Source organism: Ambystoma mexicanum, chromosome 4q (assembly GCF_040938575.1).
Source record: "Ambystoma mexicanum isolate Mex_15411 chromosome 4q, UKY_AmexF1_1, whole genome shotgun sequence".
Taxonomy (NCBI): domain Eukaryota; kingdom Metazoa; phylum Chordata; class Amphibia; order Caudata; family Ambystomatidae; genus Ambystoma; species Ambystoma mexicanum.
The window spans coordinates 772,302,177-772,374,265 of NC_090928.1; positions in this window are offsets into that span (position 1 = coordinate 772,302,177).

The window sequence follows — 72,089 nt, forward strand, 5'->3', positions numbered from 1 at the left end:
CCCACCCTCACACGTAGTCGCAATCTAGGCCATCAATGTCTTACGAGCGGCTGCACGTGATGTTTTCGTGCCCCGCCCCCCTCTTTCGCGTAACTTAGCCGACTGCTCTCGCACTCGTCCGCTACCATTCATTCCATTGGCAACCCTCAGTTAAACCTTTGCCGCACATCTGTACAATACCTCCCTCCTCCCTTATTTACTTCCTCCCCCTCCCTCACAATTTCGCATTGCTTGTTGTGCGTGTCATGCTCACCAAGTTCTCTCGATGCAGGGCCGCTCGACTGCGTGCACCCCTCCAAGCGGCTCGCCACCTCCCCTCGTCTGGACCACGTCTGGACACTCGCCGACCGCGGGCGGGATACTTCTCAACCGGCTCCCGAGGGCCAATATCCGGATTGCGCTGTCCGGTCTTCTCGCAGCTCCGCGATGGTCCTGTAGTCCTCAGAAGGGGGCAACGGCAGAGGGGGCCGCGCCGCCGGGCCTCCTCGCAACGGGAGTGCCTGGAAAAATTAAAAATAAAAGTCGATCTTAAACAGATCTCAGCAGTGCCTCCAACTTGTCGGGGGGAAATTCTGCCGGGGTCGGCCGGGCCGTCCGCAGACCTCCGGGCTGGGAGGCCCCAACTCCTCCCGTATATCCCAGATGAGATAGAGTATGAGACCCACACAAGGAGCAAGGTGACTCTGCTGTTTATTTAGACAAAACGGCAGGGATGGGTCAAGGAGCGTACGCGTTCGTCCTGACACACACACAATCGTGGGGCTCGCAGGCCCTTTTTACTGCATTATGACGCGCTACTTGCGTCACTTCAGAAAGTTAACAAAAAACCTATCGCCACTCTTAATTGGTTGCTCGAGTGGTAGGGTTAGTATAGTACACATATAGAGAATGATATTAGTGGACAAGGTGTAGTCAGGTGGTATATCTGGGTTGTCCCTACAATTAGATACATAAGAATTGTTACATGAAGACTCCTGAGGATTGGCTAATATTACTGACGTCTGAGATAAGAGCCCCATGTTCTGATTGGTGCACTCGTGAGCTTCCCAGCCTGGGACCACCGTTGTTCCCAGCTCTCGGTGTACCTGTGATTGCAACAATGTTTCAATATGGGTACGTGCAGACAATGTGAGGATTTATTCATAGGTGGAAGGCTGACCGCTCCCACTGTAGCAGATGTCCATTGATCCTTTCAAGTGTATCGGCCTGTGTCTCGTAGCGAGGGACCCAGACGCCTTTTCTCTCCTGGGTTTTGGCATCTCGTCAGGTTCGGCTTGGTCACGTGGGGAGGGACCGTGAAAGAGGCAGAATTCTGCACAATTAATATTGTTTTTTCTACTGCGCGTCTGGTTTAATTTGCCGGCGTGACTTTATCGTTTGGGGCGCGGAGTGCGAGGTTGCAACATCGTGCCTTTGATGATTTGTTCTTGGAATGTGGGTTTGCAACATTGCGACCTTGGCTGGTTGCTCCTCCGGGTTCTTTCTGCAGGATCAGCAACCTGACTCTTGCTTTGTTAATGTCCACGGGAGCTCTTGGTTGAGGCCTACTCGGGCCTGGTGCATAAGTAGTCCGTTTGGTGCATAGGTGCTTTTAGGTTATAATAGCATATATTTCCATGACCAGTATCGTGTTTCCATTATACCTCTCATGGTGGTAACGGGTTTCAAGAGAAGCGTGAGCAAGCGTTATAGATGAGTTCATGATGCGTCTTGCGTTTCTGCATTCTGAAAGCCTATGTAAAAATAATAAAGATGCACGTCCGTGAATATGCCTGTCGCCTACGTCAGAGCACTGAGTATGTTCTTCGTGTAGATTGGTGTGGAGATGTTCAGTGTGTATATTTGTACAGATGTGCTTCCCGTTGTCTAGGTCGTCATGGCATCTCTAACGACGTGTGGATTTTAGTCTAGCTGATCCGAGCCGCAGGTGTCGGCATGGCCAGTGCGGGCTGCTGGGCAGGCAGATGGACACATCCGTATGTTCCTGTACCAGGGTACCTGGTCGTCTGGTAAATGGACAAACTCTTCTCGCGGCGGGTGTCTGGGCCGTGACCCTCTAGGCCAAGCGCGAGAGGTGAAGGACGGGAGCCTGGTCTTCCATTCTCCCACTTCAAAACGCAATGTTAAAATTAAGCTAAACTCGAGAGTCTGGGCAACTGCTCAAAGTCGAGTAAATGATTATTCCAGTGCAGGCAGGCAGGAATTTTAATCTTTTTATTAGACCCAAACCTGAGTGTGTACCAGAAAATCTAATTTCCATCCACTAGTAAAACCACTGCTCCCCTTCAGAAGCCCTAAAAACTGGAAGGATGGTACATAAAACAACTATCACTTTCTTGATGTACACCAGATTATTGTAAGGATATCGACAGTATAGGTCAACCGGTTCCGGTGACTGGATGGTTACTTGCGTCACCTTCAGCGCACCATCACTGACTAGGGATTGCAGGTACACAGGATAAATTCCATCCTGAGGGACAAGACAAGTTTAGAAATAGGTGTTGGTTGAGTAATGTACATAGTGGCCACTGTTTTGTGATATAATAATGTCTCTTTTTGGTGGACTATGTCCATAGATATACATAATGAAGCTGGTTATTCTGTCTCTGGAAGTGAGCTCTACTAATCAGGTCTATGACTAAATGACTACTGCTTTGAAGGAGTACAGAGATGAGCAGAAAAATTGCAACTGAACTCCACACTACTACTAAACCAGCAGTGATCCCAATCCTAAAGGTGAAACAGGCACAACCCGACAGGTATATCTCTTTTGGCTCTTTTGGTAATGAGGGATGGGGTCAGCCTGTCCTCTTCACAAGGGATGTGAGCTAACAAACACGCTTATTAAAATACTAGTAATCCACCCCTGTAAAGGAAGATCGAGAATATGCAGAGTTTAGAATGAAAGGGGATCTCTAAGCCTGAAGACAGAGTTAGACGGACCATAGCTTCTGTTGCAATGTTCAAGTTTCAGGATATGCTCTAAATGTATGGAGCAGGGTCTTAAAGAGTCACTCGAGCCCTTAAAACCAGGCCAAGGGAACAGAACCATTTTAAATACCTTTATCATCTTCTTGGGTTTCTCGACAGTGTTGAACCAGGTTTCTTGGCAATTTCCAATGTGTCAAGTCGGTGTCAAGATGGGTGCTTCTAATGGATCGAGTCAATGTTGAAATGGTCAAGTTGGTTCAGTGTGCTCCAGCAATGTGATCCATTCCTTTTGCAGGGATTGTCCCGAATTGACTGAAGAAAAGTAGGTGGCTTGAAGCGGTCGAGTTGGTTCGACGAGGTCCAGGGATACATTGTTGTTCTCTAGCTGCGGTCAGCTTGAAGACAGCAGGGGTGCAGGCAGGGGATGGGCAAGCTGGCTGCTCAGAGCAGTTCAGAAAACTGTTGAGTGTCAGAAATATCTCCGGGGACCTGTGACGGCTGAAAATGACTCAAAGGCATTAGTCCCTGCTTGGAAGCGTTTCAAGGTGAGGCTTAGAGCCCAAGGCTATTTATTGGCTTCTTGGGGACCCATCCAGTGTCTACAGGTGTAAGGTGGGTCCTTCTTCTGCCATTACCAGCCAGGAAGTTTGCCAGAGAGCGTATTCAGGGACTGCCACCTGAAGTGGGCAGGATGCTAGTTATCAGTGTTCAGGCAGCAGGCAGACCTTATCCAAACTGCAGTTGACCTCCAATTATCCTCTGTGTCATGACCCATAGAACTTGCCCCTTCGGGGCTTCCTGGTCCTTATCGCGACGAGGCTTGTATTCTTTGTCACTCCCAACATGGCCACGCCAAGCGGCTTGCCTCGCACCAGCCTTCACGTCGCACACGGCACGTTCTATTGGGCACGTCCCCGTGGCCCCGCGCCTCTCAACGCTATCATTAGGTAGTGACTTGACGTGTGTGTGCTGTTCGGCGAATCCACTATTCCTAGTTCCTGGTTCTTTCTTCCTTCCTTTCACCCCTTCCCTCTAATCTACTCCCTGAATCCTCATTCCTAGCGACCGCTACCTTTTTCCTGGACATCCTGGAACAGCGGCCTTCCCAGAACTCTGAACGTGCTCTGCAGCCGGACCAGACTCGAGCGAGCCTATACAAGACCCGATCCGTCCACAAGAGGAATCCTCCCACGGAACAGAGCAAGAAGCAATCCCAGGTGAGACGGGGGAGATTTACGACACTCTGGGATGGCTGAGTGGAGGGTTTTGCTCTTTCCCTGGAGTGTCTGTGTTCACCTCTATTGCGGAGGACTTTGGGTCCACTAATAGCCCATTAGAGTTCCAGGTGAAATCTTCTGATGTACAAAGATGATTAACCATGATGGGGGGAGAGGGGCATATGATGGAACACCTCTCTTGGCTGCCACTTCCCTTATGGGCTACTCTAACTCCACCCTCTCCAATAATGACCACCTCTGTGTGATCTCTCCATTGTCTTGGCGAGTCTTGCCTTTGAAGCATTGGTTTCTAGCTAACCCCCTTAATGTATAGCCTGTCCTCTGGGGAAGGTGACAAGCCTTCCCAGAGAATGTGAACAGAGTTGTTTAGGGCTGTATCCAAATGATTTGGTTTGGCTGAATCTCAGCTCCAGAAACGGAAACCACAACTCTGACAGTTGACTGAGTCACTACAAAGCAGGTTGGCAATGACATTACATAAATCGGGTTTTGGGCGGTATAATTGTAAAGTCCCAACAACAAACCAATATGGTTTACATTTATTCCTTGTGGGGTACACAATTATGTATTTGGCTCTGATTCACAGATCTCACTTTCTGACATAGAATTACTAACATGACTTTCTATTAAAAATCAAACAAGCTCTGGGTATTATGCCATTGCAGACAGCAATCTGTCACAAGGCCTCATTTCAAAAATATTTCATGCTAAAACGTGTAGTGCACATGTGTTCTCTTTGGGGAAATGATTTTATTGCAACCTTTTGTCTCAGTTTACACTAGGTGCTTGTGGAGCTCATACTGATCATTCAAAACTGCAAGAAGGCTGTTAGCTTGAATGTTTTTTTATGGCATTGTGGTTTACATGATCATTTTATCGCAGTAGTTACTTTGTCATTGTGCCACCAAAGCCTTCCGCTTGACATTTTTCACAATCTATATCATTAGCTTCAGTGTTCCATGTATCGCCTCCCTTTGGATCACCAGGAGGTTCTGTAGCGGTGTGAAAATCCCCAGACGTACTCCTTTCATGTAGATTCTCATTACCAGTAAATAAGTCTGCCGGAGAGTTTTTCATTATCATGTAAATTTACAGTACTCGCCAACAAATAAGAGCAGATTAAGGAGAAGGCTGGTTTCTAAAAGGTGTCCAAGAGATTTATTATGAAGCAATAAAACAAAGCAAGATCAATTCCAATGTATTATAAAAAAGCTTACTCGGGTCTGAGAATTGTAATTCCGCATTAACATCTGGTATAATTATGCAAAGACTGGAGAAGAACAAATGTGTTCTGTACAAATGCTTCTTTCCTAAAGATTAGTATTGGAACTTGCAGGGATTTGTAAAGCATTTGTTTAAATTGGTGTGCTGTTTACTTCAGCCGTGCGTATTTTATTATTTCCCTTAATTGTGAAATCTTTTTCCAACTGTAAAAACACACTTGTTGGCAGACCGGCTGATCTGTGTTTATTGCCGATATTCCACTGCATATCTGCATCTTCTTGGCCAGTCTTTCCTCATTGCGTATATCTCATTGCATACCTGACATCTTCAGGATGATCTTTGCTTATTGTAGATATCCCAGGGCATACCTGCCCACCTGCACGCCAATCTTTGCTTATTGTGGATATCCCAGACCATACCTGCCACCTGCAGGCCAATCCTTCCTTATTACGGATATCCCAGGGCATACCGGCCCCTGCCGGCCATTCTTTGTTTATTGCAGATATCCCAGAGCATACATGCCACCCGCAGGCCAATCTTTGCTTATTGCGGATATCCCACAGCATGCCTACCACCTGCAGGCAAATCTTTGCTTATTGCGGATATCCCCCTGCATACCTGCCATCTGCAGGCCAATCCTTGCCTATGGCGGCTACCCCATTGCTTACGTGTCATCTACAGGATAATCTTACATTCTTTATTGTGGCTATCCCACTGCATACCTACCATCTGATACTTTTCAAGAACACACACATAACATTATAGATCCTGTCCTATTAAGCTTCGAAACTTAGCAAGGAGATGCTGCATGACAACATCCTATTCAATTGAAAACATGTAAGCATGTTGCATGTAGGTTGCCTATTAAAGGACAGTGGACCATATAGACTTTCAGCTGTCAAATGTGCGTGCAAGTACTCAGAGTTGGTGATGGCCGCTTTACAAAAGCAAACTTCCATCTGTAAATGCCTGTGTGCATATTGTTTTGACCCTTTTGCAAAAGCTGCCTTTATGGGGCTTGAAGGGGGACTAAGAATCACTTTCTGGAGCAGATTCCTCTTTCACAAAGGGACGCACTCCAAAAGATGTCCCCTCTGCAGTACATTTCCCTGGTGGCATGAGAAAGTGCAATGTAGACAGCGTTTGTTCATACCCTTGCCTGCTTTTTCACACCCAGAATAGAAATGCTCATTCACAACATGAGCTTTGTATTCTTTCTGGCATTTCTGCATGTGTGGATATGGAAAAACTGTATTGCTCGTCCCGGGCCCCTTGAGGCCCATCATCTGAAATGCATTCCCTGCACCCACGTGGATCAAGGGCTGACTGCGGTACTCCATCCACATGGATGCTAAGGACCAGGGCCGGCCTTAGGACAGGGCGGGCCAGGCAACCGCCCAGGGTACTATAGCCCCCCACGGCTGCAGCACGGGGGAGCCTTTCAAGGGCTACCCGAGCTAGAGTGGTGGGAGAAGTGTCCTTTTGAAATTAAATGCGCTCGCGGGCAGATTTAACAACAATAGGGTGCTTACACCCTATTGAGATAATTGCCTCCCCACTGCGACACGGGAGCAGAGTGGTTTTCAGTAGAATAAGGCGTTGATGCTTGCATCAGCGCCCTATTCCAGTGATTAACTCCCTGCTCCGGCGCAGGAGTGGGGAGATAATCCTAAGAACAATTGTCCAACCTGGGACATTTCTCAAGTGGACGGTGGCAACATCCTCGTCTCTGGAGTCCCAGATGCCAATTTGGCCCCTTTGAAATCTTCCAAAACCCAGCAGTACGCCTCATCACAGGACTAAGAAAGTTTTATCACATCACTACAATCCTCAAGGGACTGCAATGTCTACTCCTTCAATCACACATTGTGTTCCATACAGCCTGCATCTCCTACAAAACATTAACAACCAAAACACCACCACCTGGCTGAAGACATCACCATCTCCAGAGGCCAGTGCACTGTCAGAAGGCACAATATGGCTGGACTAAAAACTAAGCTCAAAGAGGGGGAGACATGAAAATGGCCTTTTCCTGCTATCCACCCTGTCAGCCCGCTCCTTTACTTACTTTGATTGTTGAGGGATCGGCCGGCGAGGCACAGACTGGAAAAACCAGTCAGGTGCCCCGAACCCATTTATAGTGGAACATCACAAACAAGTATGTGTTAACCACTGCTCATATTAAGAAAACCGTGGCATCCATCTTAGCATGGTCTCCTACTCCACAGGTACAATGTAAAGGAGCACAAATAGATCTTCATCAAGCATTCTCAATCATATATTAAAGACCGACTGCTCATAATATGTTGTACATTTCATAGTTTGTAAATATTAGAGCATCCTTTACAAAAACACCACTCCTGATGAAGGCCTATAGAGAAACCATATTCTACCCATCTGGGAATAGGTATTATCCACTACTCTGGATTCCGTGACTACTTTCACTACCGAATGGGACTATGCATCATTTAAACTTGCCTTGAGAAAAACCTCAAGGTTGAAACACCTGTCGGCACTAGTGAAACCTAAGCAATTGCTGTTTTGGCATTCTTTGAAAGTCATAACCAATTTGAAATGCATGTCACAAAAGTTACAACCATTGTATGAAGCACATAACTAAAAATAAACCAATATCTATTGCAAATACTTACCAAGTGTGGAAATCAAAACTCATTAAATACCAAGTATCACCAGGTCAGCGCCAAAGTATGACTGTTAGATCTCAGTCACCAAAACAAATATCCACACACTCTGGGACAGCAGGAGCTGTGTCCTTCTGAGATCCCCATGCAGGCGGCAGGCCAATAACACAGCAAGTTCATATAAGCATCAAAGCAATCAAAACAATAGCGTAAAGCCCCACAGTTCCCATAAGCTCCAACCTTTCTGTAACACACCTAGTTCAAATATAGATAGTTGATAACTGTAAATGTTCATCACTAGGTCTTCCAAGGGCCATGTGCCCAGGCCATGTGATATGTCAGGCACTGGCCTAAGGACATTAGTGAGCATTAGTGAGCTGGCAGCCATTTTAATTTTTCCTTTGTCTGTTTGCTTGGCAGGGATGACTGCCTGCCTGTCTGAACTGCCTTTATACTACAGTCCTTGGTAGGGTATTTTTTTATTTATATTATTATTTTATTTTTTATTTTTTTACTTTGTGTGCTATCAAAATTAAATTGATTTTACAAAGGTTGTTAATTCGTAATTGTGTCCATTATTGTTTGTGGTTGTGTGTGGTTCCGTTTCTAATTTCCTTGGTTCTTTATACTTTATTACTTTCATTTGATAATTTCTTTCTTTATTTCTTTGTTACTTTACTTCTTTATTTTTTTTTTCCTGTATTCCGGTCGCTGTGTCTGCTTCTGTCCTTAAGATGTTGGATTTGTGTTTTTCAAGCATTTTTCCAAAGCAGCTTCTAGGATTTTAGTTGTTGCTATCGTCCAGCGGGTTTTTTTTTCCCACTTAGGAGGCGCCACCACCAAGTATCCTCCTCTCGGAGGACGAAGGATTCCAGGAGCGGGGTTAAGTATGCTTTCCTGAGATAGACGGTTTTCGGGCATGTCATCAAGAGATGTCTTATTGTTTCGATTTCAGCAGTATTCTTGCAAAGACGGCACTTGTTCGTGTTTGATAGCCCTCTTAAAGCTCTTATCTCGTTTGCATGCAAGAGGTTTAGCCTGGCCCTTAGGAAGATGTTTCTTCTTCGTTTGTCCAGAAAGCATGTGAAGACTTGGTAGATTTCATTTAGTTTTTTGGGTTGGATGGGTAAATGGCCAAGGAGCTTATTGGCAGCTGCTTTTTCCAATGTATCAATCCAGTCAAGCTCTTGGAGCTTCTTCTTCACCCGCATTGGATTTCGGGTTAGATCGTTCTCATCGCATCCGATCTTTAACAGAGAGGCTTTCTGTTTGAGCACCCATTTTGCAAGGATTTCGCTTCTCCCTGTAGTTGTTTCATCTTCAAGCATATTATATTGTGGAGCGGAGTCTGGCATAATGATTTTTCTAAAAAGGGCCATCTCATTCCAATCGACAGTTGCCTTCAGTGACAGCAGTCCCAGTTCCCTTCGAATTGCTGGTAGGGATGTCGATTTCGGAAGGTGTAGCAGTTCTTGCCAGAAATAGGCTTCCAATTGTGGCCAGATGTTTGGCGGAATAGTTGGCATACCTTCTCCTCCATATGTTATTGATGGAACGAATTTTCCTTTGTAATATTTTATTACAGGCAACAAAGAAAATCGGCCAAATTTTCTGTCTAGGGCCTTTGCCTGGGAGGATAATTTCCGTGTCTTTTCCCATAGGTTTGATTGCATACTTGTCTCTCTTTCGGAGGAGTCAATCATAACCCCCAAGTATTTAAAGTCCTTTACCTGGTCCACTTTTATGGAGTCTATCGACCAGTGGTTAGGTTTTTGGTTTGGTTTAGTTGTTCTTTCAAGAACCAGGATTTTGGTTTTCTCTTTATTGATCAGCAAATTGTTCTTAGTTACATAAGTGTTCAAAGTATCCAACTGCCGTTGGAGACCGATCGAGGTCTGATCTATCAAGATAATGTCATCAGCATAAAGCAGCCTCGGAATTTCTGTACCCCCTAGTTTTGGTGGAAAAGTTCTGGGCTGGTCTTCGGAGTCTTTTCGGTCGCTGAGGAAGGCCGTGAAGAGGGCCGGAGCCAGAGGGCAACTCTGCTTTACGCCTCTTCCAGTTGTAATTTCTTCTGACAGGGTACCGGTCTGATTTAACTTTACTCTGATAGATGTTTTTGCATGTAGTGCAATAATAGGTTCAAGAATCTTGTCGGGGCACTTCCATCTTTTTAGCTTTGCCCATAATAGGTCTCGATCGATCATGTCAAAGGCCTGAGTCAGGCCCACAAATGCCAGATAGATCTTTTTATCTTTTTTCCTTGCCAGATTTTTTAAAAAGCTTATGCGCATGATGTTTATTGTTGTTCCAACGTTTTTTGTGAAACCTGCTTGCAACGAGTCATAACATGACAAATTCTTTGCCACTTTTGGAAACTTGTGAGCAGGTATGAGCCGTAGATTTTCCCTATTGTATCTAATAGGGCGATCGGTCGATAATTTGATGGATCGGATCTTTCTCCCTTCTTGAAAATCGTTACCACCGTTGCTGATGACCATGAGCTAGGAAATGATTTTGAACGACAGATTTCTTTGAAGTGTATGCTGATAAAAGATGCCCATGGTTCTTGGTTTGTTTTTAGATCGAATTTTGATATCCCATCAGGACCAGGCGCTCTTGAAGTGGTTAAAGTCTGTATTGCTTTTTCAATGTCCTCTTTGTCCGAGTAGTCTTCCCACAGTGTACTACTCCAGGTGTAGGTACAAGTTTGAATCGAGTGAGTCAGAGGTTTCTTGAAAAGCGTAGTAAAATGTTGTATCCAGCGTTCTTCGCTTACTGCATTTGTTGTTGCTGCGATTGAAGGATTTCCTGCCCCCTTTACAAGGGTCCAAAACTCACGAGAATTTTTTCCATTAACCTTTTTTAACATTAGTTCGGCGTCTTGCTGATAGAGGTCAGCTCTGTGGAATTTTAACCATCCATTATATTTCTTGGTCTCCTCTTTAAATTGCCTCTTCAGCGATTGTGAGTTTGTCTTTTGGGCTTGTCGTTTGAGTTTTCTAAGTGCTCTTCTTTTTGTAACCAGGAGTTTGTTGTATTGGTGAGAGCCTTGTGGGGCTTTTCTGGTTGTTTTTGAATAGTCACTTTGATATGGGATCAAGAGGGGTTGATAGTCTATTGTGTGCTGGCTTTTGTTTTTTTCTTCACCAGCAAGTTTTTGCCTGTAAAATTCAGCAAGTTCCATAATCCGGTCTTTTGTCATCCTTAGCCGGTTTCCTTGGTTGTTTATTTCGACCCTTGTTTCCATAGTTGTTTTTGAGGAGTTGTCAGACAGCCAAGTTGTTTCCACAATATTATGGTCACTTGCTTTTGCTCGTATCACGCTGAAAGATGTTAGGAGGTTTAGCAGGGGTTCAGAAGTAAAGATATAATCTATTGTGGCATTTTGATGAGCTCTTTCCCATGTCGGTATTTGTTGCGCGTTTGTTGACTTTTGGGCTGCGTTGTATATGTGCCTCGAGTCCATCAATTTCACCCATTTTTGTCCTCTTGAGTCTCCACGATGTGGCTCTTTTAGGTTGGTCGATGGTTTTTTCGGAACGGGACAAGACGCGTTTAGATCACCACAAATCGCAATCATTGTGATTTCTGCGTTTGCTTGAATGTCATCGATCTCAGCTTCGATCATCCTCAGGAATCTCTCGTCTGAGATTGCTTTCGGGTTCCAATATACCGTTATTACAGCCAATGTTGACTTTAAATACTTTTTACTTGTCGGGTCTTTTCTTGACCATTCCACTTGAATTGATAGATGACTTTGGGAAAATGAGCGTTTTTTGGTTATCTCGAGGCCAGAGCTGCTTTTTACGGCTATTAGCAAACCTGCAGACGGTTGGCCTATGACAGCTTTTTTGGCTGGTGCAATTTCGAGTGAGTATCCATCTATCGCTGGAGCTTCTGCTAGCCAAGTTTCTTGGAGAGCCACGATATCAAATTGCCCAAGGTTTGTATCTCCGTTCGTTGTTAGGTGTTTAAATCCCCTGGTGTTCCATGATCCAAATTTCAGTGAGGCTACATCTTTTGTTTGAATTGGAGTTTAAAATGTTTTGGCAGCCATGCCCAAAGTTGTTTAATTGGTCCAACAGGGGTGTTGCTATTTGTTTTAGTTAAGGACAGAGGAAGCTTTGCGTGATGAATTGTGGGAAGCTTTTTTCCCAGGTCTGTTTTGGAACTTCTTAGATTAGGCTCTGTTTGCGATGGATTAGTGCACCTTCGTTCTTCTGGCCGCAATATCTCCGCAGAGTTTAGTCGTGGATGTTTTATCGGGAAGGCTTTGTTTTTCGTTGATTGATCGTGGCGAATATGGTCTTGCTGCCTGATGTTATCCCGAAGGTTCTCTGGCAACCTTTCTCGTTGGTTTTTGGCTGGAGCTCGCTTTGACTTTGTGTATTCAGTGATGATTAGTCCTAATTTTCAGAGGATTTCAGAGTCTCTGTTGGATATAAACAAGTTAGAGCACTCCTTTATATGAATAAAAGCTTTAGCTTTTCTAGCAATGTGGTATGGTTCCACGAGCGTGATTTCCTTCGGGGTTAAACGTTTGAGGTCTTTGGTGTTTTTCAGAATCTTCATAATAGTGCTTCTATTCAAGGTTAGCGATTCCCTGTTTGTTTCGGATTGTTCCAGTTTTAGAATTATTCCATTATTGCTCTTACGGGGAGAACTGTGATCTAATCTGTTTCTGTCCCATGGTCTGTTGTCTTTGATCTTGTCTTGATGAGATTGATGTCTTTGCTTTTTCATTTCTGCCGGCCCTTGTGGTTCCGGTTTGTCTTTAGAAGTTCTATACCTGAAGGATGATTGTTCTAGTTTACTTTTTTGCGGAGCTTCTTTCTGGAGAAGGTCTGAGCACGAGAGAGTTTGAGTAGTATTAGTTGAACTCTTTCTTCTGCGTTTTTTTGATTGTTTATCTTTTTCAAAAGAGCATATCGATGTTGGTTTGCATGCTCTTGGGGGAATTTTATCTCGTGTTTCTGGCGAAAGATGGAGGGTAATATTCATTGCGCTTTGATCCGCTAAAAAATCTTCAGCAGTTCTTGGAGATTTTTTTATTTTATTTGCAGACTTTTCACCAAAGTTAGATGAACTTTTCTGGTGATCGAATACCAGGTAATTTTGTTTTTCATTGGAAGCTCTTTATATACTGTTATCAGGAGAATTTGAGTGGTCAATGATGATGCATGTTTGATCATTTTGGCTTTGTTCGACAGCAGAGGTTTTTGGACCTGCCTGTGGTTTTCTGTTTTCTTCGTTGGCTGAGATTTCTCGAATGCCCGAAAATACAAATTGAACTGGCCCTTGTTGAGAATCAGTTTGTGTATGAACGCAAGAGCTCTTTAGTTTGGGAGCCGCCCTTGCTGTATTGTTCATTTGAGGACTTGAAGTTGCTAAGTTGAAACAATTTTTAGGTGTTTGGGGACTCTTTTCTTTTGCAGTGATGAAGCCCTCGATGAAAATCAGCTTCGTGTGCAACATAGCTAATAACGTAGTGTGGTCTCTCATTGTCTCATTGAGAGACTCGTAAAGTTTACCAAATGGTGATAAACCAATTGTTATAGCCGACATTATCGTCGTTAGGTCTGTTTTTTTTGTAAAGGATTCATTCTGCCTTCCAGAATAATCAGGTTGGTTTCTGTTTGATGCCTCAAAGGAGGAGTCTTGAGGAACCCTCTGTTCCTGCTGGTGGTTCGTTTCTCGAGGCTCTCGTACGAAATGAGGAAGAGAAGATCTTCTTGCCGGTCTATGTGCGCCGTAAAGCAGCCAATCTGCGTCTGCGGATATTCTAGGATGGTGGGACAATGAGGCTTTAGATTTAATAAAGACTTCCGGGTGGTCTGGCATAAAAGTTATTTGATTGCTGAGGGAGGCGGAATCTAAGCTTTCACCAACTTTTTTTGATTCGTTGGGCCGTGGCGGGACGGTGACTTCAGCTCCCCGGTCCTTGTTTAAGGGCGATTGGAGTGGGTGGGTCGTAGTTGGAGACCCCAAAAAAGGGGGGGTACAACCAACCCCTTCTCAGCATTCATCTCGCTTGGCGCGGACTCATTTGCGCATATTTCAGCTGAGTTTTCTTCTGTGATTTCCAGAGTCCTGCTGGGTTTTAGGATTGGTGCAGTCTTTCTTGTTTTCACTACGGGTTGTACATCGATCAGGGCATCAAGTATCTCATCATCAGTGAGTTCCGTAAGCACATCGTGCTTTCTTTTCCCTTGTCTAGCGAAAAGTAATTTTATGGAGTTGCAGATCCTGGTTTTGGGGGTAACATCCTCAAGTGCTCTTTGTTGTGTTTTATTCATTTGGCCATTTTTTTTGGCATTTATTTGCCCTATGTTTTTTTTGTAGTTTTTTGATGTTACTTGACTCTCCATTGGGTCTCTGGGAACTTGTCTTTTTCTTTGTCAGAAGCCCGAGTTTAGGGTCTTGGATGAATTCTCATTCCTCAGCTGAGTCCGGCGTTTTGTCCTCGGATTGGGCTGCAGTGCCGCTAGTCTCCTCCGGGGGAGCTAGTCTTTGCGGGCAGGCGCCGAACACGCCTGCGCAAGGGCAGCCGACCGGAGAATCACCCTCGGGCGAATCGACCCGGAGGTACCACCGTCCCCGAGGCCGCCCGCGTGCACCTGTGCGCGGATCCCCACCGCCGGCTGGGGTGCTGCCACCCCACCACGGCATCGAGGCGGGTCCTCCGTCTCTGGCGCCGACCTTCCCGCCTGAGCCGCGTCGTGGGAAGAGGAACCCGCCAAACCCCGAAGAGCCGCCTGCTCAGTGCAAGCTTCCACGGTAAGTGGGAGGTCTTGTGTTATGCAGCAATTTGTTTGTTTGGGTTGTTTAGTTGGTTTTGCCTGTTGCTCTACGGCCTCTTACTGGTTGAACCTATGCACCTGTGGAGACTTATCCCTCGCGGTCGGTCCTCCGACTGGCCGCACTGGGATGCCTACGACACTTGGCAAGGGCTGGGCTGGGTATTCGGGCTGAGTATTCGGAACCTTTCCCGCATTTTCAGCACTTCCCGCGTTGTTCTCTTTGGTCAGAGAGGCGGTTATGTGCTGCATTGTGGCTAGAGCTTCGACCTCATGACTCACTCCTCGGGTTTTAGATTTTTGTTGATTCGTGACTTCCGTGAGGGGATGTGAGTTTTAGCCACACATGATTGGCCCTTTTAAGGTGATTTCTGAGTGGTCACTGCCGCTTTTTTCTGACGCTGAGACCCGGCTGATGTGATGGTTGGACAGGTGCCCATCAAGGTGGTGTTTATAGGCAATAAAGCCTGAGTTCTGAGTTTGACCGGGTGTTTTGAGGAAAACGGAGGACTTGAGGACAGTTGGAGTTTCCGTGAGCTTCTAAGGCGCATGTTTTCTTTTTCTTCTATGCCCTCGCTGGAAAAATTTAAAGTGCCTGGTTGGTGGAAGTCAGAGGTTGTCGCCATGTCTCTGCCAGTCCTGGCAGGGACTGCAGAGACTGCAACTGACTCTGCTCTGACTCCGCGGCCGCTCCGCGGTGTATCTGGGTATTTGTATTCTTCTTCCTGTAGTAGACAGTGAGAACAGACTCGGAAAGTAGAGGAGCAAATGAAAAGTCCGACCTGCAGAGACTGCAACTGACTCTGCTCTGACTTATATTTATATCGACGTTTAAACATTTTTAAGTTGTTTGCGGGTTTGACTAGATGCAGAGACTGCACTGTGCATGTGTTGTGATACTAGGAGCCTGGTGTAGGTGATGGATCTTAACAACAGTCACATTTGCTGGCGAGTGTTCCTATCCATTATTAGTACCCGGCGAGAGACAATCTGAATGCAACAAGCATTCTGATTGGCTCTCGCCAGGTCACTACCCGGCCGGGAATCCCTCTGTCGGGAGGCTTGAATGAGGAGGCTTGAAGCGGGGCCATCCCCGCTCCGAGCCTCCCCGCGGCTGAGAGGCTGCCTTCGCCCCCCGCCGGGGACTCAGTTAAGTCTTTTTTTAAAACAAAATGTTTTAATTCCCTCCCCTCTCTCCCACCCGCCCCCCCAACTTAATTTCTTGGTCCTGTGTCCCCGGCGGGGGACGAGGGAAGCCTCCAGCCGTGTGGAGACTCGGAGTGGGGCCATCCCCGCTCTGCGCCTCCACACGGCTGGGGGCTTCCCTCGTCCCCCGCCGGGGACGCAGGTTCTTTTTTTTAACGCTGCAGCGTTTCGGGACAGAAAAAAATGCTTTTAGTGCCCTGGTCACGCACATAATGCAGGCCGGGGTACTAATAGCAATAGAAGCCGAGCGGCGGGGCATTACCGACTCAGGTTACCTATGGGCCCCGGGGCATTACCTGAGTCGGTAATGCCCCCGCCGCTCGGGTTCTATTGCTTAATTAATAACCTGCTTGCATGAGAGGCAAAATTGTTTCATGTTGAACAGTCAAAAAATAAGTTGCTTGAATGGCATACTGCTCCTTCCACACATTAGTGTGTGCACCCTTGTGGTGGGTATGCAGGATTATTGTTTTTTCATCCACGTGTCTGGCTTGATTTGTTCAACTGGTATCCTGTAGAATCAAGTATTGCACTGACTTTAATTTGCCACTGTTGGGTGTCAATTACATAAGCACGATCAAAACTAGACAGACTTAAGAATACGAGGGTATTAAACATTTATTGATGGTATTCGCTTCATGGCTCAGATTAATTCCACACTTCGCCATATCCTTCTTTCTCTCTCAATAACTAAACATAGTATTGGAGTTACATAAGAATTTGGCATTGTGATGATTCTGAGGATGTCATCCCTTTTGCCCTAGGGGGAGGCCATTCCCAGGGGGCCAGTGTGGTGCATCCACAGTACAATAATCTGCCGTGCGGGGGGCGGGGGGTGGTGCACAACTGGAGGATCACCTGCGAAGGGAAGCCCCTTATGGGACTGGGGACTATCATCTTCAGGAGACGCAGTATAAATCAGCTGAAATATTCCGCTCCCACCTGTCCTGATGCAATTGATATGTTATTGCAGAGCCAGTTCAACTAACTCATTCATGCGGAGTAAAGAGCAAACCAGTATTGACTTATTATTTTTTTACACAATGTACTGAGACGAGAAGGGGACTGCGAGGATGATGATCGCTCCAGTAAACGGAAGTGAGCAGTCTAGTTCTACAGTGAATCTGATTGGACCACAAGGACTCCCTTTTCCAGCACAGGAGTTTAAATATACTACAGCTGAGAGGCCAAGAAGAAACCCTCCAGGTATCTGTGATCGGAGACAAACAAAGCTGTCAGCTGGAGAGCGGAGCTGTAGAGACGCCAGCCATGCAAACTGCGGAACCCTGTGTATGGAGTAGCACAGAAGAAAGACCGCTGTCCTGAGTCCCTCCAGCCATTGCAAGATCTCAGGAGCTTCACACCACGGGGACTGTAGCCAAAGAGGCACCATGCTGCTGGCAGATTCACTGCTGAGAGAAACGATGCTGGTGCTGCCAAAACCCAGAGCGAGAAGAAGTGATTCACAGGGGCACTGCCGAACGAGGAAAGCAGCCAATTAGCACCAGAGCCTGACACCAGAGCAATGCTAGTTGGAAGACGTAGACCAGATGGTTAAGTATGTGGGTGGCTCAAGGGGTGTTGCAGGTATGGGATGAGCTAGAAAGTCAAAACTAAGTCTGGGACTCTGGGAACTGAAGTAATAAAGGTGGTACATTTGGAAGAGAAGTGAACCAAATGATCTAGGGACATTAATGCAAGTTTGGGATCCGCACCCATATTTAAGGCAAGAGCCTAAAGTGATCAAGAATAAGAGGATCTGATGTATCATATAATATAAAAAACTAGAAACTTCAATTTAAAATAATATAAAGAGTTTACTTCTCTGCAGAACAACTTTATTTGATGCAAGTTGGCCCTTTCCCCCAAATGTTGGCGAGGTGTGACCAGACAGAAACATTGGAGCAATTGCTAAGCTGCTGTCCATGGGTACAATAGTTTTGGAGGCAGGTGTGGAAGAAATGTCACTTAATTGCAGCATAAGTATTACACCAGCGACAACACTCTTTGTGTAAGGCATTTCACTGTTAGCATTGGGCTCGGCAGAAAACGCGCTAATTTGTACAGTGCTGTTCACAGTGCAGAAGAAAACCCTGACTACATGGAAGACGGTAGGCCCTGCTGACTTGTCATGTTGGGGAAACATATTGTCTCGGCTATCCATATTTGAAAAGAGTTTGTACAGAAAAAGCTGTAAACCTGAATTGACAGGGACTATGGGAATTATATAATATTTGTATTTATTTTACCAGTGACCTACGACTGCAGCTTGTGTGAAGGCATCATGAAGTAGACAAAGACACAAAAGTATAGAAAGAAAATGGCCTAATTTACCCTATGGTGGGAGCCTTTTCCCTACCTAACAGAAAACTAAGGAAAGTCTGTGTCCAGATGTCCAAATCAAAAGTTCTGTCTGTGTCCGAACCTATCCTTTCCCTCACCTAATATCTGGATCAAAATGTGCACGGTTTGCGTCTCCAAAGGATATGTGTTCAATAAGTGTTCATACTCTCTCACAGCACTTAACCTGCAAAAGGGCTCCCTTCACTAGCTTTAAGGCAGTTCACAATGGCAAATAGGGGTTGCGTCCGAGACCCTCTTGTCTAACTGAAAGGCTTCTCACTTTCTTCAGGCAACTTTCATAATGACGAGTATGGGGTGCGTCCCAGCCCCTCTTGTCTAACAAAACCTCTGAGAAGATGTTCAAACTAAAAAATGTTTAACACAACACACTATTTCTTTGATTCAATAGGAACTTGGTATCTTTTCCTGCCAGGTTTGCATGAGGAGTCACATATCCGATAAGATAACCAGTACACTTTCCTGCCAGGAACATATTCACTGTTTCTCCTTCTTCTTCTTAGTCAGATTGCCAACATTCTTCATAGGTTTACACATCACACTTTCTTCTAGCCTTCACTTTGCTTCAAGTAATGCTTGTTTCACTTCCTATTCTAAGGATCTCTTGCCCTGCTCCACTTCTCCTCTGCTTTGCATGCCATTGTATTTCTTGCGCAAGCATACAGTTCCTTGGGTTTAGTCCTGTTTGCTACCACTCGGTGTGTTTGACATTGGGCTTTCTCTTCCCTTCACTAGTTTGCCACCAATACGCCCCGGCATTCCTTCCCAGCTTTCGGGACTCAGTTTCTCCAGGCTTTTCTGGCATTCTCGCCACTCTCCTCCTGGAGTGCAAAAGGGATACAAACATTCGTTCCTCTCTGTGGCTCCTTACGGGCAGCTCTTTCACGCTTCCTCTCGTGCTCCGGTAGGCCTGCTGTGCCTTACGATCACCTGCCCACACTGCGGCGCCTCTTCCTTTCTCGCAGCATTCACACAGTGTGTCACTTTCCTGGCACATCGCTGTCGGCTTCACTTGCCGGGGCTCCTTGCCTCGCTGCACCTGCTTCCATTCACCAGCTTCTCTGCTCCTTACCAGAGGATCACCTTTCGCTTGTCGCCAGCCGCTCAATACACCTTATGTTATGTTTCATCAGCTGAACAGTATTGACTCCGAGAACTTTGGTCCAAACACTAGACCACACCTCTGTTGCGCGAGTCTTTCTTTGTTGTCCATTTCATCTTCCTCATCTACTTAAATGGGCTAACTCAGCCTGAGATTTAAAGGAATTGCATGATGAGGATTTCCAATATAATAATAATAGTAATAATAATAATAATAATAATAATAATAATTTCACATTTATATAGCACTACGAACCTTCCGGTAGCTGAGTGCTGCTTATTATTACCCAGAGTTTGTGGTGCTCATTTATCGACCTCGGAAGGATGAAAGGCTGAGCTTGGCCTTGCCAGGATTCGAACCTGCATTAGCAAGCTCTACTAGCTGTTCCACTTGACCGATACAGGATTGGGAATTAGAAGGCACATCAGAAAAGGGAAAGGGGGGATATTATGTCTTATCTGGGGTTACCTCACCCTCTCCCTCCAGTACACTTCTCCCCAGGTAGTCCTCGCTTGCATATCCACCCCTAGGGTCAATATCCAGTAGCGATGGCCTTTCCCTAGCCTATTCAATGGTGGATTCCAGATACAGAAACAGCTAACACATAGGATGTAGAATATTCCTCCCTGTAGTGGACAGTGAAACCACTGATCTGATCTTTCAGGATATTGCTTGTGTGATATGGTGCGTGGGTAATACCACCTATAGGCGTGTTTGTACTGTACATCCTGGAACCAAACAGAGACCAAACAGCTACCACAGCCATTTGCATATTTCACAAGATCAGATCCCAGATCCCAGTCCTGGGAGTGCAGTTTGCAACCCAAACCCCTCTGCCTACATGCAAGCTAGAATTTGTCTGGGTCAGTGTGCCTGTCTGCAATGAGGATTTTGTGGAGCTTGGAGATGAAACCTTTTGTTCTTTTGAGTCTGAAGGATCTACATGATCCAGACGTCCTTACACTTAAGGAATTTCCTGATATCATCCATGTGGAAAAGATCATCCAAATTATTACACCAAGTTTGCTTCCACATATGGAAACGTATTGGTGCTAGTCCTGGAATAAATTCTGGATTGCTCTGTACAGTATTGATATTCCTCCTTAATATCATGTCTCAATCTGAAAGGGTTGTCTTGGTGAAACACCAGACAGCATGTATGTTAAATCTCTCTCTCTCTCTCTCTCTCTCTCTCTCTCTCTCTCTCTCTCTCTCTCACACACTCTTTCACTCTCACTCACTCACTCTTACTCTCTCGTTTGAAGATAAGGGTAAAATAACTAGGTCTATGGTGCAAGCCTCACAAGGATCTTCTGGACTACAATGCTCATGAGCCAGAGATGCTTCTTAATAGACACTCATACATTTCTAAAGTTATTTCTACTTGGATAGACCGCTTCTTGATGAAAGATCAATGCATAGCAAAGTTGATTTCTTAAACACTTCTAAATACAAGATAACTTTGAGGGGAATTTCTGTAATCATCAGTGTGTGCTCGAGTAAATATGTGTTTCCGCTTCCCTTACTGGATGCAGAGAAATGTGTTGATTGCATTAAATAGCCTATTGTGAGGCTGGCACTTGAGAGATATGGTCTCAGTCTTATATCATGATTTGGTTGGTGGGGCACAAGCGACAACAAGGGAAAGAAAAAACCTAATTCTGTATATACTCTAACTTTCAAGTCGGGGTATCAAAAACAGGTAAGTCCCAGAATGTAGGCCACTTTGTGGGCATCTCAAGGACAGACTAAAGATAGGTTGACTGTGCTTCAGCCATCATTCAGTTTCTCCGACTGGTGCGTTTCCTTTCAAGTCCTATTTCTGGCAGGAACATTGATACTTTACATCATTGGTGGTCAACCTGCGGCCCTTCAAATGTTTTCGGCTCCAACTCCCATCAACCATAGGAAGCATGGGAGTCTCAGGCCAACAGATTTGGAGGGCTGCAGGTTGCCCAGATCTCTTTTAAACCATGAAGTAAAAGCGTGGCAACAGTGTATTGGGTCCTTTTTAGACCCCTGTCATTCTTCGCCCATCCCTTAATACTAAAGTTGCACTTTGCTCCAATTAGAACCTTGGTAAAAAACCTATTTGCAATACTCCTGCTGGGGCTAGAAACGGGTCTGTATGTGTTTCCAGGGTAGTTTCCTAACTACTTCCCATCCTAAAAGTATTATAGTATTTTAATAATGGTTCAAGGTAAACATGAAGCAATTGCTCAGTGCTTCCCCTCCAGCATGATCTAAAACCTTGCTAACCTCTCAAATCACTTATATCATCCACCCACTGGGTCATGGATGTGCGAAAATATTTCCTACAATGAAGACCTGCTTCCCTTAAGTTCTCTGCTGATCTTCTTTGGTTTCCTCAGGTAATCATCTGGAGGTTTTCGTTTCCCTGCACCCCTTGGAATGATCAACTTTGTTTTACCCCTTTTATCTGGTACACTGAGTTATAAAGAGAAAATACAGGACCGCCTTACTGCTGCATACATGCCCGTAGCCACTCCCAGTTTTGAAAGTGTTTCTCCTCTGCATCACATCCTCATGAGAGTTTTCCTTAAACTCTTGCAAGAGTTGGGTCATGGTTCTCGCATCACCAATGGGTCTCTTCAGGCTTGATGTGTTGCATGACAAGCGGCCGGATGTGGCCTGTGTCACATGGCTGAGGAAGCACACAACTACTGATACCAGATTAAGTTTACAGAGTTGTATTAAACAAAAGGTAGAACATAAGACTATTGAATGAAAATTGCTTCAGGATGGCTGTAAAATAAAGGTTCTTGGGAAACTTTGTCTTCGATCTCAGGATTATACAAACGACAGCAAATAAAAGGGCATTCGAAAGTTCCAGACAGCAACGTTTCCTTTTTTTTAATTAAACTTTATTTACACAACATGTACAACAAAAACCCAAGACAATCAATGTACAACAAATAAAACATGGTAAACAATACAAGAAAAGCACAGCATTTTACACAGTTCAATGTACAGAGTGAGATATACAATACCGCAAATCCCCAATAAATCAAACAAATCTCTCAATCACCCACCCACCCAGCAACCACAATGTTAGAATAGCTGCAAAAATCTAGCCCATATTTTTTCAAACAAAGCCAATTTACCAAGTCTCCTATACATCACTCTCTCCATATTTGCCAATTCATGCATCTCAGACAACCACGTCTCAACATTCAATGTCAAAGCATTCTTCCAGTTCCTTAAGATAATTATTTTACCAGTCATTGCCCCTCTGAAAAACCACTTCTTCTCACTCCGAGTGAGATGATCCAAAGACTCATCACTCCCCAATATGATCACACTAAAATCCAAGACCGGGAGACCAACAATCACTTTGTCACATATACGTCCAATCTCAACCCAAAACAGCCTCACCAGCCTACAATCCCATAGTAGATGTTCCAGTGTACCAATTTCACATGAACACCTCCAACATTCTGCACTCTCCGACATCCCTCTTTTATGCATTCTCTCAGGCGTCCAATAAATGCGATTTAGAATTTTAATCTGTCGCTATCTTTCCATGAGTCCCAACGAGCACAACTTCACGTTCATACGCATGTTTTGCCACAACCCCTCTGTGATATCCAATCCAATTCTCCTGCCCCACTCCTCTCTTACAGAATCATTCCCTTGAAAACACGACACAAACACTTTATACAGGCCAGACCTCCACCCGATCCCACCAAATCCCTTGCAAACAAATCCAACGCAATTTTCTTATCCAAATCCACCACACCAATTGCTCTTTACAGTCAGAAGCTCTAAAGTTTTCGATACCATATTGTTGCTGCAATTCCCTTGCGTTCATCCAACAACCATTTGTAAACAGGTCACCAACCCACCTCACCCCACCCAGAAACCAATCTGCCCAAAAAATCACCTTGCCATCTATCTTGATAGCAGGATTTAGCCAAACCGAGGCACCAGGCTCCCTCAAAGCATCCACATCCAAATAACGACACAAACCCTTCCAGGCGCTCCTCAAGTCATCCATCAACAAATCGTGTCCACAACTCTTCCTGGAGACCGAGGTCAACACAGCTCTGGAAGTAAGAGGTCCATTGAAACTGGTTTCTGCCTCTACCCAAACATCCTGCAAATCCTCCACAAAGGGAACCAAACATTTGGAAAAGGCGGCTAGGTGATATGCCCTGAAATTTGGCACCCCAAGACCACCCCTATGCAATGGCAATCTCGGGGGCTTCTTATCCCACAAGAACCCCTGCAACAACCTGTCCAAATCTCTCCAAAACGTATTAGGGAACATCAAAGGAACCATGCTCAAAACATAATTAATCCTCGGGACAGATACAATTTTTAAGGCGTTCACCTTACCCCACAAAGAAAGATTCAAAAGACTCCATCTCTCAAGATCCGTCCGCAAACCACTGCACATGACCCGTGCATTTTCCTTAACCATGTCACCAATCCCCGGAGTTAGCCAAACCCCCAAATACAGCAATCTATCTGGACACCACCTGAAGCCCTAATCCACCGCAAACCTCCTATCAACAGAATGTGTCAAAGGCATAATCTCTGATTTCATCCAGTTAATTTTGTATCCAAAACCAAGATTAAACGCCGCCATAACATCCATCAATGCCGGTATAGACTTCTTGAGATCACTAAGGACTAAAAGCATGTCATCCGCAAACAACCAAATCTTCTGCATTATCCCCCAGCACGAGTGACCCACCAAATCTTCAGCCCTCCTGATAAACTCGGCCAGTGGTTCCAAAGCCAACACAAATAAAAGAGGCGACACAGGGCATCCCTGCCTCGTACCCATCTCCATTCTAATTCTCCCTGACCTCATACCATTGGAAACTACCTCTGCAGTCGGCTCACTATATAACAGCCTGATCCAGGAAATAAACCTAACACCAAAACCCATCTTCTCCAACACCGCATAGAGGAAGTCCCAATTCACCCTATCAAACGCCTTCTCCGCATCCAAAGAAAAAACTGCACTATCCGCTTCCTGACCACTTGCTTTCGAGACAATATTTAAAATCTTCCTGATGTTACTGGAGGTCTTCCTACCCTTAACAAAACCAGATTGATCCACATGTATCACTGACGGAAGCAGACGCTCCAACCTGCAAGCCAACATTTTCGCCAGAATCTTATTATCAACATTAACAAGACTAATGGGCCTATAACTGGAAGGCAGAGTTTCATCCCTCCCTCCTTTCAAGAAGACCAATATCAAAGCATGACAAGTAGTCTCGGGAAGTAATCCTATGGTCAACGACTCCACATACACATCCAGCAACAATCGTAGAACCGAATCCGGCAGGATCTTGTAAAACTCTGCCGGGAACCCATCCGGTCCTGGGGCCTTCCCAGCATTCTACTTACCAATCGCCGTCCTAACCTCATCCAATGAAAAATCCTCCTCCAGCAACATTGAATCATCCACAGTAATCCTAGACAGGCCTACCTTTTCCAGAAATTCTGCACCTTCACCTGATATCCCAGATTCATTCTTATAAAGTTCCTCATAAAAGTCTTTGAAAATGTTGTTTATCACACCCGGATGATAGCTAATGCTGCCATCATGAGTCCTAACCGAAGGAATAGACCGCTCCACCTCCCGCTTCCTCAACCTATAAGCCAACCACCTGTCGCATTTTTCAACCTTCTCAAAGCAACGTTTCCTGTTAAGGTCAATCTAGCATTCAGTCATTGTCACTTCTTCTGAGTACCAAAAGACCTCTCTGTCCCTCTGAGTTTGAGGCGTACCCCTTTTGCCAAGTGTCACAAATGTGCTCTCTTGCGGCTCATCTTCTCTCTGTTACTTATTCCCCTCTTCTACGGCCAAAGGGCTTTCCTCTGCCATCTTTAACTCGTGGTATGGTGCTTTGATGACCCTCCCACACAGGGATATAGTGCCTTGCTCACTAGTCCCAACCGATGGATATAATGCCCTGTTCCCTCTCCCAGGGATATAGTGCCCACTGTCTCCTCTGAATATAGTGCCCTGCTCCCTCTCCAAGAGATATCGTGCCTTGCTCACTAGTCTGCACCTAGGGATATAGTGCCCTACTCCCTCTCCCAGGGATATAGTGCTCTGCTCACTCTCTCTCTTCACTGTAGAATACCACTCTCCTGGGTTTACAGGGCTCCCTTCTTCTGTTACACATCCCCTCTTTGGGGGACAAAGTCACCTTCTCTCTCTGTCTCACCTCACCCTTCTCTTGGGTCCAGGGTCTCTTTCCTTTGATCTCAAAGGGCTCCCCTCTTTTCACTGAGGCCCACCCCTCTTCTGGGATCCCAGGGGTTCACCTCTTTCTCACAGTAGCATACTCCTCTCCTAGGGTGGAGGGGGCTTTCCTCTGCCTCACTGAATCAGACTTTACTTCGGGGGCTCTGGGGGGGTTCTTCTTGCTCACTGGGGCTCACCCCTATTCTGGGATTCAGGGGACACCTCCCCCTCACTGGAGCAGATCCCACTTTGGAGGTTCAGCAGGTACCACCACCTCACTGTGGTGCACCCCTCTTCTGTGGTTCAGAGGACTCCTCTCCCCCTCAATGGAGCACACACCTCTTCAGGGCTCAAGGGGCTCCCATGCTGTGGTGCTCTCTGGCATCTTCAGCAAACTCCTCTCTTCAGCTCCCAGCTCCCAACTCAAAAGACACTGAGCCTCATTACGAGTTTGGTGGAAATTCTGTGGTAAATCTGCCATAAAATTATCCTAAGGAATTACCGTTAGCGCCACTTGGTCAGGCGGGATATCCGCCTGTTTACAAGTGGTTGTGGCAGTGTAATTCCCCATTTATTTTGGGTCCACTGGATCCAATGGGGATTTTTCTTGTGAAATTACTGCCACTGTAATTCTGCAGATTTGTTGCTGTTGAGTGGGAAGATTTACCTGAAGGGTTTTCCTGGAGGTAAATCCTCCACTCAAAACCCAACCTCATAATTTGGCGTAGTGGTAAAATTGGCGGTAACTAATTTACTGCCAATTTTACCACTTACCACCTAACACCTAAGGTTGTGGATCTCTAAACCGGATGCGTTCTGGGAGATGTAGACCTGAAGAACCTGTTCCTCTGGGACCTGGTAGCTTATTAATAGTTGCTGTCTCAGAAAGTTTGGGGACAGTTCATGACTGGTCCTGTCAGTCCTACTCTCAGGCAGACTGGGGACTACATGCGATGTTTGCACTGTGACATTGTCACACGGGTATACAGAATGTTCACCCAGTTACAGACCACATTTGTTAAATTGATTTGATATCTGGGACAGGGTTGCACCCTGTGTCTCCTTATCTTTGCCTCATCGAATGAACCCCTGGAGCAATGCTTAAGGCACACAAGTAAAATACATGATTCCCTGCTAGTTGGAAAAAGTAAGTTCGCCTTATCTGTCACTGATCCCTTGCCACATCTTTCCCTGCAACTGAAAGCCGTCTGGTAAGTCTCTGGCTTCCAGTTTACCTATGACAATTCAAGGGCTCTTAGTATATTTTAAATGTACAGAAAATAAACTTCCCCATCTACGACTTAACATCACCAAATCATGCAATAACAGCACGTTTATAAATAGTGCATAATGTAAGATTTTTCCTAATTGTAAACACGGTTGTTAATTGTGTTATTTTATTACCCAATGTAATGGTACTCAGTGTATCCAGCACTGAGGAAGGGCCGGCTGCGGCGCAACCAGTGTCTGCAGGTGTCGCATCGATATCTGAGGCAAGTGGTTTACTCGCGAAAGCGCCTGACTGACCTCAAAAAGTTGGGGCAAGACCACTGCCTGACAGGAAAAGCATCAGTTGGAAATAAATCGTCTGTCCTCCCATGTCTGTCCGTGATTGCAGGGCTGAATCGGCAGAGACCACACAGGGTACCACAGCACCAGGGTGTAAAAAGCAGGAAAAACTGTGTTGAAATTCTATTCCCGACAAGCCCCCAAAATACTGCCAGAAAACCCAAGAGGAAGTATCCATCGCCCACGATTGCCTAGTCCCCTTTCCACATTGTAACCAAGAAAAGACAACGGACATCTTGGAAAGGTAGACAAATATGTATATCAGAAGATCAAAGCCGCTGCCAGCCAAACATGTCCCCATCATGAACCATAACACTGCACATAGCAAACACACAGGCTCCATCTTCACCCACGAAACCTGCATCCCTGAACCCACTTAAGGCTGCCGGCACCGTATTCCATCTTCCGCTGACAAAACACAACCCACCAACTCGCTTTCAGATCTGACAGAGCTCTTGGAGACCATGGAAATGGCAGTGGTGCGTTTTACAAATCCTGTTAACGTAACATATCCATTGATCCTGGAAATAATTCCTGTTTTTGATATATCGTATGATTGTAGGTGGACACTGCACACTTGGTGAAAAAAGCACTTGAAAAAACAGTAGAAATAACTCAATCAAGATATTGGGTAATCTTCAGGTGCAGAGGAGAAAACGTGGTCCTGGCACATGGACCATACAATATACAGAAAAGCAAACAAAGTTCCACGATAGGAGAACTCCCGTCCCCTGCACACTATCTTGTGGCTAAAATAGCCAAGCAATGAACTGAAACTCCTGCAGATTGACCCAGGTAGACCTGCTGGCCCTTCTGCAGGCTGTTTCCCTGAGCCTGACTGCGTTTACACACAATGTTGACTGCTAAAGTCACTATAACTTAAGAATTCCCTCATTCTGAATATATCTGCAATCTTTGATGGAGAGCTTCCTACACACTTCCTAGATTCAATGAAGGCTTGGAATTCTATTTGCTTATATTTACATTTCACACATATTTTTATTCAGGAGTAAAAGGTAATTTGTATGAAACTCAAAGGGATTTCCCAATGTTGAGATCATAAAGTCTGCTTTTGCAAATGTTCGAGAAAATAAGGGGAGATGGCAACAAACCTGATTCAACAAGAGCAAAGGATGTGCTACAAAGGATCAAATAACATAAGGCATCCTTCCTCCCAGAAGCAGGTTAGTTACACAGCACTATATGGGTGGCAAATGTATTATTGAAAGGAACCTGTTAGAGAGGAGGAAGCTGATGGGGGGGTTGGGGATGATGTGTGGTGGCAGGAATGTGTGTTGAATCTGGCATTACCAGCCCGCATCCCATCCCAGCCTAATGCCCTTTTCCAGCAGGCTGACACCGATGTGTGTTGCCCACAAGCCAGAAGGAAGGCTGGGATTCTGCACCCACCACCCACACCACCTACCCGTTTGTCTCTTTGTCTCCTGTGTGTTGGTATCCTGGTCTTTGTCTTGTGACCCCGCAGCATTGCTGCCCTGAAAATAGCAAAGGGACTAGCTCCAGTAGCCATTTTAGTTTGTAGTTTTTTCAAGGGAAATCAGTGCACGAGATATACGAGTAGTCGATTTTCATTTGAAAATTGACTATCAGCCCCCTGGATATTTGCCGAGAGCATTAATTGCTTTAATGACCTAAGGATAGGGTTTACCAGGACGATTACGGCTCTAAACTCTTGATGAATGCTTTTGCTACGCTCTGGACTGTCACCTCTGTCTAGCTGACCATTCTGACCTGGTAGGCCTTACCCACTGTTACGTCTTTAACTGGGTGTGCGCATGCGCGAGCCTCGTATTGGCCACGCATGCGCGTTTGAAATAAAGACGGTCCGGGGGCCAGATGCCGCCGGGACCTTGGAACGAACGGACGTGTGTTCACTGTTGTCTGAGTGTGCATGCGTGCGGATGCTAGTACGGGGCGGCCAGAGGCACGGGGGACACCATCACATTGGCGACAAGGCGGGACACGGGGAGAGAAACGCTCGGCACGTACAAACGTGTCGCCATGCTTATTTCATCTTCTCGTGTATTACGAACCTCACACGTGTGATGGCGGCCATTTTGTTTTTGGTATTTACGGTAGTTGAGGCCCGCGAGGGTGCTTGTGCGCTGCCTAAATACTGAGGTGAACATCTCCTCAATTTCTGGACACTCTGCAGTTCTCCCAAGAATGGGGGACTGCACTTCTGCCTGGACAAACAGGTTGTGGGAGAGAGGAAGCTACAGCACATCATCACAGCATCTCAGCCCAAGAGTTCTGGTACGTCAAATCCGAATTTAGCCAGGTTTGCGGCCTCTAATACGGATTGAGGTGCCTGTGCGACCTGTGAAGATGGCGGACAGCGACGGAGAAGCTCCTGCTGCAGCTAGAGCGGTGAGGAGGCAGCATGGCTCCTTACAACCCATGCAAGAATTTGATACCTCAGGCCCACCCTCAAAACTGGGCCCAAGATGGCTTTTATGGATCAAAAAACTTGATATGTTTTTTGCGGCCACTGGGGAAACGGACGATGATGCGACACTGCTATACTTAGCAGGGGCAGAAGTATTGCACATTTATGAATCCTTCACCTTACCGGTGGTGACCTACGATGCTGTCAAAACTGCACTTAAGGACCACTTTATTCCTTTATCCAACATTGACTTTGACAGGTTTGTCATGTGCGGAGAAAAGCAGCATGAGGACGAATCATTGGATCAATTTTTTGCACGCTTAAGACAGCTAGCCACCACGTGCAGATGGACGTACGCAGAAGTAATGGTCCGCCATCAACTAATTCAAGCTTGCAGCTCAGTAAGCTGCGGAGACAGGTCCTGAAGCATGTCTCTAGCACAGATTTTGGACAGTGGAAGGGTGTACGAACTGGCCGAAAGTAGAGGAGCCAAGATGGATGCTGCCGTACGCCCAGGCAAGCATGAGAACGCTTTTGCCATAGGGAGACAACCTCAGGCAAAACCGAGGTGCAGCCAGAAGAGACAGGAACCAACAACACCACAAGGTGGATCTGCCATTTGTCAATATTGTGGGTATGACTTGCCTCATTCAGAAGACTGTCCAGCTACATCAAGGGTCTGCGGGAGATGCAACACGCCAGGGCACTATGCCAGGATGTGTAGAGCTGCTGCCCCGGTTGCCACGCAGAGCGGGCACGCTAGGCTAAGCGGTGGGTTTAGGACACAACGCAATATCGCTGCAGTGGAGCAGGACACCCAGAGGCTCAACATCGCAGAGGAGGAGGAGGAGGATGAAGAAGTCTTCTTCATCTCGAATTTGGCAACAGGGACCAAGAAACGCAGACAACCGACATGCGTTGTGGACATTCAAGGGGTTCCTACGCAGGTGCTAATTGACACTGGGGCCTCGGTGTGTGTGCTGGCCACTGAACATTATGAGGCCATCCCAGGTCCCCCTCCACTGGACAAGTCAAGGGCCAAAATATTCACGTTCGGAGGTGACGCATGAATGCAGTAGTTACACATTTATAAAGAGGCCCATGCTGCCTCTCATCCAATCACGACTCTTGTCAGCTCGGGTCTGTGACCCAATCCTATTACAACGGCCATGGCATTGGGACCATTAACTTCCAATGTAGTCCATCAGGCAGCCACTTAAACTGCAAGGATTTCATGTCGCCATGAGATACGAAAATTGGATCTATGTGATTATTGAGACGGCCGAAAATGCTGACTTCTTTTTAACCCTTTACACCACATATATATGCAGGCAGAGACCCCCCCATAGCTCCCCCGTATTAATATTATACTCTAAACACCCCCACATATATATGTGGTGTAAGGAGGGGTTAAAACAAAAGTCAGTATTTTCGGCCGTCGCAATTCCCAGGTCGACATTTTTGTATGATTCCCGAAAATTCACTTGAAATTTAGATAAACCTATATGTACTACGTGTAAAAGGTATCCAGACATTTTATCTCAAACATTACAAAGCGGTAGATAACAGAGCGGACAATAACACTGAATGGGCTAAGGGGTTAAAATGGGTCAGGCTGGGGTTGGGGTGGTGTTACAAGGGTGGAAAATAGGGGGGTTTGGGGAGCACCCCAGATAAAAAAAAGAAATCAGTGTTTTTTTTTCAATGTTTGACCGCAATGAAATGTACCACTCTGTAATTGTGGTCGGTAAAATCACATATAACCGTGTGAAATAATGTTAGTCACCTTTGTGTACATTTTTTTTTGGTTTTGCATTGTAGCAAGAGAATAGATTTAGCAATATATTGAACACATAAATAGCATTTCATCTGGAATCTAAATAAAATGAGATGAAAAGTGCACTGCGCAATTAACATCAATCGTTTATCAATAAAGGGAGAACAATACACAATGTACTAAAAAAAGAAGATTTGTTGCATTTCGAAATATTGCAAAACATTATCTGACAACTAGAAAGAGACACATCTGGGCACATATCCAGAGGTGCTATAACATTGCTAGCGTTTATAATCAATCCACTTTGCTTTAGTAACTGAGACATTACTCATCAATAACCTCATAAGGGCCTATGTTTCTGGGTCTTACTAACCATGCACATTATATCCATTCTAATTTCAACTGCCACTGCCAGTTACCAAATAATTCCGTCATTGACGGTAAGTGGTTGGAACCGATACCCTTGTCATTATGTTCTTCATAGCTTGCTGCATCCTCGTTAGGGGGTGGGCCTCCTCTTCATTTGTCAGGTTGCGGCGGGATGGAAGCCCGCAGCCGCATGCCCTTGTCTGTGGAGCATTGACACCGCTCAAGTCTGCCGATTTGCATGAAAATCAGTCCCATAATCGCTTTCACGGTAGGGATTCCATGCTTCCAGGAACTGGAAGGAGCCGCTGTTAAAGCTAATGTCCGACTGGGCAGTCCTCGGTATATAATGATGTGATTGCCTTGAATAAGCACCCGGCAGTGCGAAACACGCATATAATAAGGATAACCATTGGTCCTGTTCTCCACGAATGTGTAACTTGGTGCAATGTTTGCGTTGCACAAGACTCTTTTGCAGGGTATTTTTGAAGCTCCCTGGCCATCAGGGCGGCTGGAATAGTAGGAGACTTGTCTACGCAGATAACACATAGCTAAAAGGCCTTGCACAAGGGCATGCATTGGGCCAATACTCAGGTTTGATGTCACCTGTTAAAGTTCATTTTGTCCTTAAAGGCCAACAACAACGTCTGAACCCACAAAGGCTGCTTTGCGTAGTGTTTAAGTGCAGCCCGGCCTTATTACACGCATTTGTCTTTTTGTCATACTCTGAATTCTGCTTTAAGTTTTATGTACTTTGCTGCAATGCTCTGCTGGTTAAGGCTATCAGGGATACAACGGAGGAAGGCACTTTGACTCGGGGAAATGACTGAACTGTGAGCAAATATGAGCCCATTTTCGAGTCGATGTGTTTTCGTGCTTGGTAGCCCCAGGCGACTCCGTGAAAGAAGCTTGCGTTCTCGGCGGACCGTGCCCTGGAATGTCGCGATGTTTTGTAAATACTGCTTCCTTCGCGTGAGTAGGCGATGTAATGGAAGCCGCACGCTGTCAATGGTTCCAGAAATTACCATCATTTCAAAGAGGCACGACGACCACTGCATTGTACACCGGATCCAGCTCCAGCTCAGTAACAAAGACTTTCATTGTAACATGGAACGATCAATATTACCATTCATACGAGAAAGTAAATGCACATTTCATCATAAAAACAACCAAAAATCAATGAAAGCACTTAATGGTATTCAGCATCATACGATAAGACAACCTTTATTTTCCAAACTACAGCGACAATAAAGGATTGATGTTGTGCTGCTAGCTTCACTGTGCCGATTATTGTGTGCGCAGTTAGCCCTATTGTGCTGCACTCAGAAAGGGGGGGGGGCACACAAGGTGACCCACTCAGTGGGTGTCCTTCCCAATATCCACTCATATACCTGTGGATGGGTAGTGCGACCGGGTCAGTAAAATGACCTCAGTCTGCGGTGATAGGCCTATGAGGGTGGAAGCCAGAACCAGTCCTACACTGGGGGGCGGGAGGCATACAGTGCCACTGTCAATCACACCATACCAGTCTCGCATGATGTAGGCCAAGTGTTCTCTACTTCTTCCAGAAATCTATGTATCACAGCATACCCAGCGAGACAGAATTAAGCGACCGGCTGAACTGGAGATCCAATGAGTGGCCAGGCGCCAGAGCCAAACTGCCAATCCACTTAGGAGAGTCTGCTCTGCTATGCAGAGCTAGAGTCTACAGTGGAGGCCCACGCTTACATGATGTGCTCCAAAGAGATTACGCTCACCTGGGAGAGAACCACAGAACCGCTTTCCCGCCAAAGTAAAGTGCTGACAGCCCTGTGAGGACCGAACACAAACTGGGACTTGAGCAGCATGACTCACCACTGTAGGGCCCTATTGCACAAGAATGGGGTGGGACTTAGACCCCCTTTTATGTTTTTTCCTGATTGTACCATCTCCAAGGAAGGGAGAACAGGGAAAGATTAGCCTGGGGGAAACAGTGGAGAAGCTTAGCCAATGGGGAGGAAATGGGCAGGATATAAAGAGACCCAGAAGACCGGATGTTGGTGGTCATTAGGATGAGGTCAGAGGCGGAGGCAGACCAAGAGACCAGGTGGAGGAAGAATGGTGCAGTGGATTGTGGAGGTGGATTATTCAGGCTGTGTGAAACGTGAGATATTGTGTTTGTGAGAGGAAGTGGCACTAAAAGGGAATAAGCATGCGTGTGAGGGAAGTGGTAGGTGAGAGTAGGAAATGAGTGCGAAGGTGACAGGTAGAGTGAAAGTGGGTGATTGACAGAGAGCGAGAGAGAGGAACAGAGTAGTAGTGGTGTGGCGTGGGTAGAGTAGTAGTGGGGTGGAGAGGGGACAGTTGCAGTAGTTAGGATAGGGGAGAAGTAGTGTGGAGAGGGAGAGTAGAGGAGAGCAAGATCGGAGGGTGATGGTAAGCAGTATGGAGATGGAGGACCACTGTAGGAACAGGAGAGGGAGCGTGATGAAGAGAGAAGAGAAAGAGTGGGTGGATTAAGAGGGAGGAGGGTAGGAAGAGGTAAGGGAGAGTTGTAGAGTTTGATGGAGAGGTAAATCAAAGCACTGAAGAACCAGAGAGGGTGAAGATTTGAGTGTCTGGAAGGCACAAACCTTAAGTCATTCCTTTGGGAAAGTCATTGCATAGGAACCCTTAGATGATTCCCTGAGGAAGCCTAGGTAGATAAGGCGTTTGTCTTTAGGACATCAACAGAAGGCAGACGGCTTGTAGATAGTAGGGGCTACCGATCTCTAGTACCAGTCTAGGGTTGAGGGATGCTCGGGTTAGGTTGGGACTGCCCTTTGCTAGATTAGAGAGTGTGAGAAACCTGAAGGTGTCTCCCTGTGTAGTCCCCGGGGATCTGTCATCCAGGTGGCCAGGACACGGACATTGCTTTTGGATCCAGTTCCTGGGTGTGGACCAGTGCGGGAGGATCACCTGGATGGGGGGTCCTTGGGGAGTGAGATTGGGACACCAACAGGGTGAGAGGCGGTATCCCCCTTCCTTAAACACCTTTTCCCCATTCTACCACGTAGGATATTCCAAAACACTGCCCCCCTTTTCTGACACGAAAACGTTTGCAGAATACAAAAGACAACGGACTAACACTAGAGCCATTTACCTGACATGTCCCAATACAAGGGTCATGCAAGTCAAGCAATTGACCATAATCACACACACCTGATGGCCCTTTCCCTTCCCAGAGGGATAAAAGTTGGAGCAAAAGAGCACAGGATGAGCAAGGCAGACAGCATGATGTGAGAGCCAGTTCCGTCCAGCAGTTCAAGAGGAGGGGTAAGATGGCACAAATTGAGAGGAGGAAAGGGGGAGAAGTGACCTTGTCTTTATCGACAGAGTCCCAAAAAGCCTCAAGCAAAGGAATCGTGAGGCCAGGAACAATAGCCTATGTGTGTTGAACCAGATGTCAACGGTACCCGGGCGCTTCCTCCGCTGACAGCCAAGCTGTGGAGAGACGTATGGCCTCATGGTACGGGCCTTAACTCTACAGACGAGAAAGCAACATCGTTCATCACAATCGGTGAGTCGAAGGGGAGAACCCATAAAGGAACCGAATTGTGCTGAACAGAAGTAGCGAGAGGCGAATTGAACTTTGAATGCAAAGAACTGTTAAGAGAATAGGGGACAACCAGCAGAGCAGAGTCAGGCACCACGTGGGTGCGCGCTCGTGGTGACTAGCCTATTGTTGAACTACAAGTACCAGAGAGCCTTGGGAGAAAGGCGAGCAGAGGAGTCAAAGGGGTCATACGGGGGTTGTGTAAAAAAGTCGAAGGTCTTTGACCGGCAGATGATCATGAGGCAAAAGGCAAATGAATCCCGCCTGGTGAACCAAGCGTATGAACAGTGTGCTAAAAAGGGTTAGAAAGGAAAACTTTGGAGATGTGTTCAAAAGGATATTAAGAATTGTGAAATAATAGGTTTTTGCAAGACAAAGAGAAGTGAACTGTCCTCCTTCTCAATTGGGGTCCGAGCCCGGACGAGGGAGATCCAGGGGTGAGAAACAATCACCCAAAGTTCATTGAGAAGGGAACTGTAAAGTTGGTTTATGGAGAATATCTTGTGAGGGGTCTGCGCCCAGAAGAGTGGCAACCTGGGGTGAAGCCATCACCCAAAGCCATACGTGAAACCAAACTTTAGTGTTTGTTTGTTGAAACTATCAGGCCCTCGAAGGCAAGATACTTTTTATTGAAAAGAGAGTTTAAACCATCAGAGAACCTGATAGCATGAGCGGAACTGCCGGCTCGCACTGGGAAAACTCTAGTGCGTGCTGTGCTCAAGAGACCCACCTTGTCCAGTGCTGAAAACAGGGGGAAGGGAGACCCCTGGCAACCGCATCCTAGTTTATTATTTTGAGAACCCTTCCTTCTTGATTGAAACCCTAGCTCACACTTCTTTAGTATTTAGATAAGGATTGGCAATAGGTTTTTCTTATTATAGGCCCTTTTATTTTGACACAACGCCACTAGGACTGCCTTATTTTCATTTGATGGTCTACGCTTGCTCCCATCTTAGATTTAGGTTTCGTTTTGGCGTTTTTCCACCCTGCATTTACAGTTTAATAAACACCCTTGAACTGTGATAATTTGTCTGTCTTTACTGTTGCCACCAGGAGTTCCTTACAAGAGAAAGAGACAGCTACTAGACCCTTTTGCTGAAGTGAAAATAAAAACGGTTGGACTATTGTTGGTAGTTGATGTGTTCTTGAGGCCATCTGTGACAGTAGTTGCATTAATCTTAACCTAGTAGAGCTCTTCCTTGTGATGTTTATGTGTGACTGGAGCCCCTCCTTCCGTTAAATTGCTAAACATTATATTCTTGATTTAACAATTGATTAAGCACGACTCATCGCGGTTGGAATCTATGGCAAGCGTTCCTGCCACAAGTTTCATCGCTTACTGAGTGACAGATTGTGAGTGTATATTTCATAGCATTTGACTGACAGTTCTCTTCAATTGGGTTCTTTTATTTCTTCTGTCTTTTTCCTCAAAATGTGCATATCTGTCAAAATACCTTATACAGTAATGTTATTTTGTTCTGGTCTGTGCACTAAATTAAAGAGTCGTTAAGCAGCTTGGTCGATGTGGCCGCTTGGGTTGGCGACGTTGTCTTGTAAGTGATGGAAACGCTGCATTTGGAACTCTATGATCTTCCCTGGATGGCTGGGGATGTATGCAGCACACTGCTTCTTGCTGCTGCTTTTGAGTGAGCATGGCATGGGAAGACATCGTGAAGCAAGACACAGACAACAGACATAAATCAAATGTCAGGATGTTAGAATACCTAACTTGCCCTATGCTAGGGTGGGATTTCCTAACCTGAATGAAAGTAAGGAAAGTCTGAGTCAAAGAGTTCAATTTAAAAGTCTGTCTGTGTCCAAAACCTATGCTTGCCCTCACATTTAAACCTAACCAATGTGTAGGGATGTCAACATTAAAAGAAATAGTGTTCAACTCAAAGTTCTGAGCTGCTTCCTGCTCGCAGCTTTCTTTCAGCTCTCCATCCCCAAGTATAAAAATGTTCCACGATAAACCCTCAAGATTAACTTTCTCCAGTTCAAGGTGATAAAGATCAAAAGCAATCCTCCGGGTTCCCTTCCCCAAGTTCCAAGCCACAGAGTTCACAGAAAACAAAAGGTCTTGAGGCATTGTTCTCAAGACCACACATGTAGCTCCTCAGGTCTCAGGGTTCCCTTCCCCAAGACTTTAACTTCTTCATCTCAATGTCTTTGGTTTCCAACATGTAGGGCTCAATGGTCAGACCGAACAGTCCACCCATCACAGGTCACACAACCAGGATTCCGACGCTCTGCTCTTGGCTTTGATGTATAGATTTACACTGCTGCCTCCTCTGAAGCAAAGTCCTCTGCTGGTCTCTCCCACACGGGCCTCCCTGCTCTGCTCCACTGGTCTTTCTTTATACACTTGCATCACTTTGACAGGCTGCATGTGTGAATCTCTAATGAGACTTGCCTGACCATAATTAAAGGGACATGCCTGCCTCTTCCTCACCTCAGTACTGTCAAGTGTTATATGTGGGAAAAGGAAGGGAACAGCTATACAATAGCCTAGAAAGGTTGGGGGAAGCGTTCTGTTGATTCTTAACAGGACAAGTAGGATACCATGTCTCTCCTAAGGTTACCCCAGTCCCAGTCCCAAAGGACCCTCCACCCAGGGGATCTTCCCTTGCATCTCCACTCCCAGGGTCAGGATCCAAGAGCAATGGCCTTTCCCTGGCCACCTGAGAAGAGGATCCAGGGGGTTTAGGAGAGAGAATACCCTCAGGTTAATCACAGGAATCCCCTCACTACCAGCAGTGCCATAAAGTCTGTAGCTTCACAATAAATACCAGGGGGAGAGTAAGAAGGGCACCCATGCCGTCTCTCCTCCGATGTGTGCAGCACATAGAGCCTTTCATTAGCTGTGTTGAAAATCTCAGTCATGGCGTACAAATAGTCATTGCCCACGACAGGTTGCTTGTGTTAGACTCTTGGATTAAGTACATGGCGCAGGGGAGACACCTGTCTTCTGCAACACACTTTAAAGAATTGCTACGTTTGTGGTCACATTCCTTAGTACCCCATTAAATGGGATACTGAGCCAGGCATAAAAGTCTTGGAGGAACAGCAGATCAATTTGAAATGCTTCCTAGCAGGCTGCTTTTATAATTACATGCTTCTGCCGAATGATGGGAAGGTGGAGGAGATGCCCCATGCTTTTCTCGTTGCGGCGGGTTACAATCCAGGCTTTCTTACCAAAAGGTAGTTGCCCATGTGAAAACTGTATCGATGACAAAGGGCCTCATTATGACCCTGCCGGTCCGGAAACAAGCACAGTTGTTTTGGACTGGTATATTATGCACCTGCCTGCCGGAGCCGCTGTGCCTAACAGGTCTGACCCTGCCGGGCACAGCGGTCACGATAGGCAGACCAGTCATGGAAGCACCAGCACCATTAGCAATTGCAGCCATGTTGTGATGCAATGCTATGCTGAGATGAGTAGGTGTACAGACTATTATAGTAAGGATAAAGTGGGGTTTGGTGCTAGCTCTTCCCAGAGCTTCAGACATTACCATGGCCACAAAACCCTCAGGACTCGCCTATAGGCCTCCGCTTGCTACGCCTCAGTGTACTGGAACACCATCCCGGTCACACCCAAGACTGTGCCAATGCTCCTTGCAGTTAAGAAAGAAACTCAACACCCTGGTCTTAAGAGTGACATAGGGGCCACTTAGGACCTACTACTCCTAGGTATACACCTCCACTGTAGTATGTGGTTTCCAGTGTACTATAACCTGTCACCTCCCCTTCCACTCACCTCTGTTAAACCCAAATGACTTGTACAGTGCTTTGTTGTATCCTAGCTTGGTTCACGCTATATAAACCCAACTGCAAATACTCGTCTACTGCTCACTGCACACATGTGGCACATCCTGTCTCAGTTCTAAAAGGAGCAGGATAAAGGGAATGGCAGGTTCAAGAAGAAAAAGGAAAATGCAAAGTGAGATGACACAATGCCAGGTAGAATGTGCATGTAAGAATTCCATGATAGTTCCTAACAGGGGAGGACAGGCTTCAATGACAGCGAAGAGAGACTAGAAATGGATTAATAACTAAAACAGAAAGGTTTCTCACACTGTCCGTTTGTAGGAGAGGAAACTTGACGGAGGAAATCCTTGTTGCCAACTATCACCATGGCCTTTGGATGTGCATTAACCCATTTTTTTCATTTGTTTTGTTTGCACCCAAAGTTCACAGGGTCCTGTAATGTTTGAGGATTTTCCTTGTGGCTATTGAAATGGTCCAAAGAATGAATGGCCCTAGAAAAGTGGTCTAGAAGAGCCAGCATTTGTGACACATACTTTAACAGCGTATGGCGTGTAGTGCAGCGGTTTAGTTCATGTTCCCTGGCTGCAGACCACCTCGTCTATGGTTTAATAAATTAGTGAGGATTGGGCTGTAGATCAGCTCCTGGTGTAATGAAAATGTTTTAACCACTTTCAGGCGTTCCCTGAAGACACATCTGTTCTGACTCGGAGTTGGTACTTATTAGTCTCGCCAGTGCTGCTTAGCGCCAAGATGCCTCTGGGCGAACACTGCGCTCTATACTTTTCCTATACATACATTAACCAAGTGTTCCTTATGCCACTTGATTTATACTTATTACAACTAATTTAAGCTTCAAAAACCACCAATTTGTATTTAATGACACACGTTGTTTGCTACTATTTAAAGATACAGTACTGATTATGCATGAGCAGCTGTGGAAACCAGACTGATATCCTCAGCACATAACACTGGTATTTCCCACAGGCCAGTGCCATTTCTTCCACGCATCTCACTACATGACTTTCTGGTTGCATCCCCAACAACCGCTTGCTAGAATGTCTGCCTTCCTCTTTCACTGAACATTCCAGGTTTAAGTTCATACAAATGTATGCACATTTTAGCCAAGAGGAGAAGCATAAACTTAAGAACCTCAGCATTAACTGCTCGTGGGGGGTTTATCATCCACATCTTATTAATGCCTGCACTGTAGCTCCTGTCTAAATATATACAATTGCTATATGCTGCTTATGGTTGGCTATCTATGTATCAATGACACAGGGCCTCATTATGACCCTGCCGGTCCGGAAACAAGCACTGTTGTTTCTGGACTGGCATATTACGGGTCTGCCTGTTGGAACCGCCGTGCCCACAGGTCTGACCGTGCCGGGCACAGCGACCATAGTAGGCTGCTTGGTTACGGATGCAATGGTAACAGTGCTTTCCTGTCCCCACTCCCATAGAGTCCTATTGGAATTTGCCGGCGTCTGACTTTCTGGGCTGCCGGGGTTGTTATCTCCCGGTTGGCACTGGGAAGTCAGGCACCAGTAAATATTTACGGGTCTGGCGGCAACCCGCTGGTAGCACCGGAAAAGTTACCCCCGGACCCGTAATGAGGCCCACTGTGTCTTATCCTCATTTTTTCAGAGTTCCGAATATGTAGCTACATACTAATTTGCCACAAAGAAAACCTAATTCTGTGGTGAGGGACTACTTGGCAAGTCACTATCAAAGCAGCAAAGGGCCACCCTTCAGTCATTTCTGGGTTTCTACCAAGACACTGTTGCATTCTAGGACGTGTATTTCAATTGTCTGGATAATAAGTATGTGCCTTCTCGCAGCATGTGAAGCACTGTTGGGGTAAAAGTCGTGGCTGGTTGAAAGTATTACATGACATTGGTCCACCTGCCAGCCATCGAGAATATGAAAAGCTGGTGTTTTTGTTTTGATAATAGTGTTACTCATACCTTTATTTTATATGACTACGAATTTGTGTTTGGCTCCATGAGGTTGTCCAATTCTTTCTGGTTTTTAACACATTATAAGCGTGTTCTTTGTGCACCAGAGTACACTGCTGTGTCTGTGCCCAGAGTTTGAGAATTACGTTTCTAGATTTCAGTGAGCGTGCTAATGATGTTCCCATAGATTTATTTTCCAAACAGTTCTGGAGCCTTTTGTATCTGGCATGCATGTTCTCTGTAAGGAGGATTGCAGAGGCGGGTAAGTTGTTTTTCAAAGCCTTTTATTTTATGAGCCCTCCCGGAGACTCACTCAGATTTTCGCTCTTCACCAACCGTCTGGGCTCTGTTATATGATGTCCGGATTCTAAACATAACAAGGACATTGCGTGACATACACCAGACCACGAGACAACAACTCAATTCTCTACATATCTCCCTCCCCACAAAACAAAAAGAATAAACATAAGTATGAACATAAGTTAAAATGATAACTCCTATCGTTTAACGTTAACAAAACAACATTTAACTGATCTCACTAATATACATAATCATCTAACCATGCTGGTTTAGACCTCACCCTTTGCAAACTCACAACATTTATTTTGTCATTTGCAATCAGCCCATCTGTTTGCATGGTCCCTCCACTCACTCCCACACTTCTCCTCTTGAAACCACTTTCACCCATTCCACCACTCTGTGTGTATTTCTCTTCCCTACTTTCCCCACCCACACACATAGCTTTTGCAATTCTGCCCTTGGACCAGACTTCTCCTCCTTCCAGAATAACCACACCTCTTCTTACAACAACTATTTCCTTCGGGCCAAGGAACTTACTGTCAACACATTTGTTTACAGACCTGGGATTTTTGACATAGACCAAATCCCCCACTTTCCATTCTCGACTTTTCACATTTTCACGTCTGTCAAACTGCTCTTTATTCTTTACTTGTCCTAGAGCGATGAGTCTGATAATCTCTTTTCTGTCAACCTGAACAACATTCAACATGTCTAACCATCCCGGACAATGTTTTGTTCCAGGTTCTCTCCCTTTGAGAGAGACAAAAGGAGAAACACCTGTAATTGAATGCGGCGTGGTCACATAGTTCCATGTCAAAAGGTTTAGCACCTCTCTCCATGGTTGTTTTTCAACCGCATTGCCATCTGTAAACCCCCTTTCAAATACCTATTAATACCTATTAATTCTTTCTACCAGGCTCTAGGATGATACAGAGCAGTTCTAGTATGCTCTATACCATTACTCTTTAAGAACTTCCTCATTGCCTCCGATACAAACTGTACCCCATTATAAGACACCAATTCTGTCGGTACTCCCTCCTTGAGAAATACTTTTTCTAAGAACAAAATCAATTCCTTGGCTGTAACTTCTCTAACTGCCTCCCATTCTATCCATTTAGAATGATAATCCACCACACAAACAAAAATCTCAGACCCTCACCTAGACCTGAAATTGGACCCATAATGTCCACTGCCAATTTCATCCACTGCTGGCTTGGTACTGTGTTGGGAATCATCAGAGTCCCTCTAATAACTTTGCTTTTATCACTCAACTGACATGACATACAATCCTTCACATGTCGTTCTGCCATCTTATCAATTCCTGGCCACCAGTAACTTTGGCTTAATTTTCTTTTCATGGCCCCTTCCCCTGGATGCCCTTGGTGTGCCAATTCCACTAAAATGGCCCTCAGTGTTTCTGGAGGAACTATATATTGTCCCCTTCTTAACTTGCCTTCATAGATATTTAAGTCCTCCTTGATTTCCCACCACACATCAAACTTCCTATCCAGCACCCTTTTTATCTGGCCATCCTTTTACAGTCCACTCTTTGATTAATTTAAGGTCTTTATCCAAACTTTCCTCTTGTAACCACGTATCTGGTCCTACAGCACTCTCAACCTCCGCCACCACACACTCTTAATCTTCTTCAGTTTTAGTTTCTTCTTCCTTTCTTACTGGTAATCTGGATAGACAATCTGCTACCACATTATTTTTCCAGGTAAATAGCTTGCATCAAAGTTATACATTTGGAGGCCTAGACCCCACCTATTTATCCTGGGAGACCCCAAGGCCCACCTACCACTCTCAAATAATTGTACCATTGGTTTATGGTCAGACCTTACGATGAACCTCCTCCCCCACCAAAAATATTTGAAATGGTTAATCGCCCCAAAACATTGCTAAAGTTTCACGTTCAATAACTGAGTAATTACACTCTGCTTCCCTTAGAACTCTTGAAACAAAAGCTATAACTCTTTCTGTGTTATCCTTATCATATTGTACCAAGGTTGCACCAAACCCCAACACACTAGCATCTGCTACCAGAACACTTTTGTCTGTAGGACTAAACATCCCAATTGAAGGTGCATTACTCACTCCCTCCTTAATTTTGTCAAAAGCTTCTTCACACGTTGGAGTCCATGCAAATTCCGAGCCCTTTTTAAGTATTATTCTAAAGGGTATAGATATTATTGCGAAATCCTTCACAAATGTATGATAATATTCCGCCAACCCTAAAAAGATCTCACTTGATCCTCATCAATTGGCACTGGAGCACTCTTTACAGCTTCCACCAAACATTTCTTCGGCCTCACACCTTCCTTATTAATCATATGGCCCAGGTAATCCACACTCTCCACTCTGATTTTGCACTTGCTCCTATGTACTGTAAAACCCGCTTCATTCAATCTTCTTAAGACCTGTTCAAGAATCACATCATGATCACGTTCCGAGTCAGCAAAAATTAACATATCATCTTGGAACACCACAATATTGCTTAACCCTTCCATTATGGTCTCCATTACTCTTTGGAACACTACCGCTGCCGACGCCAGGCCAAACGGCATTCTGCAGTACTTAAAAGTTCCAAATGTGGTTACAAATGCAGTCAGATGTTGACATTCTTCGTTTAGTGGCACTTGGTGATACGCCTAAGAGAGGTCTATCACCGAAAACGCTTTCGCATTGTCCAATGTCACCAATTTTTCCCCAATTATGGGTAGTGGGTGTCTGTCTATCGAGATGCTCCTATTTAAGTCTCTCAAGTCGACACAAAGTCTTATCTCCCCATTGGGCTTCGCAGCCACCACCACTGGTGACAACCACTCTGAACACTCAATTCTCTCTATGATTCCCTTTTGTAATAGGCCTTCGATTTCCAGTTTCACCTTGTCGCTAAGATTTTGTGGTACTGGCCTCACTTTGTGTACTTTAGGGGTGGCTCCAGCTTTTAGATGAATCTCATGTTCAAACCCTTTTAACATTCCCAACTCTTCCTTAAATACCATTGGAAATCCTTGTTCCCATTTGTCGTTCACTTCTGCAACTGTGACCGGATTCTCAGCATTCGCCTGTATTCTGATCCCTAACTTACGTTGTTCGTTCCATCCTAGTAGGAATGAGCCCTCTTTTGTGACATAAACATCTGATTCACAACTTCTGCCTTTATATTTTATCGAAGCGTGAAATTTCCCAAGAACTTCAATCTTTACATTACCATAGGCATATGGCTCTATATTATGCTCCTTCAATTGTTTCACATTTCCGAGCACACACCCCTGAAAAGTTTCTTTTGACATCAATGTCCAAGGAGAACAACTGTCCACCTTCATCGTGGCAACTCTCCCATCGATCAAGAACACATCCGTCGGTCCACTTCCCTTATATGAGAGTTCCAACACTTCTAACACATGCTTTCCTTGATTAATTTGCAGCGTCATAAAATGTTCCTCCTGTTCCCTTGCGAAGTGTCCTCTTTTCTTACATTTCAAACATGTAATAATCCTTGCAGGACAAAACATGCTCGTGGAGATGTGACGGTTGCTACAACACTTGTAACATTTGATTTCCTTATTCATGCTCATTCTCTTCATCTCCTTTATGGCGGCCACTCCACTTCCTGGTTTATCTCCTTTCATAGTTGACATATATTTGTAGTCTGTGCCATGCCTCTAGCCGTTTCGACCGCCAATTCTAATGGCACGTTTTTGGACAATAATCTTTCTTGTATTTTAGCATTATTGGTGCAACGAACCAACTGGTCACGTATAAGTGAATCTGTGAGTGGCCCAAAATCGCAAGTGTGACTTAGAGTCCTTAAGGCAGCAATAAAGTTTTCCACTGGCTCTTGGGGTTCCTGTGACCTCTGGAAAAATGTGTGCCTCTCAAAAGTGGTGTTATTCTTAGCTTCAAAATTAATTTCCAACTTTTTATCTGCCACACTATATTTGTCCGTATCTCCTTGGCCTTCTTGTGGAGGTTCTGGCAACCCGTCGTAGACACTACGACCCTCTGTGCCCAGATAATTTAATAGTATTGCTTCCTTCCTTGCTGGAGCAAATTTCTCCCCTCCTATGGCAATTAAATATGTGTCAAGCAGTCTCTTCCACCTATCCCAACTAATAGCTGGTGTCCCGGGTTCTGGTAAGAAAGGTGGAGATGGGGACATACTTGCTGCAGCCATGTCTGCTAAAACTTAATGCTTATATATATATATCACCTGTATGAAATTTACAACTTGTGCTGGAGTGTATTTATTTTTTCTTTCAATCGTGGGTATTCAACTTCCTACTTGAGTCCACTATGGGTCTGAATCTGTATACTTTGTTTCACAGTTAAATTAACTGCTTCACAGAATCCCTTTAATGCCTGTTTTCTTCTCTTTAAGGCCTTAATTTATCTTTTGTTTCAAAACAGGTTTACAGGCCCTTTCACTGTTCGTGTTTACATCCTTGTACATATTGTCTCTACGGTTGGTTGGGCTTGTTTTTCCAAACTCTTTGTGTGTAGCCCATCAGAAAAGCATCCGTATGCTGCCAATCCACAGTCAGCTTCTCCCCGTATCAATTACAACACGGAAGAAGCAATGAGTGTACGGCCACTACAGGTTGCTTCTTTTTCTCCCTCCACCTCCTCATTTCATTGGATAGTAGCTGCTTCTGTGTCATCCACTACATTTGTCTGGAGAGGCAGGCAGGGAGATTCAGAGCGCATTGCTCCCAAGTGCTCCAGCCGTGCCCGCAACGTGATTGCAGAGCGGCCTCAGCGCTGTGATTCCTGGCGCTGTGGGTGGGGAGACCGGGTCACTCCCCCTGCAGCGCTCACTCAGCAGTCAGCCTGGGTCCTTAGGCTGTCTGTGCACCGCTCCCTCTTCTCCGTGGTGGGCTCATCGCCTCCATCCTATCCTCGTCGCCACTGTAAGGAGGATTGCAGAGGCGGGTATGTTGTTTTTCAAAGCCTTTTATTTTATGAGCCCGCCCAGAGATGCACTCAGCTTTTCGCTCTTCACCAACCATCTGGCCTCTGTCACGCGATGTCCAGATTCTAAACATAACAAGGACATCGCGTGACATACATCAGACCACGAGACAACAACTCAATTCTCTACATACTTCCTTCTCCTCCCAGCCCTGCCTCCTCTCCACTGACACATCCCACTCCACTGTACGGTCTCCAAATTCTCCCACTTTAAATAACATGTCCCCCCCATCCACCTCCACCCCGCCACTTGTGTTTGCGATTCAGTTTTATTTTCCCTAAAAACATTTTTCTTGTTGGTGAACCTCTATAAATCTTGAATTGAGTTCTTTTAGGTTTCACTATCAGGTTCATGTCCCCACAGAAAGTTATTGGGGAGAAACAAGTGCAGTTAGAGAATCTGCAAGACTATTGTTCTCAGATATTTCATTTTTTTGTTACACATTTCAGCAGTTGTCACAATGGTAAAACCTTTCCTCTTCTGCAGAGTCAAGGGTGGCTCTTGATGTCATGCTCCAATCACTGGCAGTCAAGACCATTCAACTGATCCTGTGCCCAAAACATGTTTCCCGTCCTGTTTCCTGAGAACTACGTTGCATTTTATGAAAAAATCTGTTCCCAGAATTCAGTCAATTTACTGTCAGTATTAGCCTGTCCTGAGACATGCACTATCCATACTTCATTATTAGTGCTTTTATTCTGTAGCTGATTTGGCGTAGGGGCGGTTTACTCCACAATTGAGTTTGAAACACATATAGATTTCTTGAGTTGGTACATTTATTTTGCTAGAACTCCAAATCATCCTATTTTGTATAAGAAATACTTTGTAGGTGAACTTGAAAGCTGCAAATTGGTCAAACTTCAGCTGTTCTGGCTTTTCAGCCAAAAGCGCTTTACATTTGGGAATTTGCAAAGAGGCAGTAAGGTGTCTTCATAAGAAGCATTTGCCTATGGTGGGTTAATTCGTCTACTGCAGAAATATGTGTGCACCTGAAGGTCATACTCCTGATTGTGTCTCGTGGGTGAAAGACTGAAATTGATTGGCTTTAATAATAGTGACATGCACACAATTGGGCTATCTAAAATCCCAATCTGTGTGCTGTTAGCCCAACTTTGGGCTGTTTTGGGCTACTATGTGGGTGCTGTGGGGTGTTCCCCCCGCCACCCTCATATATGTTCCTTACACTGAATTCCTGTTAAAACAAGCATTGGCAAAACCAGCAATTCTGGCTCTTGTATGGGAATCAGATGGGCATTGGCGTGGAACTGCCATCATATGACGAGGTGAACAAACCATTTGCCAGATGTTCCCATCTTTTGGCCAGATAGTCCCACTATAGCACTACCTGGAAATGTCCTATGCCAGGGCTGCACAAAAGTAAAAACTGTTGGATTTTCCACGCTTGTTTTTGTGATGGGAGGTACATATTTGTGTTGGAGGAATCTGAAAAGAAATATAGGTCTGAAATAGTGAAAAGGTGTCGGAAAAGCCATTGGTATCACTATTTCTAATCGGGTTAGAAACCAATCAGTGATACACAATGTATGGTAGATTTAAGGGTACTCTCTACTTAAAACAATGAAGTGGAGCTTGAAACGCACAGCGCCAATTAACAATTTCTCCAGTAAAAGGTCCATCGCACTACAACTTAACTGAAGCTGCAACACTACTTCACAGGACTTACTTAAAATAAACTACAGCATGGATGTGATCAGCCGAATATTTAAATGATTAAATATTGAAATTATTGAACTTGTAACTAATGCCTGGGTGCCTTAGCGCCAGTGCTTTCTTGCTCTCGATACCTGACGCTGCATCCCTGCCCACCTACCATGCATTCATAGGATTCCGGCAGTCAGGGCATGCCCTATTTCGCCTCGTATATCTGTCTACATGCCTGATGTAGCCCCCACACCATGAGGTGAGGCTTTGCCAGTCTGTATACACACGCACCTATTTTGTCTCATATACCTGTCTACATGCCTGATGTAGCCCCCGGTACCAGTATGTTGAGGCTTTGCCAGTCTACTCACACACACCAATATGTTCTGTAACCAATATGCATGTTCTTGCACTTGACTAAATGTAGTATGCACTTTATGTAACTAGCGCCTAGATGCCTACGCGTTTTGAAATGTGCACTGAAATAAATGCAAAAATAAATGAATAAATATTTAGGCAATTGTTGCAAAATAGCTTAAATGAGTGGTGTCCTGTGTCCGTAATGGAGAAAGACCGCATTAGTACTACGTTTTGAACCTTAGCATTGGCATTCCCAATGTTTGCAGCGTTTACAATGCGTTAACTTTGGACTGAGTGTACTTTCACAGTGGCATTCCCAATGTCTGTGGACTTTCCTTTTTATAGGCATTGCTGTTAACTCTGTCTTAGAATGCTTTTTCCACTGTTTTCCTTCAGAGTGAGATTTTATTGTCCATGCTCTCATATCTTTAGAGCATATTCTGAGCATCTCATATTCTGTGCATTGCTTAGGTCTGTGAGTGTTGCATGCTTTCTGGCTGTAGGTATATGATTTGTAAATGGTGTGTATCTCTCCTGTGTCCGTTTCAAGCATGTATGGGCATATGCATATATTGAGTGTGTGACCCGTATGCGCTACCATTCAGCATATATTGCCATACGTGTTGCCTACGTCTCTTGTGCTCTCTTGTAGTCTTCCATTCTACACATGAGCATGCCGCTTTTATTGCCTGCCTGTCTGTGATGTTTTTGTGTTTTCTTCATGCTTGTTTTGTAAGTAAGGCATGCAATCAAACAATAAGATAGATGAGTTTAGAGCCCTTTGGGTAAAGTACATGCAATGTATGGGGATGCAGAATAACTCTGACACCAAATAATCGAAACAACTCCGGAAGATGGGAAAGTTTGTTGTTTTATTATCAATTGTCTAAAACAGGGAGTTACAATGGACATCAATGGATGTTCGCTCGAGCTCTCAGTACATTTCACATAAAAGCAAATTTATGTGCAAAATATTCATCATACATGACGTCATATTATGTGGCAAATGAGAAAAACCTACAAGGGGTTGTAAAAGGCTCAAGGGGAACATGTAAGTATGCTTTCTATAAGGGGTGGGATTGTGAGTTGCTGCCCACTGTCAGGTGGACAACTTAAGCCTACCTCTAAAAACATGTCATCTTCAACACTATTAAGTACATGGTGTATCATTGGCTCTCAAGCTATGAGGCCCTTCATAATATGGCCATTTACAATCGGTTGGCATGCTTGTGCAATGTCTGGAACATTTGGTTCACTTAGCAGCACGTGAGCTCAGACCCATGCGGCAAGAGGTGGACTTGACTTTACCTCCCCACCCAATTATCCTAACGTCTCTCATCACTCATGCCTTCTGCCATGAAGATTGTCTTTGAACTTGGCCTTGCAAAGTATTTTTGTCTTTGTGGATATAAGGGAGTGCACTATTGCTGTTCTAGAACTCCAAGCTCAACTCTATTTCCATCCTTGGCTCACGTGACAGGAGATCACGATTTGGTCCATTTTGCAGCATCTAAATGTCTTAAATGAATAAAACTTGGCACACATGGTATTCTTTCTTTGCACCTTAACAAGGGATGATTCAGCTTCTCACGTTCACTGCCTTCAAGAATAGATAACTGGCCTTAGCTGCTTTTACCTTGACACCATGTCAAACAGCCTCGCCATTCATATCCAGGATCTCAGCTAATTCTTGCTGCAACACAGTTCTCGACTTTTATTCTCCATGGGTCCGCACTTAATAAATTCATGACATGGATGTCCAGCTTCTATACAATGGCAGTTCCACCTGCAGTCTTTTCACTACGTATAGCCAGCTTCTAAGATCACTTTGTCTACTTGCGTTACAGCATCTGTAAATGTATTGAACGGCTTGCATTTTCTGCAGTATGTCACACACGTGCAATCTTCTTTTTGCATATTGAACGTTTACTTGATTCTTAACTTCGTTGTTAGTTTCTATAAGGTCCTTACATTCTCTCCAGCCAGTATTCTCAGGGCGTCACGTTCATCTCTCGTGATATCACCAGCTCATCTTTTACTAGTTCTCATATTCTTTCATGGAGTTCCTCCCTCAGATTGTCATCTCTTTGGGAATGCATTTGATAAGGTTTTCTCAGAGGGTGCCTTCTTTTGAATATTCATTGTGGTATGGTCACAACTGCTGGTGTCAAGCATGGCACAATCTCAGGCTTCCAAAATACAGGAGGTAGGGGGGCGGGATTTCCTTCAGAGGCATGCAGCTGCTGCGCTAAACAGATGCAAGTGATCACAGTTCAGGGGTGTTTATTGAACTTCAATTGGGTTTGAAAAACGCCTATCTAAACCTAAATCTAAAGATTGGAGCAAGCTATGACCATCAAATAATAATAACGCAGTCCTAGTGGTGTCTTGTCAAAATAAAAGGGCCTATACTAATAAACCTATTGCCAGTCCTTACTTCTAAATACAAATAGTGTGGGAAACAATGTTACCCAAAAGAAAAGTGTTCAAGAAATTATGTGTTAGGCTATTCAAGCCATTGGCTTCCCTTCCACATGTTTTTAGCACTGGACAAGGCGGCACACTCGAGCTTAACACAGTCTCTGGCTTCTCTAGCATGAGGGTGCAGTTGAAAATTTCAACATCATGGCCTTCTGTGCCAAAGTCCCTTTTGCATTCAAATTCTTTTTTCCAGAGGGCCTGATGCAATACGACAAACAACAAAGTTCCTTTCTTCTTAGGGTTTCACATGTAGAAACGTATCCCCGGATGCCCCTCTGCAGGGCTCAGACACACTTCAACACAAAACATTCACTTGATCGCCCTCTGCCGGGCTCTGACCAACTTTATCAACTTTGCCACAAATGTTCTTTACTGTATCAAGATCGAAGACTTTAGACTGTGAGTGGGGTTTTCCTTGACCTGTCGCAGGACCACCCTGATTCACAATTCTCTACAACTCTTTCACTTTTCAGCTGAATACCTTACAGAGACCTACGATTGAACACCCACGTTGTGCCGGACCACTTGGTCAAAGGTATTGTATCTTTATTTCAAAGATCAATCACTCATCAACAGTTCAACTTTACTTTACATCTTTCATCACACGCATTTCAAACCATGTTCGTTCCAGCGCTCGCCATACAATGTTGCCGCTTGCAACCTTGGCTGCAATACAGACCGGTCTTGTATCGGTCTCCCCAACTCACTGGCTGTGTTGATTTCACTGAAGTTGGTTTGTTCCTGGAGCTAAGGACAGTACCAAGGCAAGTAATTCTCCCTGCCTTGATTCTTGATGCGTTAGGGCCCCGGGAATCTCCGACACACAATAATTCTTCAACCTGTTCACCTGGTCTTAAGCTTTCCAATCTCGAGGGCTCATGAAAGCAACGGTTCCTTGTCAAAAAGGTCAAGGGAACATCCCTCCTTGCAATCCCCTTCTGTTTTGCAGTCTTTCTCCTCTTGTTAAACTGCAATCTTGGAACTGCTGTTTCCTTGTGTGCATTGCCTCGCTCAGAGTGTGCCTCCGTGCTCTGCCTTTTATCCGTGTGGGGAAGCGTAATGGAAGTCAGGTGTGGGTGTGATGGTCAGTAATTGTCTGACTTTGCCTGACCATTGTATTTGACACGTCAGGTATATGGCTCGGGTGTTAGTCCATTTTCTCTCACAGCGGGCTGTTGTGAGAGAGTTTGTGTTTTAAAGGGGGTGGGGGGTAGAGTTTCTGAATATCCTACTTGATTGGATGGGGTAAAGGTGTTATAAGGAAGGGGATACCGTGTCTCACCGTCCGGTGTCCCACTCCCCAAAGACCCCTCACCAAGGTGATCCTCCCGCACTGGTCCACCCACAGGAACTGGATCCAAAAGTGATGGCTGTGTTCTGGCCACCTGGATGACAGATCCCCGGGGACTAGAGGGTGAGACACCTTCTGGTTTCTCACAGTTGCCTGTACCAATAGTGGACACTGAATTCTACACGTATTCTTGGCGCTTACATTCTTTCCAAGTGTGTTGTTGGTGATCATGGTGTGTGCTTTTATGCGTATGTATCATCCGCAGATGTACATTCCTGTTGCTCTCCAGGCCTAACTCACAGTTACTAGATAATATTTTGGATTATAACAACAAGAATGTGACCAGTTTTTGGATGTGTATGGAAAACCCATTCCAAAAAAACGCCTCTTCTTTAATAGTATCTTGACCATTAAATCCTTCCGAATTCGGCAACATTCTTTAAATGTGGCCAGATCATGTGTTACCCAAATTTGTGAGCTTTCCTATGCGAGGTCAAACTTAAGGAGAAACATGTCCTCTTGTACTCCTATGTAAAGTTTGCCTGGAATAATGTTTTAGTCTGCAACTTCTTGTATTGATACTTGAAACAATGCTTGCCTCTACCAAACTGATCCCAAACCTAATGTCCCCAATGGTTGAAGTGAGCGGGAACCGTCTGGAGCAGGGTTCATGTTGTATAGTGTTTGGGATGTATGTAGAAGTATGGCGAGGTAAGAGAGAATGTTTGGTGTGAGTGAGGGAATGCTGGTAGCAAAGGTTCTAGACTCAGGCAGTTGGAGGGCCCCTGCATGGGTGATGGGATCCAGAGGTTCTCAATGAGACATCTTAATGTAACTTATTGAAGCTGAATTAAGTAACTCTGCTGGAACCTATCTGATGTGCCTGATGATCCTGCTTCATTGCAGGTCCACTCCTTCTTCTTTGTGAAGTTAAAGTAAACTTCTTCACTTGACCACCCAATAGCCGATACAGCTAAATTGAAATCTGTCTCAACTCCATTGGCTGGCAACCAGCATGGCTGCAACCCTTGAAAAAGGTGTTGCACGTTGCTCTCTTCCTGCCTACTCTGTCCCCGCCGGGGTCACAGTTCCCCTACTTTATTTCGCATTCGTTTAGCAGTGATACCGACCATGCCGTTACCTCGTAGTACTCACTGCACGATAAGCAATCAACCATGTAAATGCTGTGTCGTCTTCCCCCATTCGCCGCTCACTCCACCGACATAGTCTACGTGAGTTGTGTCACCTACTTGCTCTACCGCTAGGTAACCATTGATGCGTGATCCACACCGCCTGTGTCTTTGGGACACAGACCCGTCCTCTCAAGTTGCTCCTTCCATGCGATTGTCTTGCGCTGGTAGCAGTACATGCGCCATGTGTTATGCTAAACGCTGCCTCGAGCACCATATCAGACGCTGGCCCTCATTACGACCCTGGCGGATTTTTTCCGCCATCGACGGACTTTCCGGCCATGGCGCAAAGTCCCTTTACGCCATGGCGGATGGCGGACTTACCGCCCCATTCCGAGGTCGGCGGGGCGGTAAGTCCCCATTGACCCATTTACCCTTCCCCATTCCCATTTCGGCCCCATAGGGCTCAATGGGAGTGGGGAAGGAGTTAATTACGCCACCGTAAAATACGGTGGCGTAATTAACACCAAGGTCCCAGAGCGCCATGGATTTTTCCGCCCGCAAAAAGCGGGCGGAAAAATGACCATGGCGCTCCAGGAACTCGTAGTTGGCGGTAAGGGGTCCGCGCAGCTAACGCTGGCGCAGACCCCTTAGCGCCAGGGTCGTAATGAGGCCCGCTGTCTCATACATCCTTGCATTGCTGGCTTCATTAGCCTTTTTGATATTATTTACCTTAGAGTAGGAGCTCCTATGTCCATGTGCCCACTTCATAGCCAGCATATTGTGCCTACTTGAAGCCTCTCTTCGTTCTGTAAAACTGCTACGCTCGCAGCCTGTTATAGCGGTGCACAGTGGCTATTCCAAGTTCTGGGGACAGTCGAAGAAAGTCCTTTTCTCATTACAGCCCCTGAGAGACCAGGCCAGCGGCTAATAATGGGAGCCGTAATTTCTTTCTCATCGTAGCCCAATTTGATTTCTTTCACTCCTAAATGGAAAAATAAGCTGAGAACAGCAAAAGATATAATTGGGTCACTAATTAAATGTCAGCAATAGGCTGTCTGATGAAATCAGAGGTTTACTGTTAGAGGGGAAAGGGCCTCTCTGAAGCAGCCCCTGTAACTGTCTGGCACGGAGACGGACATTCCGATTATAATTGGCCAGTGATTTTTAACGCGTGCTTAAGAGAGCATACAAAAAAAATTGCAATAATTGCCATTCGCTAAACTTTTAAGGTTTACCCCAGATACGGAACGGGAGTTACTAATCACCGTGCAGGATGGTCAAACACACCCTGATGCAAAACAAAAGGCATGCCTGATTTGTCACTTACATGTCAGTAATTATGAAGTGGTGTGAGAACCTGCGCGCGCTTTATTTTCTATGCATATATATGCTAGCTTAGACGCGGTGTGATACTGGCCTCCTCCGCTGCTCGCGCTCTGCAAGTGGGATTGGCCCGATGATCCACAACCTCAGGAGGCCTATAGAAGTCCCAGAAATGCTGCCCGGTGGCGCTGCCGCAGCTCTGCGTGGCGAAGGCTCTCACTAGATCAATGGAAGAATGGCGACAGTTTCCCCGTCGGCAGAATCGGCATGTTTCTGGGATCTGCGGAGCCTGCCAGCGGTGAAGCTACATGTAGAAAAGACCCTGATGACAACGGAAGACAGCCCCAAGAGATGCGCCTCTGTTACCTGCATGGGGGCAGGGTCCTAAACTCTGGAACACTCGGAAGCCACCAGGGAAGGCCGAACCACACTGCCCACGCTTCCAGAGGCTTCTGGAAACAGCTCTACAGACTTTTCACTGAGGACATGTGCCCTGCTGTGACTTAGGCCCCTCCTGGCCTCGTGAAAAATGTCACGTGTAAAGCGCACATGGTACACACCACGTCATGCTGTTAATAAAAGGGGCGCACGCAGGGCCGGCTTTAGGGCAGGGCGGGCCGGGCTACCGCCTGGGGCGCCATGCCCCCTCAGGGTGCCATTATCCCCTCACCATGACAGCTCGGGGGAGTGCTCCCTCGAGCTGGCGTAGTGGGAAAAGGCGCGACAGGCGCCCTTTTGTTATTAAATGCACCGTGGAGGCGGGGCGCATTTAATAACAGCACCCTATTTAGATGAATACCTCCACACTCCGACGCTGGAGCGAGGTGGTTTTCATTGGAATAGAGCGCATGAGCGCCCTATTCCGGTGATTAACTGCCAGGCGCCGGATTGGGGAAAGATAGAAAAATTATAAAAGTGCCACGCCTGCTTCCCGTGTGCCCCCCCTGCCTCCCACCTCTCGCCCCTCCCTCTGTTGACCAGGGGCATGCGGTGAGGGGGTCCGGAGGTGCCAATTTGCCCAGGGCTCTGCTGCCACTAGGGCCGTCCCTGGGCGCACGGCTTTCCAAAGACTCACTGCCACCACTGCAAACACATTCGACCGCTACCCGCGGCCCATCACGGCAAAGACCCTGTGAAACCAGCCCTACTGTAGCAAGTTCACAAAGACCATGAAGAGTCCAAACCAGGGGCGTTGTTAGGGGGGGGGGCTAAGGGGGCTGTAGCCCCTGATCTTTTGGTTATAGCCCCGGGTAGAATCTCAGGAGATACCGCCAAAAGACTAGCTAGCCCCCAGCCCCAACAGTTCCGACATCTGCTTAGCCCCGGGTCTTTTCCAGACCTAGCAACTCCCCTGGTCCAAACCCACGACTACATACTCAGCCCAAGAAGATCGGGTAATGGGGCTCAAGCCTCAGTATCCAATAATCACAGCTAATGGATACAATATATCAGCAAGAAGAGGACAGACAGCCGTGTGCCAGTTTCATACTAAACTCCCTGGCTCCTGTGTGTATGTCCTAGCAGCATGCAGGAGGGAGTCTGGCCCTGCCGGCCCCTTTAACATACCCTATTGTCAGTGAGCGATTTCTTGCCTCGCATCCAGAGGGACTCCAACTACCTATAATGGTAATTGGCCCCCGGACAGAAGGCCTGCGCCCCCTTTGCCGACTGGCACCTTCCTCCCAGGGCCACCATATGTGGGCTCTTGCCCCTACCCTTCCCGCCTTAGCACCTCCTTACCTCCATGGACTCTGCACTCCACTAGCCCCTTCACCCTCCTCCGTCCTTTCTCACTAGCGTACCCCTCTGCGGGACATCGAAATGGAACTGAAGAGGGGCACCACTGTGACCCTGCGTTCCATTTGCTTTGTCTGACTCCTGGCTCGCTCCTTTCCAGTGGCCAGTGTCATTGTTTGATACAGCCCAGGATTTTGCCAGGTCTGGAAAAGATCAGGGGCCAAGCTAATGTCGGGACTGGTGGGACTAGGGGCTAGCTAGCATTTTGGTTGTAGCACCTGAGCTTCTATCTGCGGATACAAAAAAGACCCAGGGCAGTAGTACCCTCAGCCTCACCCCCCCACCCCTAGCAACGCCTCTGGATCCAGCCCTTACCACCCTGGGGGTCACCCCAAAGTGCTAATGTCAATAATTACCAGTTCTAAGAGCAGTAGCTGGTGGTAATGACCAAACTACTACCACGTATTAGGACCCTTAGAACCAACTATTATTTCTCGATTCACCTCTTACTCAAATCATCTCATAATCTGCTGGACTACTGAGCTGTTTGAAGTGGCCGTAAGGCAAAGGTCTTCAAACTGTGGGGCGTGCCCTACCCAGGGGGGCGTGGCCACATCCCGGGGGGGGGGGGGGGGGCAGAGCCCAGCATGAAATGTAAAAAAAAAAAAAATTTTTTTTAAGATTGGAGGAAATGGGAAGGGGCAGCTCACATGGTCAGACTGGACAATAAAACGGTCTTAGGCACTATGAGAAAAATGACCAGCTGTTGCAAATGGATATTCAGTCTGTTTGAATAGCACCCAAGGGGTTGTTTTTTGTTCAAATGTAAACACATTGTGATATTTAAAGAATATTTATTCAGCAACAATGGTCAAAACTACTAGCTGCATAGTGAAGTAACTCCTCAAACTGGCCCACATTGGCCAAAAAAGTGGCCCATTTTGACTGGCCTTCACTAGCATTTTGCATTTTTGGTACAATCATCACCCTATTGCCCTATAGGCCAGTCCAAGCCTGCCGGCTCATCCATAATGGGTGAGGGGGCGTCCACCCACTGGCCACCTCACCCATTATGGAGGAGCCGAGGAGCCAGCCCAGTGAAACACTGAGCACTTCCTAAATTGCTTTTTCCAGCTGAGGGAGTGCTCCTGGGCTGGCTGAACTGTCAGAGGGAAATACTGTTCATTTCCCCAGCCGCACATGATCACTGAGCCATGCAACGCTGGGGGTGTTTTGCTTCGCCAGCCTTGCATAGCTCATTGGAAGCCTCCTCGCACATATGGGCAGAGCAACCTGGAGCGGGGAATTTTAGCAACCATGCGCAGGCCCCTGCAGAAGGTACGTTTATGGATGTGTGTATGCTTGTGTTATGGGACTGTGGTGGGAGCAGGATGGGCGGCAGCACTGGGATAGTGGTGGGAGTAGGGTGGGGAGAGCCCAGGGTAGGTACTGGGAGTAGGGTGCAGTGACGGCATGCAAACGTTCATAGCGATTTCTACATACTGTCCATCTGGCACTTTGGGGAGGGCCGGCCTGCCCAAACTTTGCTCAGCGGGTGCCCAGGCCAAAAAAGATTGAAGACCATTGCTGTAAGGTGACATGTGTTGCTTTTTAAGCCTTTCCTGCCGCGAGTAGGCCTTTGTACAATAGTTTCCCCGAATTGTGCCTTCTCACTTCCCACTTCTCACTCATGCCCAAATCAGAAATAGAATGGCAATTGTAGCCAAAAGACATTTATATCTAATTGAGTCTGTGCATGTCGCTGAAATTATGGCCGCCATGTTCCCGTGGCACGCGTGCCCACGGCGCTGGGAGTGAATGGCAGCTCTATTATTGCCGCCTTTGAGCAAGCCTGAAGCCAGGGACTGCTGAGGAGCAAGGCATTCAATTTGCTGTCAGTGGAAGGGTAATGCACCAAATTACAGGATTTGCATTTTTTAACTGATTAATTTAAATCGCACATGACATCCAATGTACTTCTTGCTTAATTATTGTCATCCTGACCGACAGCAAGCCTGTGAGGCGCACGGCCGCAGCATATAATGGGTGCACTCTAGTTTAAAGCATGCGTTATGCATGAAGGCCTGATCTCTGACTTGGGGAACCCATTGTACTTATAGATCCCCTTTTGCACACGTGGTGTATATTTTACGGTGTTCGCCCTGCGGGGATTCTCTTTATTGCTGTAATGTGTTTTTTATTGTATAGATTTTTGAAGATATATGCGCGTTCGTTCTAAGCAGCAGTGGGCGCGGTTTTCGTGTCTACTATAGCAGGCCGCCATTTTGAGTGTGCACAAAATATATAGATTGTGTAGCTCATCTTCTCCAACGCGTGTTTTTCATTGATTCTCGGAATCGATTTCCCCAAGAGTGCGAGTTTGCTAAATGGGCCCACGTGTCACCGAGGATAAACGATTCTGCGTTCGAGCGAGCTGATGTATTTCTGTCTATGAATTGTACTCGCTATTTCCACAACTTTTCAAAATTGTTATTTATGCGTTTTATTAATAAACGAATGTGTTCTTTAAAAAAGTGCATCACTGGTAGAAACTAACACGAGTTGCCTTCTGGTCCTGGGGCTTGGCTTCACTATTTCTGACAGGTGTCAGCAGCAGTGGGGCTCCCGTTCCATGTGCTCCCCACACCTTGATTCCGAGTCTGTTTCCCACACAGAAACACTGCGTGGCCAGTAGCATATCTCTACCCCCCTGTGCCCCATTTCCCTCACTGGGAATTGAGATTTCTTTTTGTGACGACCTCCCTTTGCATCAAGTTCTTTTTGAAACCAGACAGCAAGGACTCATATTGAACCTGAATGGCTGGGACCCACAGGAAGGGAGTTCAGTGCTCTGGCAGCCATCTTAGCTGATCTTGAATCTCAACCATCATGGAAGACTTTCAGTGCACAATAAGAGCTTTTACAACGGCAGATGAGAACATCTTGCACTATCAGAACTGACAAGGACATTTAGGAGTGAAGCTAAGAGTCTACTCTTTGCTGTTTAAATATAGGTTAAATTAAGAGATCGTATGCAAAAAACTTCATCACCACGTAGCTCAGTTCCGGTATTAGCCAAGATTAGGCAGGTGGATTGATCTATAACTAACTGGGCATGATTGCACATGAACCCTGAACTCCAGTCCGGGCAACTGCCCTCTGAAATGAACTCCCATCCAACCTGCGAGAAGAACCCTCCAACAACTCCTCCACAAAGCATTTCAAAACCTACCTCTTCAACTCACATTTCCCTCCCTTGCCTTCCCCTCTTGACTTATTCCTGCTATAACTGGTTATTCCTCCCTTGTTACCAGCGCCTAGATGCCCATGGGCTTTGCACGCTTTCTTTTTTTAAATTATTTTATTCTTTATTCAAAATTAAACAATTTACATACATACAAATCAGTACAATTTACAAAGTTAAGCCAATAAATTATGAGAATTTAACCAAATGAAAACAATAACTCCACATATATACTAAAGTATAGTGAAAGACCTAGTATTCATCAGCCAATTTTCTCGAAAATGTTCAGTTTCCTCTGTCTCCTGAAAATTACAATTTCCACATCTGCAAGAGAATGCATCTTAGAGATCCAATTAGACGACAGTGGCAAAGTTTGTGACTTCCAATTGCGAAGTATCATCTTTTCTTTTTACCTATTAATGCCCCTCTGAACAAGAATTATTTTTTTTGTGACATCGTGAGATCATCTTATAAACCATTACATCCTAAAATAATCGTTTTAAAGTCCAGAGCAATGTCAGTCTCCGGAACACAAAGGCACATCTGACAAATATCTGACCAAAATCCTCAAATTCTCGGACAATGCCAGAACATGTGTTCTAATGTACCTATACCACTCAAACATTTCCAACAATCATCAGAATCAGACATACCCTGTTTCATCATTCTTTCAGGGCTCCAATAGACCCTGTTCAAAATTTTAATCCGTCTAGATCTTTCACTCAAATTCAACAAACAAAGTTTCACATTACCACACATCTCCATCCATTCTTCCCCCATAATATCATACCCCAAACGCTGACTCCATTCTTCTCTTAGTTTCACTTTATCTTTGTATTTAGAAACAATATGTATGTACATCCTACTCCTAATCCCTCCTTCACCTGGCTCTCTCACCGCCGTCAGTATTTCTATGTTCACATCCTCTCCCCACTTTACCCTACCAATGCTCTTCTTCAAGCGTCTGTAATCAGATTCTGAAAAATTCTCAATACTCCATTTCTCATAAATGCACGAATCAATAAAACACCCTGCCTCAATATCTCCACTATTACAAATAAGTAATAAACCACCTGCAGCTAAAAAAGCCACACAAACGACAAGCCTTCATCTTTTCTCTACAAGCTCAACGTGGACCTGTACTTCAGAGCCCACATAGTGACCAGTCTTGCCCTCTCATTGCTACCTGGATGGTACCACCCAGAATACATGTACATCCTACAATACACTAACACAAACATTATATCATACGTATTGGAGGGAAAGTGATTCTGTGTTATGTTAAAACAGGGGTGCTGTGTTGTAGACCACATGAGGCCATAGATATTGTAGGGCGGACCTCCTCACACTCTGAAAAAGAAAGAAATGCAACCCTATAGGGAAAAAAGCTCGATACACATTTTGGAAGCATAACAAGGCTTTAATTCTCATAACAGAAAATGCATATCAGTAGAGCCATTCAAACCTTTCTGCTGAAGAGCGCACTGGTTAGGTTAAAGCAAAACAAGACATTTTAAAGGGTAGCAGCTTCGCTCGTGATGCAAACAAAATACAATATTATCTCATCCTCCTCATTGGTGGAGCCTTATATGCTCTTCCACGTGCTCTTTGTCTTTGCTGACTTTGGGCCCTCGCGACGAAATTGGTTTGTTAGTTTGAAAAGACTCCTCGTTTTACATATTAACCATGTGATGTGCACCAGGTAATTAGACATAAGCTCAGTGGATACTCTAGAGGTCAAGATAGCTCTCTGAAATGCAAAGAGCTTCGCTCGATCCTAGACACTCTGACGGCCCCTGCATGGCTCTCCATTGTTGGCCTAAATTTGTTACTCTGACCCCGCACACCTCTCAGTACAAACACAGGGCCTCCTGCTTGTGCTCCCCCTTGGCATCTGCACCCTTCCTGCACTGCCCTTTGTGGACACACTAATCAGTGTAACGTTTAGGGTTTTAGGAGTTCTGATAGTGGGCATCTGGTAGTTTAAATAGAATGACTATAGGTTTGGGGGCACTAGGGCTTTAGATCTGGGATCAGTGTTTTGGCAGCTCCAGACCTCTGCCCTGCCTCCCATGGGATCATCCTTCAGGGACAGGCATAACCCTACCTGGACTTTGCTGTTTGCATTCCTTTCAAATTACATGGGCCTGATGTGTGAAACAGTTGAAGGGTTATGCCTTACTTAATAAATTACCTTCTTGCCTACTGCCTGGGATGAGAACGGGAATGGGAATGTGCGCTACTGCTAAGGCCTCTATCTATTGCTCCCTGGTACTGGGTCCTGGCCATTCTGGGCATAGCTCCAAAGATGGCGGTGGTTGGTATGTTCTGCTGCTCAAAAATAGCTAACTGCTACAACCCCTACACGTACTACACGCTCCTGCGTCCCATTGTCCCTTGTGTCTACCGGCCCCCCTTTCTCCTTCCACCTCATGTCATTATTTCATCTGCACAGCAATGGTGCGCCTTGGGTAAGATATTGGAGTATACGAGTGGGACCTGTATACATCCATTACTGGCCCCGGCATGGTCAGACTTTACCTCTGAGTTACCCAATCGATTCCGTATTAAGGAGCCAAAAATACCCACTACTTCTAACAGGCAAGAGGGTGGCTGGCCCTGATGGCATTCCCCCTGTGTGCTAAAAAGGAATCCCCTACTTTGGGCATCTATCCTGAAAGTGCAATTTGATAGTATCTTGGCAACATCTTTAATACCTCCCTCCTGGGTAAACTCCATTTTGGTCCCAATACACAAAAAGGGAAAGAAATCAGATCCACTCAACCTCCGACCAATATCCTTGATTGATGCCATTGTAAAGGTGTTTTCAATCTTGTCATTACAAGATCTACAGGCCTATATGAGGAAGAACTCTATTTTGTCACATTTTCAAATTGGCTTTCGAGCCCAAATGGGTACTACTCTAAACGCAATACTCTTGGCCCATCTTCTTGCCAAATCTAAAGTTATCAACACCGGTCCACTGTATATGGCTTCGGTCGATCTTTCGGCGGCCTTTGATTGTGTTGTCCGCAGGTTGTTATGGGATAAGATGGAACACGTGGGAATTCCGGATCATCTAGTTACACTTATTTCTAAACTCCATCGAAATTCTGCTTATCTGGTGAGGATAAACAACACAGGAGCAACAACACAGCCGATGGCACAGAGGTGGGGGTTAAGCAGGGTTGCAACTTAGCAGCAACCCTGTTTAACCTATACCTCTGTGACATCAGTGAAATTTGGGAAAAGGAGACAAGTTTTCCTGCAAGGCTAGGCCACTTAAAACTTCATTGGCTTGCCTTTGCGGATGATTTTTTAATCTTTGACCGCACACCCTTCGGGCTCCAAACTAAGCTAAGTCAATTTGCCACTTATCTGCGGGCGCACAACCTACAATGCAATGTATTGGTAATTTTTGAAAATTTAAAGCGGCACACTCCACGTATACTTTGGAATATCGACTCAACTCCCATTCCATATGCAACATCAATTAGATATTTGGGATATGATCTGATTGACTCCAATTAGGTCAAAATGTGGAAAGAGGGGCTCGCAAAAAGTTGACTTCATTATCAACTCAAATGCGCATTATCTACCACAAATTCTGCAGATTCTCCATGGTCCCCCTGCTGGAATTTTGCACCCTCAAAGTTGAGGCGGTAATCCTGTATGGATTGGATATGTGTTTAATTAACATCTACCATATTCTTGACCAATGGCAGGGGGGGCGGTGGAAAAGTACCTTGCGGTTGGCTGTGTCTCTTCCCAATGCTGTCCTTAGACAAGAACTAAGTTTAACATCATAGTCAACTAGCCATCATTGGCGTTTATTATCCAACTTGTCTAAAATGTTGTTTCCTGCCAAAAATTCACTATACAAAAATTTGGGACGAATGATTCAAGAGGAAAATCCGGCTTCAGTGGTGAAGTATTAGGACCACATGGTTAATCTATTAACCAAAATTGCGTTGTCGCCAGCTGATTTGGAATTTAGATTGTTACATGTTAAAAAACGTTTATTTGAAAACAAGTGGAGCAACACACTTGATTCTATTATGGCCTTAAAGTTGCAAAGTTTACTTTGAAGCGTATGCCTCGTAGGTTGTATATTCTGCAGTTTCCCTGTAATACAATGCAGGATGTATACTTGCGTTTCAAATCAAATCAAACCCCCACGTATGAAAGAACGAAGAACTGGGGTTCCAAAGGTATTACAGTTGATGTACATGGTTGTAGAGTCTGCAAATATATGCGCCCCTGGACTATGGCACCCCCCCTTCTGCCATCACGTGAGTGCTGACTGTTACTCCATTGCCTGCCTTACCTCTCCTTGACTCTTACCCTCTGCCTCTCCAGTCATTCTCATTGCCCTAGTTCTGCTGGCATATCTACTAAATGGTTAAACCTTTACACTGCTTTTTCACTTCTCGAGCCCTCACCTCCACTGCCCCACCCTGCACTGCTGTTCTGCGATACCTGTGTCAACATTTTCAAACTTAGGTGTGCTTTCATCCTGCATTGTTTGTCACGGTTAGTTTAAAAATAGAATTTAGGCGTGCGCACATCCTATACTGTTTTGTGATTATTACTTTTAACACCCACTTGGCCGCCTGTTTCAGGTTAAAACTGTGCATTGCAGCACCCCCCCTTTATCTCTCTGCCTTTCACTTCCTCCTCTCTCTCTCTGAGATGGCACTCCCCATCTCTCCAATCTACTCCAATTGCCACACTATCACCTATCCTCCCTCTCTCATAAAATCCGAACGGTAAAAACACAAAAAGACATCCTTGCTGCCAACCCTGGACTCCCAATTGCAGACACCTATCTCAGTGCATCCTCCAGAGAATCCTTCACAGATATCTTTTTCTCTGTCCCATCTACTGTCCTATGGCCCTCTCATCTCATCTCATCCCTACTCTCTGCCCTTACTCCTCCACTACCATTAATGGCAGCACCAAGTGGGAAGTCCTCCTGGTGGACTTCTTCTGATCTCGCTGCTGCATTAATGTGTACCTCACAGGCACAATCCTGGTTCAAGGCCCTCAAGCCAACCTCCTTCTCTTTGAACAGATCCTGGCATCTCTCATTAACTTCCTTCCTTCTCCTGCCTTGCCCTCTTCTACCCTCCCTGCTCCGCTATCTCTGACTGATGTTCCAGGCCCCTGCACCCCACCTCAATAAACGTTCAAAGGCAGTGATTGCCTCCACTTGGCAACCCTCAACGCACTCTCAGCCAACAAACACTCTGTTGACATCTGCCTTCTCCTTGAAGACACTAACCTAGACATACTCGCACTCACTGACACTTGGTTCCATGCTAGCTCAGTCATTTCCTTTGACTCACTCTTACCTGACGGCTTTAAGATCGTCCAGCCTCAACCTCACTGTGCTGGCGGTGGGGTTGCCTTAATCTTCCCTGAGTGGATTCCTTCTTCCATCATACCCACTCAGCTCTATTTGTCCTTTGAGTGCCAGGTATGCAAATTGGTAATCTCTCCTTCCTCCAGCCTGACCATTGCTGCCATCTATCGACCTCCAGGTGCTTCCTCTGTGTTCCTCTCTGAGTGGACTGACTTCTGTTCCTCCCTACTCTCTACCACCTCCAACCTGCTACTCCTGGGTGACTTTAACATCCACTTAGACTCCCCATGCAGAGCATCCACACTTTTCACTGACCTCTGCACCTCCCTATCCCTCTCCATTCTTGCTTCTGCTTCAACCGACTCTGCCGGACACACGCTAGGCACCATCATCAATTCCAATCTCCCTCTCTCTACTCCCCTGGTCACCCCTCACTCCTGGTCTGACCACTCTCTTCTCACCTCTTACTTGGGTCCCTATGGCCACACCTCCAAAAGCTCTGCCAACCTTGTTGACGAACATCTGTCCGATGAAATGAGTGTCAGTTTCTGCCTTCTCTTCAACCTTCATTCCCCCTTCCCCACCCAACTCAGACTCTACTGCTGATTCTGCCATCAGCAACCTCTATCTTTCCATTACCAACACCCTTGACATCTTTTCCCCAGTGATGAGGATCCGCTTGAAACCTGCCTCCAAGCGTAACACCTGGTACAACTCCGAACTTGCTGACCAAAAACGTAAGTGCAAGGCTGCAGAACGGAGGTGGCAAAGTTCAGGTTCACTCTCTGACAAATTGGCCTGCCGCCTGCTCCAAAGACATTACAGACTCTCTATCCGTGGCAAAAAAAGTACCCACTTTTAGGCACGAGTATCTGGTGCATCGACCAACATGGCTGAACTCTTCCAAAATCTGCAGGGAACTTGCCAACCTGTCTGCAGTATCCTCTACCTCTACTCCTTACCAGGCCCTTTACAATGCACTCACCACTCACTTCACCTCCAAAACCCAGGACATACTCAACAGCCTTGTCATGCAGTCTTCCAAACCATCCCTCCCCCTTACTGCCTCTGACCACTCACCCTCTTCCTTCCTCCTCCTCCTTGAAACCCTTGGTATCTCGGAGCGGGTACTGGACTGGCTTACCCCCTGCCTAACTGACCACTCTTCCAAAGTCATACTGGGCTCCTTCTCCTCTCCTACTTCCTCCTCCACCTATGGCATCCCCCAGGGCTCTATTAATTCATCTTGGCTCTTTACCATCTACCTTACTCTGCTGGCACGCCTCATTTCCTCCTTCTCGCCCAACTTCCAGTGCTATGCTGATGACACACAACTCTTCTTCAAACTTCCTTCATCCCTGACTGCCTCTCAGCCATCCAGGCCTTGTGTACCTCTAAAGATCTTTGCCTCAATGCCAGCAAATCAGAGATCCTCCCTATTGGGACCCCAGCACCCAACTTCTTCCCTTCACTCTGGCCTTCTTCTATGGTTTCTTACCCTGCTCCCTCCTCGGACGCCATGAATCTCATTCATCTTTGACTTCTTTCTCTTCTTCCTCCCTTATACTCAGGACATTGTCAAGAAGTCCCACTCTCAGCTTTTCCTTCTGAACGGAATTCTACTTTTCCTCTTCTTCCCCCAGAGACTCAGTGTTACTCAGGCTCTGGTTCCCTCTAGGCTTAACTATTGCAATAGCCTCCCCCTTAATCTATCTTCGTCCACTCTGTGACCCCTCCAGCTAATCCAGAATAGGGCAGCAAGACTTGTCCTTGGCTTCAAGCCCAGGGACCGCATCTCTCCTGCCCTACAAAGTCTTCACTGGCTCCCGATCGGAGCACGGATTGAATTCAAATCCCTCTGCATCATCCACAAGGCTGTCTGGGGCCGGGGACTATTCTATTTGCAACTCTTTCTTACCAAATACTCTCCCTCTAGATTCCTGCATTCCTCTGGCACCAACTCCTTGCATGTGAAGCGGTTTGCTAAACAGAGAGCCGGTGGTCGATCGCTTTCCTCAGCGGGCTTCTTTCTTTGGAACAGCCTCTGCCTCACTCTTCATCTTGAGGAGCACCTCCTTAGGTTTTGGAAATGCCTCAAGACGTTCCTCTTTACCTCCTCCTTCACTCCCCCTCTCCCCTGCTAATCGCACAGTAGCTTGACTGATGTGCAGAGCCCTTATGCATCCTCGGGGCCCTGTTCTCCCGCATCTTATCATCTCTGCTGCTGTCCATCATCTGCACTTGCTTTGGCTCACCCTCCCCACTGGAGGTTGCACTTATATTTTCTTCATAGCACTTCCCCTGCTGCTTGCCATGAGCACCACAGCAACTAGCCCATACGCTCTCCCCTCTGCACTTGCACGTTCTGAACACTCACAAGGCATACTAGTTTTGTCTTCCCCTCCCCACTGTCTCTTCTTTTTTGTTGTAGTTAATAAATGTAATTATTATCTTTGCTGTAAATACATTCAGGGTAATTCATGAAATAAATGTGTGCCGAAAAGGGGAGCGCGTGCTAAAGCCGCGCACGCAGCCGTTAGTCGATTCATTGAATCCGTGGGTGGTGCACACGGGCGCACATGTCACTAAACGCCGTGCGCGGCGCACACAGCGAGTAGCGCACACACGAAAAGGGGACAGAACACAGGGCGGAACACGCGGAATGGGCAACAACGCGGGAAAATGTGGGCATTACGGGGGAAGTACCGCAGGGAAATGCTTGCAACGCCCACATGCGCGTTAACAACACATATTCATGGAATGGAACAGGGGAAACCCGTGCGCCAAAAAAGACACGCTAATCCGGAAGCAAGTACACCAGCAGGAAGCAGGCGTAAGCGGCCCCACCAAGCATAAAAGTGCGCGCAAACAACAAACAAGCTCATACTCTACAATGAATATACCGTTCCTCGCAGCAGTGGCCGTGGAACACCGCAGGAGGAGGAGGATAGCCAGGCCCCGCATTTTGTTTACCCAGGACCAGCCTTTTTGGGATGCCTGATGACCAGGTCTATGGGAGGTACAGGTTTCCACCACTAATAATCCTAGAACTGGTCAGGGAGTGGGAGGATGACGCTTTCGCTCCCTTGGCTGCTCTGGTGGGCAGCTGCTATATGCGCCCCCAATAGTGTGCAGGATCATAGTGGCAGCATGTGTCCTGCACAACGTTGCAACCCGGTGGGGTGTGCCGGTGGACATGGTAGTGCCCCCACATCCCCAACCACATGCACGGCCATTGCGCATGGGAGGTGAAAGGGCACGTGGTGAGGCAGCCGTACCCAGCTTGTGGCAAAATTCTTCACCTAAAACCCCACCCCTGCGGAGTGCACACAGGCCTGGCACATACCAGCTGCCAATTTATGATGATAACAAAAGGGGCAGTCAACTCTCACAACCATGCCAACCTGAGATTGTTTACCTGGAAGCGCTACATTGCGTGCATCCCTAGCTACTTAAACACACCCAATGCTGTGTCAGTAAAAGGCACACATTCATGCAGCATGAAGGACTACCCCCTTGCAAAATACTACAACGAAATAGTGGCATGTCACCCAACCCCTCCCTAGCCCCATCTCAGCTACCCAACACACCATGGCATGGCATGCTATGTGAAAACAACCAAATGAACGCACAACACATGACACAAGTGTCACAAAGTGCACTGTCCCAAATGGAAACAGGCCAGAGACAACAGTGGCAACGTATGACAGTAAAAAATGAAAGTAATGCAAGTGTCACAACCTGACAAAGGCAGCACATCGACCCCTTCCAACTGCAGTGTGTTGCTGGTAGGCAAATGTGGCAGTATACTGCATACAACATGAACTGCATCTGCAATGGAGATGGGCTTGTTAACACATGAAGAAGCTACATGTATTTATGCAAAAAGTCCTGTATGTAATACAATATACAAATCAACCATGCAGTGGAGAAATCAACACCAATCCCCACTAGGGATGTATACACAGTTTGGACTACAGACTGCCCACACAACCTATGGGAGCCCAATGCCTCTGTGTAAGTTACTGTCACTTGGTCACACCCTTTGCGAGCCTATGGAAAGGGGAAGTAAGAGGGGCGTGTGTGTCAGGAACCCAAGTTTCTAACCCAAACACAGGACAAGCCTGCATGTGCCCAGCTGGAATACACAGTCGATGCCTACGGGAGCCACACAAAGCAACACACTGTAACATGAATTTGCAATCTGAAACAAAAATGGTTATCAACAAAAGAAGTAAATGCAAATTAAATGAAGAAAAAGAAAAAAAAGGAAATGGAAAGTAAACAAAATAATTAAAATAATAAAGTAAAAATCAGAATACAATTTAAATAAAAAAATTAAATGAAAAATCAAAAATCAAATTCAAAATGAAATGAAAATGAAAATAATAAATAGAAAAAAGAATAAAAGAGGTAATCAAAAAATAAAATTCTGATTCTAATTTGCAATTCGGAATGAAATATGAAAAAACCAAAAGAAAAATAAAAAAATTAAAAAAAATGTAAAAAATAAAATAAAAAATAAAAATAGAAAAAAATGGCCATGTGTGGACCAGGGGGGGGGCACTCAGGAGGGAGGAGATACAGGGTGCACCCCAACACCCACATGCGTGGATGTTGAGAAAAAAAACCTCCATGGGCTCATGGTCTGTACGGCTACCCTATAGAGGGAGAACTGCCGTCGCAGTCATCACCCTCTAGTGGTACATTAAAAGGTGCACGTGATATGGGAGGCAGACCACGCAAAGCCCTGGCATGCTCCTCCATGGCAGCAAGCATGCGGGTCTGAAAGGTTTGGTTCTGCAGGATGATGGTACAGAGATCCCCATGCAGCACCTCACGGGTAGCACGGATTTCTGCCTGCAAGGCCTCGCGTGATGCCCGGATCTCCTCACGCGTTGCCTGGAGCTCAGTTGAGAGTGTGCGTGTTAGCTGCTCCAGCTGCTGTTCTGACCTTGTACTCTGGGACACCTCAAATGCACCCAGAGTACCTCTGAGGGACCTGTGTTCTAACCTCAGGGCATCCCTGTGGGCCTGTGATGTGCAGATATGGCTGTGCGCAGAGTCTCCAGTCCAGCCCGCCGGTCCCTGTTGGACGCCAACATGTCCTCCCTGTGTGAGCGCACATGGACTCTGTTGCCTGCTGCTGGAGCTCCACCTGCCTTTCAGGGGGGAGAATGGAAGTGGTCACCCTATGCTTGGCCTGAGCCATCATCTCACACGATAACCCCTGTTGAGCTGCAATAGTATAAATGGAGTTCTTCCACACAGTATTGCCTGGTGGCGCATGGCCACTGCATTGGAGGGCACCACACCTGTTTGGGGCAAGGTGATGTGCACCTTGCTCTGCTGGCACTGCCTGAGGCTGCAGGACTGCATTCCTCCTTTGATCTGCTGGCCCAGGAACAGGAGCAAATATAGTGGAGTGTGACCCTGCATCCGTAACTGCCACAGGCTGACTTTCCAACACTGAATGCCCCATAGAGGGCTCTACCCCCAGTGCAGGTGGGTTGGACAGAAAAGCATCCCTGCCAGAAACACTCACCTGCGACGGGACATTTGTCTCAATGTCAGATTCAGCACCTGAGGCATAGAGGTCTTCGGAGGTGTACCCAGAGACACCCGTGGACAGGATGGTCTGTAGGAGTAATGGAGTAATGGATTTTCACCCACCACCACCCCACATACTCCACTGGTGCCTGGTTGGGGCTGTGAGTACTCCTGCCCCTGCGCCATCTCCTCCTCCTCCTCAACAGCATCTAGTGCCTCATCACCTGCAAAAACATTAAAGAAAAGTAATGAAGACAGGCATGAGCAGCACAGCCCACACACATAGGCATCACGATGTACACATCAAATACATAAATGACACATGCGACACATGACAATAACTCTGGCATGCATGCACTGGCAATGAAGTGGAAGGGGAGCCGAAAAACGGACACTGAGGACTCCAAGATGGAAAAGCAACACATGTGCTGCATGCTGCATAGCACCTGCATCACACATTAGCCTGTGAGTGGCATGGACAATCCACATACATGACACATGCCAGCACACAGATGGCACGTAGCATAGCCATGGCAGATTTGACAAGGACACCCAGATGGTAGCAAATCAGTACTGTCACCCATCCATGTGAGATGGACATCATGAAATAGAACATGCAAAAGAGTGTGACAAAACACGCATGTGCCACACTCTGCAACAAAGCCATTGTTCACTAATACAGTGATGGCAGGCACATGGATACATCAATGGTTGGTCACCTGGACATGACAGAAGACAATTGCCATGTTGAACATTCAAACAGGGCCCCGAAGTGATTGTGTGCAGGGCATGTGGGTGTACAATGCTCAATCAGCCTGATTGATGAAATCATTTCTATAATAAGTAAACACATGTGGGGCATTGTGGGGTGAAATCTATGTCTGAAGTATGTTGAATTCGGGGCAGAACGGCACAAAAATGTGTGTTAATCATGCAAAGGATTCCATCAATCAGGCAGAATGAACAGGAAAACAGTATGAACAGGTGTGTGGCATGATGGCATTTGAAGGTCAAGTGCAGTAATCGGGTGCAAATTGTTAACTGCGGTCAGATGGGATACTGTAAAACCCAAACCCAAGGCTGGGGGATGGTTTGGAGGCACCATATGGGTGACACATAGCAGTCATGACTACACAGCCTCACCTGGCATTCAATCAGAACACATCACCCAAGCAACATACACATGGTTTGCACACACATGCATGGCCACTCACCGGACATTGCCTCAAGATCTGGTATGTCTCTCATGCCTTGGATCTGATCCTCTGTGATGAGGCCTCCAGCGATTGACTCATGTTCTGTGAGTACTTCCTCCTCTGGTGGAGACCCACTGCCAGTCACCAGAGTAGAGGCACGATTGGAAGCCAGCTTGTGTTTTGCTCTGCGTTTGAGGTCATTCCACCGCTTAGAGCAATCATTAGCTGTGCGCCTCACCAATCCAAGGGAACTAATCTGGTCCATGATGCACCGCCAGTGGGCCCTATGTTGAGCAGTCGTAGTCTTGCACCCT